This window comes from Astatotilapia calliptera, chromosome 7 (assembly GCF_964374335.1).
Source record: "Astatotilapia calliptera chromosome 7, fAstCal68.1, whole genome shotgun sequence".
NCBI classification, from domain to species: Eukaryota; Metazoa; Chordata; class Actinopteri; order Cichliformes; family Cichlidae; genus Astatotilapia; species Astatotilapia calliptera.
In genome coordinates, this window is record NC_137428.1 from 64,785,951 (window position 1) to 64,857,889 (window position 71,939).

The 71,939-nt window shown below is 39.2% G+C and overlaps 3 protein-coding genes across 8 annotated transcripts; 1 reads left to right on the forward strand and 2 right to left on the reverse strand.

The window, feature by feature from the left end:
* Positions 1-23,119: 23,119 nt before the first annotated feature.
* igf2b (insulin-like growth factor 2b) lies at positions 23,120-32,209 on the reverse strand. Its single transcript, XM_080304883.1, has 4 exons — positions 32,000-32,209; positions 30,974-31,128; positions 28,202-28,379; positions 23,120-26,847 (listed from the first exon to the last, which is right to left on the reverse strand). Exons 1-4 carry the CDS (start codon positions 32,072-32,074, stop codon positions 26,608-26,610), a joined length of 648 nt encoding a protein of 215 aa, XP_080161009.1. The 5' UTR covers positions 32,075-32,209; the 3' UTR covers positions 23,120-26,607.
* A 1,694-nt stretch (positions 32,210-33,903) lies between these two features.
* th (tyrosine hydroxylase) lies at positions 33,904-39,774 on the reverse strand. Of its 2 annotated transcripts, XM_026176475.2 has the most exons (14): positions 39,586-39,770; positions 39,213-39,308; positions 38,908-39,111; positions 38,151-38,325; positions 37,966-38,054; positions 37,789-37,856; positions 37,643-37,693; positions 36,806-36,951; positions 36,518-36,653; positions 36,087-36,156; positions 35,945-36,001; positions 35,527-35,622; positions 35,312-35,445; positions 33,904-34,709 (listed from the first exon to the last, which is right to left on the reverse strand). In XM_026176475.2, the coding sequence occupies exons 1-14, from the start codon at positions 39,667-39,669 to the stop codon at positions 34,550-34,552; spliced, it is 1,566 nt and encodes a 521-aa protein (XP_026032260.1). In that variant the 5' UTR covers positions 39,670-39,770; the 3' UTR covers positions 33,904-34,549. The 2 variants fall into 2 exon arrangements, with proteins under 2 accessions (XP_026032260.1, XP_026032261.1); XM_026176476.2 differs by lacking the exon at positions 39,213-39,308 and having other exon boundaries at positions 39,586-39,774.
* A 17,764-nt stretch (positions 39,775-57,538) lies between these two features.
* nap1l4a (nucleosome assembly protein 1-like 4a) lies at positions 57,539-68,883 on the forward strand. 5 transcript variants are annotated; one of them, XM_026176481.2, is made up of 15 exons: positions 57,540-57,653; positions 58,558-58,595; positions 59,512-59,584; positions 60,257-60,401; positions 60,940-61,026; positions 61,195-61,329; positions 61,415-61,486; positions 61,590-61,729; positions 61,971-62,116; positions 64,994-65,013; positions 65,136-65,255; positions 65,379-65,414; positions 65,589-65,642; positions 66,786-66,820; positions 67,176-68,883. In XM_026176481.2, exons 2-14 carry the CDS (start codon positions 58,580-58,582, stop codon positions 66,789-66,791), a joined length of 1,050 nt encoding a protein of 349 aa, XP_026032266.1. In that variant the 5' UTR covers positions 57,540-57,653; positions 58,558-58,579; the 3' UTR covers positions 66,792-66,820; positions 67,176-68,883. The 5 variants fall into 5 exon arrangements, with proteins under 5 accessions (XP_080161010.1, XP_026032266.1, XP_026032262.1 ...); XM_026176477.2 differs by lacking the exon at positions 66,786-66,820; XM_026176478.2 differs by lacking the exon at positions 66,786-66,820 and having other exon boundaries at positions 57,646-57,769.
* Positions 68,884-71,939: the final 3,056 nt, after the last annotated feature.

A 71,939-nucleotide genomic window follows, 5' to 3' on the forward strand; every position in this document is an offset into this window, starting at 1 on the left:
AGAATCATGTATTAATACTTAGCTTATAAGTCAATAGAATTGTTGTCAATTTGTTTTCAACCAGCAATAAATTTTAATTTGGAAATATTTAATACTGTTGCACATTAAGGAAACACAAAGACATCAAATGTAAAATACTTCAGAGACTTTTACTCTCCCAGGAATGGTGGCACTGGAGAACTGGTTAATCGGTTGGCAGTGATTTAATACCTGTTGATCTCTACGGTTAAATTCCACAGGGTAACCCTTAAGTTAGCTGGATAGCTGGATCCTGCTTCATAGTATCGGTCTGAAGAAAACTGAAAACCTACATTCTGTCTAGAGGCCAGCAGAGGGTGACCCCCTCTAGCTGGAAAACAAAGTTTATTTAATAGATGTTTGTGAGAATTTAAATCCAAGACTTTCTTTATCACCTTGGCAAATATTTTCCTCATGACCAACCTTTGCATTATAGCTCACTCCAGATTGATTTCCTGTCATCCAGGTGTCTGTAGATTCACATACATACTTGCTTTCAGACAGTGGAAGAGTACTGATGATGCAGTCACCAGTATCATTCACCTGATTGTTAAGCACCTGGAAAATCCCAAGCACCATGTCTGTATTTTGTCAGTTGAGTTTAGCTCTACCTTTAACACAATGCAGCCATACTTAGCCAACCACAAGAACACAGATCACAAACTGTTCTTCACTGAGATAAATATTCTTGTCATTAATTTGGATTAATTTGGCTCCATCTATTACTGTTCTTATTGTCTTGGAGCAACTGTAACCACATCATTTCCTTAGGGATTAATAAAGTATTCTGATTCTGCCAGACCCATTATATATCCTCCATTATGACTATGAGCTCTTGTCATCTGGCAGATAATATAGAGTCCTACAATGCAGGCTAAATAAGTAAAAAAAACAAAACACCCTCATTTATTACCACATCAATCAAGCTTTTAAATAACAGTTTTTAAAGGTAACTGTGCAGTATGGGCATTGTTGAGTGTTTTTTGTTCTAGGTTGTACTAATGTTGGACTACCATATTGTATCGTATCATACCTCAGTGTATGAGTATTTGGTCTTGGTCACTAATTTAATTTATTATTAAATATTTTATGTTCACTACATATATTTTGTCACATTTAGAGTAAAATAACAATAAAGTGACTCTCTCCATAGTGGCTACCCTATGACTAACTAATATGAGTGCACAGAGTTTTCACTTTTTCCACAGAGTTTCAACAAAAACAGGTCATGACCAAAATACTCAGCTAAAGACTTACAAACTGGAATCCAAAAACCAATCATGTTAGCCACAACTATCTTTTATACAGTTGTGGTTGGACGTTTACATACACTTGTCATGGGCGTGAATGTCATGGTAATTGTGGGCTTTTAGTGATTTCTTTGAACCATTTTTTCCATGGTGAAATGTAGGTGGCAAAAGTACAGAATTCTTTACTTTTACAGATACTTGTGTTAAAAAATATCTCTGGTAAAGCTAAAGTACTGATTGAGATTCAACTTTTTCTCTAAAAGCATTAAAAGCATAAAAAGAATGTCAAATCAAATCACTGTACACTGGTACAGCACATGCGAGTGAAATTCTTGTGTGTGAGCTTCGCAAGCAACAGAGGTGTGCAAAATACAATAACATAAGAACAAAGCAAAATATAAGAATGGGAATCTGAGAATTATAAGAATAAATATATGTACAAATGTAAGAATGTATGCCCATTACTGAATATGTATACGAAATATGTATATATACGTGTGTGTGTGTGTGTGTGTGTGTGTGTGTGTGTGTGTGTGTGTGTGTGTGTGTGTGTGTGTGTGTGTGTGTGTGTGTGTATATATATAAAATAAAATAAAATATACAATATACAGAGGTTAGCAGTTGGACATTGTGCAAAAGAAATGGCACTGTATGTACATTATGGAGTGCATAATGAGGTGAGGTGTCTATAAAGTGTTCAGCAGTCTGATGGCCTTATGGAAGAAGCTGTCTCTCAGTTTGCTGGTTCGGGACCGGATACTGCAGAACCTCCTTCCTGATGGAAGTAGTCTGAACAGTTTATGGCTGGAGTGACTGGAGCATTTGATGAGGCACCGCTTCCTGTAGATGTCCTGGAGGGAGGGAAGCTCACCTCCAATTATCCTTTTGGCACACCGCACCACTCTCTGGAGAGCTTTGCCGTGTTTGGCAGTACTCATTGGATTGACCAGTACTCAGCACACTCAGCACAAGTCCAAGCAACACAGAGAAAATCTAAGGATTTTCTCCAGCTGTAGGATTATAAAAGTTGAGAAGGAAGTTCAGATTCCAAGATCATCAGTGCAAACAAGTCAATTGTCAAGCTATTTTGATGTATCACCCCTTTAACAAGGTCTGAAGGAAGACCCAAGTTGTTACCCTCAAATTAGAAGAATTTGGTTGTAATATTCAGGAAGCTACCAACACTTGGGATACCAAGGCCCAAGCCTCCCATTAACTGAAAAATGCTGGAACACAAACATCACTGTGCACATTGAAACTAGTTTTATATTACCACGCAGTGTAAAGGTGGTAACCAAGAAAGAAGCCAAAATCAACACCTTTGCAGCTGCCCATGTGGAAGAGCCTTATGCCTTCTGGAGAAAAGTATCTAAGACAAAGATTGAGCCACTTGAGCCTAAACTAACCCAGAAACAGATTCAGCATAATAATATCTGCATAATACATGCAGGTATTAAAGACATGCATGTCTTTAACAACTTTAAAAAATATATATTTTGCATGTTTTATCAATGCCAACTTTTCAAAAGTGTTTTACAAAGCCATTATTTTATTATTAATTTTACTGTTGACAGCAAAACAAGTATTGAATAAAGTTAAATAAGTGAACAATTTCTGATTTAATAATGGTGTCTGTCCTAAAGTGTTAACTGTAAGTAATGACAGCACCTTTTCCTTATTTTATTTTCACACCATTTGAAGTTGTTAACTCACCTGAAAATGGGCAATACTATATCACGTGATATTTAGAGTTTGAGTGAGGTGGACAATATTAAGGTGGCTTAAGGTGAGTAAAACATACACACATTCACTACAAGTCAGTGTCCGAATAACAGATTCAATTAAATTCTGTCTAGTTTGATTTTTCCTTATATAGAGCCAAATCACAACACCTGTCACCTCAAGGTGCTTTATATTGTAAGGTTAAGACTCGACAATAAATTACAGATACAGTCTATGGTCTGGATTTTCAACTGTGTGCTCAGCAGTCTTTTATCCTGTTGGGTCCTTTTTGTATTAGTCATAGAAAGTCAAAAACTAGCTCACCCGGCAACTTCCTTCAGCATGTCATTTAATTTTCAGAAAGCAGGATGTTTTGTAGGTCCAAACACTTCCTGTTGTGGTGTTTTCAGAGGATGTCTCCTCATGCATTATGTCAATGGATGCCATTTGAGGTGAGTGCTTTGTTCTTCCCGGCACACTTACTTCTTTGACATCTCAGGAGAGAGCAAGAGAAGATTAAAACAAAGGAAGACAGCATGCTCAGTCAAGGGAAGAGGACAGAAGACCATGAGAAGTTGTCTACCTTATAGCTCGATCTGTTTACATTAGACTTTTAACTTTTTAACTTTTAATAGCATTTGAATTTTTCATTAGATTTGAAGTGAATCTGCACATGTCAATGCTGAAGGCTACTCAGCAGCTATGTGTCAGCAAGAATTTCTTCCTGATTCTAAGGGGTCAAACACGCATTTTGTTACAGCAGTGCCGTCTGTTAATTCCAAACATTAAAATCTACGTGTGTGCAAATAGACAAAAAATTTCAGGCTGCTGCTTGTTTCTCTTCTGAACGTAACCTTTGGTTGGGTTATCTGTTAATAGAATATCAGTTCAGATTGTTCTACTTGCACTAAGTCTGTGGGTGTATATGAGTGGTTCAGGACCATGGACAGAGGCTCAGACAGTTGCGCAGCCTGTTATTGAATGTTCTGCTGTTGGAGACTCCCTCCTCCGCTTATTACCATCACTAATGTCATTGTTGGTGATTACTATAGCAATAAAAAAATACAGAAGATGATCCTGCACACACAGAAAACAAGCTCTGAGGACTGAGGTAAAACAACTTGTAGTACAGTTTTTTCATCTCATAAATTAGGATACATATGTGATCATTTAGAACTTTTTTCTTTCTGACACTGATGTCATTTGCTGGTTTTATGTTTAGTATGTAACAGAGAAAGTGCAGACGAAATTATAGTAACTTTTCTGAACCCTTGTCTTTACCCAGATTTTTGGCAAGCATTAACCAGTGCCAAAGTTTGTGCCCTAAACTGGTTTAATTTGTTTTTATTCATTGAGTCCACTGGCTAACTAAAAATAAAGACATAAAAAAATGAAAATGATTCTCAAAATTGAACAAAATGATGATTTTGCAGTTTGGAACAGGAAAAAGAAGAAAAAAGGGATGTGGAACCAGATGTTATCAGCAGCTGTAAAATGTCGTTGTCTCACATGTTGAAACACTGAATGGTGCATGTTATCTTTAGATACATCACTTGCAACAGTGGGCCACTGAGTTCGCAGCTAAGGAGAAGTGAAAACACATTCAAGTGGTCACTTAGTGGTTACACAATAGTTTGTGCAAGACCATAGCTTTGCAGATTTCACAGTTAAAAAGTGAAGTTGCAAAAATAGGATAAAAACTGTCATGTCTCACAGTTTACTCGTGGATTGAGTAAATTGTGATGATATTTGGTTCTATAACTTATGTATCTACAAATGCACATTTTACATAAATGTTTACAGAGTTGTGTAAAAACTAAAAAGAGAGAGAGAGAGAGAGAGAGAGAGACAGACGTTTTCACAGGACTCGAGTCCAAGAGCTTAACAAAAATTACATATACCATTCCTGCTCATGGGAATTAAAAAAGGAAGCAAAAGCCAATTAATGATAATCAAATGTATTTGATTAACTGATAATTAGTAAGTGTTAGACCTCAGTTAAAGCAGATGTTTTGACAGTTTATCGGTCTGAAGAATTCAGGTATCTGTTAAGGCAGTGCCAGAGCCTCCCCAGGTGTGGACTTCAAGCTAATTCAACCTAAAATCAAACCAAACCAAGCAATTCTCACAGTAACAGCAAAAAATCTAGGAGCGAGAAGTAGCTCCTAGATTTTTTGCTGTTACTGTGAGAATTTAAAGGCCTCAGTTAATATGTTAAATGTTAAATTCTTGACAGTACAATTAGAAAAAGACTGAACAACTTGTTAGCTTGTTTGAAGGGATTACGAATAGAAAGTCTGTTCTCTCCAAATGAACGTGGCAGTGTGGTTTAGTTTTGCAAAGTTATGTCTGAACAAATCACAAGACTTGTGGAATTAGGTCCTATGGAAGGAATGAGGTAGGATACTGTCAAGCATGGCATAGGGGTGATGATTTACGGCTATTGTGCTGCCACAGGACCTGGGCACCTTGAAGCCATTGAGTTGACCATAGACACCAAGATATTCTAGAGACACATGTGATCTGCCTGAGAGCTAAAGCTTGGACCAAATCGATTCAATGATCCTAAGTGCAGCTGGAAACCTACAAGACGATGGCCAAAAAAAAGGAAAGGAATCAAAGTTTTGCACCTGGCTGAGGCATAGTGGTCGGCCCTTAAGAGCTGTTCATAAACGAGTATTTTAAAAACAATTATTACAAGTTATTGCTGCTGTAGGTACACGGTACTGAATCATAGCATGTACTTAATGTTTCACAGGACTGCATCGTTCCCAGTGAAAACTCTCTTTTTAACATGACTGTATTGTATATCCCACTATGCTGTGAGAAAATTTGCTTGACACATTTGATGTAGGTTACCTAATGAGTTTTCTTTTAGCCCTACAATTTATTAGTTAATTTACTATCTGACAGTGTAAGATTTAGAGAGGCTCCAACCAGACCGGTTTTCACTTGAAACAGTGTGATGTGGATTACAGTCTTTCCTTTTTTGTTATGCTCTCTGTTTTTCTTTCCTCCCTTTTTCCGAGTCTGACTCTAATCGCTCTCATTTATCTAATCTGTTGTTTCAGCTTTCATTTTATTCCCTGTCATCCCACAGGCCTTTAAAGGAACCCAGCTAAAGAAAACAGGTATTGCAGCAGAGCTCCACTGAGGACTCGTATGTGACTGTGGACAACACATTCCACACCTGCAAAATAACCTGAAACGCTTCATCTTCCAGAGCCCTTGAACAACAGTCTTGTCTCATTCAACTAATCCATTTTACTCTCTTCATCCATCCCATTCTCTTTTCTTCCACAGCACAACTCTCTGTTCATGGGTAGTCAGTGCCAGAACCCCTGCTCATTACAGCTCCACATCTGCACTCAATAACAAGCCACACTCTGCATGAATAACAGCAGTGTTGCAGATATGAGTGAAATGTCAGTGGAAGACTTTATTACTCATGGGCGGAGAACTGCACGAGTGTGTGTGTGTGTCTGGCAGCCTTTCTTCAGGGCCACACTGCTATAGCGCAAAGGCCGGGGGAACCTAGCTTAACCTCTGCCCTAATTCTTCCCCCTGTGTGACCCTGCCCCTTGCCCCTGCCTGAGTCTCCTTTTACCTCCTTTGCTCCCTCACATTCTGGCAGAGATGGATGAGAAGGAGGCCGACAAGAGATCACACGCATTCTGCACCACTCCTCAGTGAAAACAAAGCGTGTGGCATTTAAGGAAGACTGGGGGACCAGAGCTTTAATTTGACAGGCTGACAGCCCACAGCGGCCTCAGACAGAATGAGGGAACAGCTGAGAAACACAGTGCTACCACACACAGAGGGGAAAGATAAAGGGGAGGGGGGGGGGGGGGGGGGTAAATGACCTGAGATAGAGACATTCCCCTGCATTCCTTCGGTTGTCTGAAAGGGGCTGTAAATATTTGTCAACAGACACACAACATGCATTTACCTTTCCCTGCTGTTTCTGCTGAATGAGCCACATAACAGAGATGCCTGTCTGAGCATCATGACCTGCAGTGGCTGAGGTGGCAGCCTGACTGCCTTTATCGAAGTGTTTGGTTTCCCCAGAACAACCTCCATCTGCTTGTTTGGCCTTGAAGTAAAGAAGTAAAACATGGCCTTTCACTTTTACAACATGAAATTGTGGGAATAATGGGATGGAGGCGGAGAAGGATGTGGAGTAGTGACCCGCCTGTCAGGACGTCTAAACAAAGAGGGAGTGGAGAGTCAATCAGACAGACCTGATAAGCCTGGTCCAGACCTCTGTTAGCCACTGTTTACTCTGCAGACATACCACTGACCTACAGTCACTTCCTTCCAAGTTGGTCTCAGAGATGGAGAAGCATGAAGGAGAGCAGGGACGTAGAAAGAAATGAGGTTGGATAAACTGAAGAAAATTAAAGAAGGAAAAATATCCAATTTGTTGGCTACTACTATGACTTAGAAATTTGCTTTTTGTGATATCAAGGACATAATTAAGACTAAGAATGGCTTTTGATTTACTACATGAAATGAATCTAGAAAAGAAAAATGAAAAAAGAAACAAATTGAGAGGTCAAAACAGGCATCAGCTGTTGTTTTCACTCTCGGGATCTGGAAAGATGACGTAATTTAGAGAGAATGGTTGTGGTTGCCTGTACAGAGAGAGGTTTACTGGCCCCAGGCTGGCTGTCTAGCAGGCACTCGAATCTCTGTGCATACAAGGGGAAACTCTTTAAAAAACTCATGCTTGGCGCACCTCATAAATTAGGATAAATACCTATGAAAACATTCATAATAGAGAGAAATCTGTGAATTTATTTTATGTCACTTTGAGAAAGAACCTGGCAACCTCTTGATTTTATCAGCTTTCCTAATAATTATTTCAGGGGTAGTCCCAGGGGAACGTTCCTTTACTCTGCTCTCCCATGTTTTGGATCACAACACCACCAAGTGAGTCTTCCCATTCTGTTCAAACATTTATCAATATCAAAGTCATCTCACTTAAAAGGTTTTTCCTTATATATATTTTGTTCTGTCATCGTGGGGCTCCTCTCATCTCTGATAACATATTATCTATGGGCTTAAGATGTTGACAGGAAACAAATTCCCAGGGATGACAACAGCTTGGAATGTGCTGCAAGGAGGTTGTCTCCCACACTCCCCCAGAAAACCCACCCCATCCTTTCCCTCTGCACTCCCCCATCCCCATTCCCTCTGAAGGATGTTTTTGTTGGATAATTGATGCAAAGGTGCTATTGATAAGAAAGAAAGAAACATCAAACCACCTCACAGAAAAGAAGGCAGGTTGGGAGGGGGTGTGCAGATGAATCAAATGTCTTGAGAATGCCGCCAAAGGGAGGATTAATCAGTCCCCCCCCCCCCCCCCCCCCATTTCTGTTCTCACATTTTCTGTTTTCCTTCTCTACAACCCCTCCTCCATCATCCTTCCATGTGTGTGCTGCTGTGTGTATGCACAAATATGTGTGTCTACACGTGGCCCATCAAGACCTCGTAAAATTTCGGGAAATGAGCACAAAGTCCGAAATCCAAATATTTCTCTAGCACAGATCATATTACGTTAGCACAGTTTTGAAATCTTGTGTTTATGACATTAATGGTTACCTCATAGTTAAGATTAATTTAAGATGGGTCAAAAGTTTGTTTAGGAGTTAAGAGACCATTCGTTAAATGTTTCACTGCATACCTTTTGTCTGTTTCTACTCTGAAAGGTCACATCAGAATAGGTTGGAGATATTTTTCATGTGCGGTTTGTGTCCTGATGAAAGAGACGAAGAAAGGGGAAGGTCACTCATTTTAAATAGCCGCATTTTCAGACTGTTCCACCTGGATTTTACGAGGCCCATGGCTGGACAGACTTTGGCCTCTTTTCAGCAGACTGATGTCATGGGTCAAATTCCAGTGAAGAAGTAGGCCAGGGCCCCGTATGATAGCAGATTGCTGACTAATCATAGAGAACAAATCGATGAAGAGACAATGCTCAAACTCAAAGGAGCTTTGTATTGACAGCGGCTCACAGAGTGCTTCAGTGCTACTGGGGCCTCAGCAACGGATGATCCCCTTGATGCTGTTTGAATTAAGCTAAAAGTGGCTTTATCAACAATTATCATCGTTTGTTTGTGTCTTTTATCTGTTACTTGTCTTTCAGAATCATTTGCTGAGTTTAATAGCAGGTAGCAGCAGAGCGTAGCCAGTTTAGATTCTGTTTGTTGTTCTACTACTGAGCCGATCTCTCACTGTGGCCTCTTAGAAAGTGGAGATGCCTTTCCATTGTAAGAGGGGGGGAAAACAACAACAAAAGGAAGGGGGTAGGGTAGCATGTGTGTGTTATGTGCGAGGCAACTGTGTGTTGGAGATGTCTTGTGTAAAGCTGAATTTGCCCAGAGGGGGGGTTTGGGCTCGCCTGTTCTCAGGGCTGGGCATGTTCCTCGAATGCCGACCCTGGAATTCCACACCCCGAGGTTGGGACTTTTATTTGCAATTCCACCTTAAACAATTCCCCAAAACACACACAAACACATGTCCTTGATATTCTGCTGGCCAGGGGAGGGAAATAGCTTTTGCAACCAAGTATTTACTCATATGCTAAGGGTGTTTTTAAAGAATTTGCTGCGAGCAACAAATTCTCTACCAATCATACACATTGATACAGCACTATCAGATAAACCGGCACATGTTCTTTCATGCAAATATTTGCATAAAAGACCCCAGCAGCAAAGGTCACTTTGGAGAGAAAGAATGTTAAGAATGTGGATTTGTTTTGTAATCCATTGACAGCAGACTTCACACTGAGGCTCTCTGTTAACTCTAAAATCAGAAGCAAATGAACATGCTTAGGTAACTTTGGTACAGATTTGCCCACAATTCAATTCAATTCAATTCAATTCAATTCAATCCAATTCAATTCAATTCAATTCAATTCCAACAACAGTCACCTCAGGGTGCTTTATATTAAAGATAAAGATCCTACAATAAGACAGAGAAAACCCGATAAAACAGACAACTCCTTTTAAGCAAGCGTTGGCAACATTGGGATGGAAAAACTCTCTTTTAACAGGAAGACACCTCCGGCTCAGGGACCCAGGCTCAGGGAGGGTCAGCCATCCACCACGACCAGCTGGTGGTTGAGACCGGACAAAAAACACACTGTGGAAGAGAGTCCGAGATTAATAATAACTAATGATTGAATGCAGAGTGATGTATAAACTCAGAGAGTGAAAAAAAGGTAAGTAGAGATGAAGCAATGGATCATGGCAGAGAAATATGCTTGATCTTTCTAGTCTCTGTCAGTACTCTCACTGCAGCATTTTGGATCAACTTTTGAGGGAGTTTTTTGGACAGACCTATAATAATAAATTGCAATAGTCCAGCCAAGAAGTAATAAATGCATAAACTAGTTTTTCAGCATCACACAGAGTGAGGATGTTTCTAATTTTAGAGATATTGCACAAATGCAAAAAAGCAGTCTGACATATTTGTTAAATATATACAAATGTTAAAGAATTAGATTTGAATGGCTTAAGTTGCTGCATCTTGTTACAATTTTATTTGCATTTTTGTTCTTGCAAATGTATGTTTGTATGTTTAATGCCATTCCTGCATGAATGGCATTAAAGACAAACTTCAGCCTGCAATAAGTATTTATCTGTATTGTCATATTAAACATTGGTCCAGAAAAGAAACCGAAATTCAATTTTGTTTTAATTATATTGCCAATACGACTGTAACACGAAACCTAAAGCGTCAAACTTAAACATTTCTCCACAGCACTTAAGACTGGCCTTTCCACCTGCTTAGCAAGACATAATTCATCACTGATTACTTGGTTGCTGCTGCGCTACATTGTGCACTATATTTCTTAAGTGTTAACACCATGAGTCACTGTAAGATGAGTCGCTCTTGTAAATGTCAGCCACTGTCAGATGTACTGCTGTCTGAGTCTGACTTTTAGGGAACTGCTGTTGAAGTGAAACTCCCAGTAATCTGTGCTGTGGGTCATCCAGCTCAGCATGCCCATACGAGGACAGCACAAAGTATATTGGTGCCACTAATGCCAACATAATGGCTTCTGCAGCCAGGTCCAAACATTAACTGATAATTTGGCTTTGAAGCAGTTAAAACAGTATTAGTTGCAGACATACCACTCTGCTACAGTTTGTCTCGGCATAGATTATGGAAAAAAATGTTTTTGTGTATTATATTTCTTGAAAAATCTTTTGTTTATTTGTTTGTCTCTTTATTAAACTACTTAACACTGACTTAGGAATCATTCAAGTGTAAAAACACACCTAATTCAAGAACTGAACCAGTGCTGTATCTAAACCTAACAAAAATAACCAATGTGTACACAAACAAGGCGATTCACAAAGACCTATTAGTCTAAAGCTGTCATATCATAGTTTGGTTTGTTAGTGGAGGACTAAAGAAGAGGTTGCAGGCCTAAAAAATTGTCAAAGGCTAATCAGAAATGGTCTCAGTGGTATGGTGGCTGTCAAGATGCCATTGATAAGGAAGGGAAACAGGGAGAAAAGGTATGTCTGGACTCTGGAGTAGTTTGGTAACAGCTGGGAGGAGGCTCTGTCATGGTTTGGGGCTGCATTTCAACCAGTGGTGGGAATCTTGTCAGAATACTGGAACACAGAAGAGGACCATCAGCTTTTGATTCATCTTGCAGTACATCTTGCCGTTTACTTGAAATTCTTATAAATTTGTTAAAAATACAAAAAATGTCAATGCTACAAGATTATGAGCTGTGCCTGGTTTCCTCCGTGATGGTTATAATTCAGGCCAAAGAGTTCAGTTTGGCCTGAATTTAGTTTCTCATGGTCTGAGAGTACGTTTTGGCAAACTCCAGGCAGGCTGTCATGTATGTTTTGCAGAGGAATGGCTTCCGTCTGGACACTCTATCATACAGTCATGACTGGTTTAGTGCTGCAGAAATGGTAAAAATCCTTTTGAAAGGTTTTCCTGTCTCCACAGAGCAATGCTGGAGCTCTGTCAGTGTGACCATTGGGTCACGTCCCTGAGTGAGGCCCTGCTACTCTGACCACTCAGATCGGCCTGGTAGAAGAGTCCTGCTGGTTTGAAACTTTTTTCACATTGTCATTTTGGTGTATTGTATATAGAACGTTGAGGTGAAAGGTGAATTTACTCCATTTTGGAATAAGGCTGTAACGTGACAATATGTGGAACAAGTAAAGCACTGTCAATACTTTTTAAGATGCACTGCATATACAGAGATTTAAGGAAGATATTTAGAATAAGAAGATAAATTAACCATGCATGTCTATGCCATACATGAGTGAAACGAAAAAGCATCACAGGCCTGGCAAGTTCTGAAATGTTGACAGACAAACCTCAAAAGCTGAGCTGGGAACATTTTCCATACCCCCTATTGTTTCCCAAGAATTTGTGTTTAAGCAAACAAACTCTGACAGAAAGACATAGGCTACACACAAATACACACACATGCTGTAGCCTAATGAACAATGCAGTACAGCAAGCATTACGCATACCTCATTCATTTCCTTGTACTGTTTTCACTTGTTACACACGTACAGCTGAAGACACAGCACACCCTCACAGACACACATGCACGTGTGCATCCTCTCAGACACTATCTATCAAACACACACATCACACACAGTCTCACAATCACACAGACGCGCTCAAAGTTATGCTCAGTCCCATTTTTTTTTGTTTGTGACACTGCGTTAGCGGGAAGCCCGGCTGTGATCTAACCCCACCATGTTTTTCTCCCCTGTTGTGCCTGGCACCTGTTGTGCGCTTGACATGCACACACTCACACACAGACCACTCACACGAGTCCCATACGCTTCTTCTGTCGTGTGCTATTAATAAATGGAAGAAATCTAAATTCTTCCCATTCCTGTCCAAAGACAAATGCTAGAAATATTGAACATGTCCTTCGTAATTTCTGTCAAGTTCTTGGGTTATATTTTTCCGTACTTTGGCATAAAATTTGTACTACCAAAAAGACCTTTTACTGTATCTTTTATTTCTTATTTTTAAATAGAATGGGTAGGAAAAGGCTTAAATAAGCAGGCAAACAAGGAACATCACAAAAAATGACCTCCAGGTGTTATTTTTCATGATATCAGCCTCAGAGCTCGACTTTATTCACAAGTTGTTAGACACAGTATGTGTTTAAACAAAAGTGTTATTGCTTTAATCTCTGTTTTTCTGCGCTTGTTGTCTTTTATCTCTGCCACACACATAAAAAAAAAAAGCAAACTGATGCAACATGGCAACCAAGTTAAGCCCTCAAACATATCATCCCTTATTAACAGACTGCTGGAAAGCCCTGGGCCCCCTGGACTGTCCCCTTGGGGTACACAGATGAGCAGGTGATACTGCTGGAATGTGGTTCAGCACAGGTGGAGAGGAGCTTTGAACGGGAAAAGGAATCGTAGCCTGTCCCCTGCACTGCAAAGCTTCCCTGAAAAACGTCTGTTGGCAAAACTCCGACAACAGCTCTGTATCCTGCGTTATGTTTTGCTTGGCCGCTGTGATTATTTTCATAGGAAGAACATCTTTATTGATAAAACTTTGTCTGTTGTCCAGGGCTGTTTTGCTCACTTTCTTGTTTGGTTTGCCAGTCTGTGGGGAGAACTCTGTCTCCCTTCTGACTTGTAAGGGATACATAATAGTAAGAGTGATATTTTTGTTTTCCATGAAAATAATGCTTGTTTTCAAAGAGACATTTACTAGAAAGAAAGAAAAAAAAGAAAAGAATGAAATACCACAGGATGTTTACAGAGCTGGTTCTGTAATCATGACTTGGGACACATTTTGAAGATATTCATTTGCTCCTGGTTTTTTTTTTTTTTTTTTTTTGCTTTTGTTTTTGTTTTTTTGCTCTTTTTAATTAGATGAAGTAGACATTTCTGCCGGAACTCAAGACTACTGAAAAGTTGAAAAGTGTTACTGTGTATTTTAGTATTGTGTCGTTTTATCAGCTTAAGTAAAGATTAAGTAAAAAAGCAGAATCAAGAAATCTAATTTTCAGAAATAATCTACTCTCCCTCCAACCCCTCTGCTCCACTCTCACTCTCTGACTTTCAATGCAATCATAGAGCAGCTGTCTGAGCAGTTATGTGTGTTAATTGAGTCCAGAGTTGGACTACAGGTACAATTTGTCATACACAGATATTTAGAGTTAGCTCTCAGCACCTGAAAACTATGCAGCCTTCATTGGTTATTGAAGTACACAGGTGGTCAACCTATAGGGCTAACACACTGCTGGGAGAGAAAGTTGCCTGAAACAATTAGTATAATCTTTCATTTTAATGGAGGTCAAATAAAGACGTAGTTATTTGCAGTGATGACCTGGCAGTAAATACTGCCAGGCAGCAGTTGATTCACCAAGCACACATGGGACAAACAGAAGGCTTGTAAGCAGCAGTTTGTCTGGAGAAACATCTCACTGTTCAACCTAGCTTCAGACAGCAAGCTAACTCTCGCTTTAATGATAATAATAAGGCTAACTTGGTATAGCCTCTCTCCCTCTGAGCCCACAATTACTAGCCTGACACACTGTGTACGCACAGTCTGTCTGGGGTGCAAGCCACTGGATAATTCTTGGTTGCCTGTCGCAGCCACTTCTCACAAACACACTTAACATACAAATACCAGCAAAAAATACATGGTTATAAACACACACTAAACATGAACGCACATGCACAGACATGCATTTAGGATCATGCACATATCACAATATGAAATTAGCCAACATGTAGAGGGAGACAAATGTGGATTTGCAGCTAATTTTCCTGCCCAAAACGTCTAGTTAAGGTGAAACCACTGCTGTAAGGTACGTCATTTCTTAGGATCTTTCAATAACCCAGAGGGGAGTAAGTGTTCAGTGAGAAGAGGAAATTACCAAAAAAACTTTTGAGTTAATTCAATTCAGTTCAATTCAATTTTATTTATATAGCGCCAAATCACAACAAAAGTCGCCTCAAGGCGCTTCATAGATACAGAGAAAAACCCAACAATCATATGAATGACTGAATGTAGTGTGAAGCGCTTTGGGGTCCTTAGGGACTAGAAAAGCGCTATACAAATGCAGGCCATTTACCATTTACCATATGACCCCCTATGAGCAAGCACTTTGGCGACAGTGGGAAGGAAAAACTCCCTTTTAACAGGAAGAAACCTCCGGCAGAACCAGGCTCAGGGAGGGGCGGGGCCATCTGCTGCGACCGGTTGGGGTGAGAGAAGGAAGACAGGATAAAGACATGCTGTGGAAGAGAGACAGAGGTTAATAACAGATATGATTCAATGCAGAGAGGTCTATTAATACATAGTGAGTGAGAAAGGTGACTGGAAAGGAAAAACTCAATGCATCATGGGAATCCCCCGGCAGCCTATGTCTATTGCAGCATAACTAAGGGAGGATTCAGGGTCACCTGGTCCAGCTCTAACTATATGCTTTAGCAAAAAGGAAAGTTTTAAGCCTAATCTTAAAAGTAGAGATAGTGTCTGTCTCCCGAATCCAAACTGGGAGCTGGTTCCACAGAAGAGGGGCCTGAAAACTGAAGGCTCTCCCTCCCATTTTACTTTTAAATACTCTATGAACAACAAGTAAGCCTGCAGAGCGAGAGCGAAGTGCTCTAATAGGGTGATATGGTACTACAAGGTCATTAAGATAAGATGGGGCCTGATTATTTAAGACCTTGTATGTGAGGAGCAGGATTTTGAATTCAATTCTGGATTTAACAGGAAGCCAATGAAGGGAAGCCAAAACAGGAGAAATATGCTCTCTCTTTCTAGTCCCTGTCAGGACTCTTGCTGCAGCATTTTGGATTAGCTGAAGGCTTTTCAGTGAGTTTTTTGGACAGTTTTTTAATGACAGTAGCTTTGTGTTTCTATCACCTACTCTCTGGTATTGTGCTGGTGACACCCTGTTGAGTACACAAGCAGCTGATTTTTGACAGGTGAAAATCTGCATATCACTGACTTGTCACTTTGCAATGTAAACGTGTAAAACATATCAAAAATTATTTGATTGACTTTTTTGTAAAATTGTGATCATAGTTTTGGCTGGTTGGACTGATTAGAGCTGCAGAAGTGAACAATCTAGAAAGGGCAACAACAAAAAAAATGCTCCCCCATCCAACCTTAAACCCCTCAAACCAGGCAATCAAAGCCATATGCATGCACTTCATATGTACACACAACACAAACTTGAATAAAAGGCCACCAACAACAAGACAGCTCATTTTGTGGTGCCATCTGACTCAGTGTGTGCCTCATTGTTACCTTCACTTGCGGGTGAGTTCATCGTTGGGGGAGTTGCTTTGCAGTGTAGGCTGATGCTCCATCTGAAGAGATGTTCATGTATATTTGCATCTGTATAGCAGCCAATAGAAACAGAATTGGTCTGTTCTCATTATCAGGGCATTCAAATACTGCTGTCATATGCACAATGCCATGATACAACAATACAAGTCTCACTCTTAACTGGTCACATAAGGATGCTTTTCAAAGGCCATTGGGATCCCATTTGTGTGGGGTTAATAGCACAATATTGAAATAAAGTTTGCACTGTAGTTTTTGCCAACTTTTCCAAAAACAGCTGGTTGAATCACCCATGTGGACTCCATCAGTCTTTAAAAACAGGAACATAAGCTGTCTACTTCTGTTATTACTAAGGCACAAAGGTGATATAAGATGGACTAAGATGAGAACTTGCTGTTCTGTGAATGGCTAAAGACACCGACTTTATATTTTTGAAGCCTGAAACGAGAGCCTGAGAGGAGATGGTGAAGGCTATTGCAACTTATTTATAATTACATGAGCTTGTGTACTCATTACCACCAAAGGTCTATAAATCCACATTATCTCACATTCTGCTTTTTTATGGCTCAGCCACATCCTCTGTTTAGAATGATGTGGCTGAACATTAATCAGAATCATCCACTCTGCACTCTCACCACATTTATCTCTCTCTCTCTCTCTCTCTCTCTCTCTTTGCTTTACTCCATATGAGGAGTGATTTTTGTACCATTGGAAAGGGTAGGTGTAGATATTGAACCATGGACCGGAGTCCTGTGAGTCTGCTGGCAGCAGGCCATTAGCCCTTAATGCTCACTAATGCAATGTGGTCAGAACGGCAGGATGCATTGAAAACGATGGAAATGATGAACTGCACTATACACACACATAATAATAATTTTTTACATTTCTCTCAACTTAATTATATAAAATCTTATTAAACTTTTTAAACATGGCTAAGCTTATTTTGTTTTATATGAAAAATAGCAGACAGCCAGTTCAGTGGCTTAGATCTGTTGTAGCTGCTCACATGTAAATTCTCCAGAGAACACATTTACAAGAAGCTAATGAGTAAGATTTTATCAGCTTGAGAACAGTCGTATTACATAAAAATAATTCACGCTTCGCTTTAAACCTGGCAATGTGATGGGCAGGTCATAGGTGCTTTATGCAAACGTCACCTGATTCTTCCCCTTTTTTGGCTCTGTCTTCATATTGCTGTGCTTCTTATCAGCTTTGCTCAAGTGGCACAATATAACAGTGATAGCATCTGTTTAACAGAAGTTGTTTGCACTTCAGTGCCATAGTTTTACCACCTCGTGCCAGTGAGCGCACCATATTTTCTTCTTTTCCTTGTACTAACAGATTAATTCCTGGCAGCGACAAAAATAGCAAAAGCTGTGTCTGTTCCATAATGTCTTCAAGGAAACTATTGACCTACCATCCACCGCATAAATACACACAGCTTTTCATCCCTGTATGTTCCTGGAAGCTTTGAATTTCCCAACACAAATTGTATCTTGGTATTTTGGATACCAGAAGGTGTTCTTTTCTTTCAGCTATCTTATAATACTGCTCAGACTTGTATGTATGTATAATGCATGTTTTTGTCATGGTGTAACCTGCTCTGTCTCCATGCCTTGTATTAATGTGCATATGTGCGGCACGGTTTACTGGTCTCCCATAGGCAGACCATTAATTGCTTGGCACCTCTCAAGAGGAAAAAGAAAAAAGGAAAAAACTGGAAAAAAAAAAAAAGCAAACAAAGAAACAGTTTTGTTAATAGCCTGCTGCTGTTGGCGGCTGATTTGGCCCAAGTGGTAATGCCAGTTCTTTTGGAACACACACACAAGCATCGAACTGCCACCCATCATTAGCAGAGTCCAGTGTACATAAATGCATGTGCATAGATGTGCGCATGTGTTCATATATGAGTGGTGTGTGTAAATGTGCGTGCTCATGTTTACATGTCTGCTTTGCATGTTTGTATATGCAGCATTATTAGTTTGTGTTTGCGTACATGTATTCATTAATTTGAGGGAAAAATGTTGCCACTGCATTACATGCATGCACGCACACAGACACAATGCACTGTAGAGACTATATACATTGTCTTTATGCTGGGCGTTTTTGGACATCCTCCCCATCCACCTCACTGAAGCATGAGAATGAAATTGACGGTCTTGGGCTGAACGATGGCACAGCAGACACAAACAACTGCTGCCAGCTTCCATGGCAAGTCTCAGCGGACAATGGTTTGGTGCAGCCAAATGGCACAGTTGCAATGTCCTTCTCGAGCAATTTCCTCACAAATATTTTCACTCTCCTTGTTGTGCGTCTGTGTTTGCTTGTGTTGGTGTGTGGGCTCCGACAATATCTGGAATGTCTGTCATTCTTAAGAAAGGTACTTGTTTACGGGATAAACTGCTGCACTTATTAAAAAACAAAATTTCAGTAAACTCTAGGGAACTGAGCTGACTGTTGGTGCAAACTAATAAAATTGACTTGAACTGAACTGAAATTAGATGAAGTTACTTGTCAGACAATAAGCAGACACGGCACCTATCCTTACAACACACAAAACAAAACAATAAAAATAAAAATAAAAAGAAGAATTAAAAGGTCAAAGAGAGGAACCATAAGAGCATAATAGAAAGAATGGACTCTCTAACCTCTGGACCCTGGTGAGGGCCAAAGAAATGGAGCTTATCTTGTTTATATGGGGAAGATAACTAGCATGCTCATCTGGCCTGAGAGGAACCTCTACCGTAGCCGACACTGTTCACTGGGGACTCAGACTGAAGCCTGTTTTTGTGTGTGAGAGCCCGACAGCTGGACTCACAACCTGGAACTTGCTCAAGAGATGTAAAAAAGTCCAACTCAACACTTGTTGTTCAAAAGCTCATAATAAGTTCCAAAGGGATTTGTGCATGGTTTATAAAAATGGAGAAACATGTTGAGCAGAAGTTAGCGAAGATTGTTTCCCTGCTATGTTGTTATTTTTATTTTCTTTTGGATCAACAAATCTTTTTTGTTTTGTTTTTTGTTTCATGCCATAAAATCTTGGAATTTCCTCGGCAAATTTCCTCATCAGTCTGTGGAGTTCCTTTTAGCTGGTAGTCCTTTCAGAGCTTGTGCTGCTTAGCGCTACCTGAACAGAAATAATTTTGCCAGCCACTCCAGCAGAGAGTCTTCCAGCAGAGTTATTTGAAGTGAGGGATAGGTATGGATCATGGCCTGCCTTGTAATTAAGAGAGATTGCTATTTTCCCCTCAGAATGGGCTCTCCTATCCTGATCTGTAATTATATGTTGTTCAAACATAGCGGGGAGTGTCCCTGGTTATTGTGCTGCCTGGTTTATTGTGCCTCTACTGCCACAACAAGTGCCAGCATTGGTGATTGTCTGCCTTTAGCTTCTTTTTAATTTTTCTGTAACAGTACAGTGCAAAAGAATTCCTTTTTCTCCCACACTTTTTCACCCATCCCGCCTCTAATGTTTTTAATGAATCTTGACAGGAATGCATTACCTGCGCACGCATGTGTGTGCATATAGTTGCGGGTAGTGCCCCGGTGACCTCCACATACTGACATTGACATGCAACAATGATGAATGCGCTGAGAAAGCAAAGTAAGGACCCACCTGGATAATGTTAAAGTTAAAAACTCTGAAACTTTAAATGTTCCAAGATGCTGACCTTGTTTAATTAAGTGCAGCGTTTCGCTTTTAAATCTTTACTGCCACCCACTTCACTTTTCCTGCAACACCTCCAATTAATTTAAAGTCTTTAGCGATACAAAAATGAATAAAATTGATGAAGGCAATCTTAGTTGGGGAGTATGGATAACACGCACTAATTTTGTTTGTGTGAAAATACAGATAGTTTTACATCCTTAAAGAGGCTGTAGAGTGTAACATTTAACCCCTGTGAGTAAGTATAGCCCAGGCAGAGTCTGCACCACACACAGAGTATATTTAAGTGTAAAGCTGTGACCCCCTTGTTTTCCAGTAAGAGGAAATTGTCATGCAATGACCCAGTGACCACAATGGAAACCACTTCCCCCTTTGTTTTGATTTTATATGGCTTAACCGCCTCATTTCCCATGTTCAGGCCCTGCAGTCTACAGTCCATCACATTTTGTCACATCCACGTTGCTCTTCTGTTTCTGCCATCTATGACCTTTCAGTGTTTGTTGACCAAGACACCAAAAGCCTCAAAATTGCAAAACTTTACAAATGTTGCACTCAAAACTGTCTATGTTTAGTGTGCGAGTGGGCTGTATGGATCATTCTCATGGTTTTTAAGTGACCATTAGACAAAGACGGAAGACAAACACTGAAATTGTGGAGTTGTTTTTCTCTCCCCATATAGCTCTTTTTTTCTTTCTTTTTTTCTTTTTACCTCGTCACACCCCCAAAGTTTTATTTTACACTTACAAACTCTGATGTAGTCTATATCAACTGAAAAGAAAGAGAAAAAAAGTCAAGACTTATGACAACAAACTATACAATGTAAACAACATAAACAAACACACATGATCATGAAGAAGACCTGACCTCCTTCTCTTCTCCTCACATAGTTTTACTTTGGAGAAATTCCACTAAAACTTCCACTTCATTGTTAATATGTCCGAACCTACGGTTACATAATTAGGAAAGCTTCGTCACAGCTCCTGGTTGATTAGGAATCAACAATTAGGTAGTTTTGTGGGGCGCTGACGAAACACAATCCCCTCTTTATACTCAGCCTCTGCTGTAACCACCTCAGAGCCAATGCAAAGATACAGATTGAATTATGTTTTACATTACCAACTTAAGCTCTTTGGGTGAAAATTAGCCAAATGACTATCTTTCTGTGTCATTATTGACAGAAGAAGTGTTAGATGCTTGTAACCATAAACACCACACACAAGAGTTTTGACTATTCCAGATGGCCAATACAGTTTGTCCTGGACATAGAGCTTCTGTGGTATGACCCCCTTTCCCTCTAATTCTCCCTCTCACTGTCTCTTCCTCTCAATCTCGTTGCCTTCTCTCCATCCTCTTTTCAGTCCACAGCAATTAGAGAGACAAAGTGGGAAAAGAGGAATGTGTGAGCACGCTTTGTGAGGACCGAGAGAGGGAGTACAAGGGAGAAAGTGAGCGATAAAGAGAGAGGGAGAGATGAGAGATAGAGGAGGAGAGGAGAAGAAAGGAGAGGAGAAGGCCCATCTTAATTGGCCTGTGTAGCCACGCTGGGCTGTGATGGTCTGGGCTTGCCAAACCCTGTGCCTCAATAGTTGGCCTGGCCTTACATGCATCCCGTGCATCCGGCCAACCACAACTAACTCTAGTGTGCTCTTTGGCAGTTTCCAATGTCAGGCCTGGGAGAGTTGTGCCACCCACATCTCCACTCCACAGTTCAGGAGGCCTCTCTGTTGGGGATGGATACGTGGGTTTGCGTTTATGGCATATTTGTCTCCACCACTTTTATGTTGAGGTGGCAATTTTTGTGCTGTCTCTATTGTTTACTTATTTAGGATAATTTTATAGTGGCAATATGTCCCAGCTCCAGATTTAGACACAATGGTATGTTTAAATTTAAGAAGTTAAAAATGCCCTTGCTGAATTTACATGCATACCTCGGACAGATGGGAAGAAAAGCTTTGTTCTGTTCTATGTAACAAAGGGATTAATACTCAATAATGAAATCATTAATGAAAATGCAATTTCTTTCAGCTCTACTGCAACGTCTCTTTCTAGACTGTGCTACACTACTGCAGTATAGCCTTGAATAAACTTGACACCTTAGCCTTAGATGTTTTGGTTTGACTGGTGTCTTGTGTTGCTTTGGATGCTGAGGAGCACAGTTCCTGCTTTAATATGTAAACTGTAAAGAGTCATCCTGGCTGCAGGGAACAAGTATGGAGCAAAACATGTTCACATCGTCGCAACGAGCCACGCTTCAGAAACAAAACATTTTTGATAGTATATGTTTCCAGTGTTTTCCCCTGTTTTTTGTGGGGGAACAGACTCCTTAGTGGGGCAATAAGGTTTCATGAGACAGGCAAAGGTGATTTAATAGAGCGATTTATGACCATAAAACACAGAACATGAGCTCCTCTACATTAGCCCACCAGCTTCTCCACTTTGCCAGAAGCAACACATGTGCATCCCATCATTGTAAGACAAAACTTTGCGCCAAAGCCAAAGAAAAATAGATCCTCCACCTATGGTTGTAAAATTCAAAGTCTTTGATTCCAGCCTGAAACACTGCAAAGAACTTCAATAAACTGTTGAACAAAGATAACCCCTGTGCCCCAAACTGTTCCATTCTGGGAACAAAGATAGTATGTTGTAAATCTGCCTGGCAACAGACATCTCATGGGTGGGTGTGTGTATGCATGTCAACAATGAAAGGTTTGGCCATTTACAGAATATGCATGTGATAATTTGAGACATGTTGGTTACTAAAATAGGCTTCTGAAGGGGAGATTACTCCGGTAGTTGGCAAGCCACTGGAGGATGGATGGATAGATGTACAGATGGGTGTGCCAAAGGCAGTGAGAACAGGTCAGGTTTAGTGTGGCATGCAGAAGGAGAAGGTCTGAAGAGCAGGCAGATTGAGAGAGAGAGAGACAGAGAGAAGAAAATGGTGTGAGTGAGAGGAAGAGAGTGGGTGCTAAAAGCAGCTGGAGATTTTTGCAAGGCCTGAAGATGTAATAAATCATTTATAGGGTACATAAGGTTTAACCGATATAAAGGGATTTCAAAAATGCACATATAAAGAAAAATGTAAGCACACATCCAAGGCAGGCAAATGTGCAGAACAAAGTAGTAAATCAGCATTGAATGTTTGATAAAATGTTTTTTTATTGATATTAAAAATGAAAGTACATGAATTGTGCATTTCGGACGTCCTAGCGTGCAGAGGTTAAATCAATAAAATACACACAGGCTGAGTGATCTACTGACACAGAAGAAGTTGCCTTTGCTCAGCAAGATATTTCTTCATATTCAGCGAAAAGAAGTGGTTGTCTTCCACGCCATTCATAAGAACACTAGAGTAGCCTGTTTGAACATTACAATAGTGAATGAATGCAGTCCTAGCAGGAAAATATAAAATAAAATATAAAATATTATAATAATATCAATAATAATAATAATTGCACTGCCTGCTTTGTTGCACAACTGAAGTAGAATATAATTAGAGACAAGATGCAGCCTTGATAATTGAGATCTCTCTGACAGAAAAAAGACAAAGTGTTCTCTCGACTCTACACCACAATATGGCAACTATCCATTGAGTCACCGTTTCATGGGGTGATGCATGACACAACAGAGGAGGAAACTGTGATAATGTGGCACAGGATGACCTTGCTTCTGACATGGGCTTCAGTGGTTTGTTACAGAGAACTTATTATTGTGGCCAGGTATGGGTAACAACCTCAGCTCACCTTCCACAACAAGCTTATCTCTTAAACTCAGCAACGATTCCACTTCTCCCTTAGAGAGCACATTTTTTTTCCTGAGTGCTTCAGAAATGTTTCAGCATGATAGCCCTTCAGTAAATGCATAATGGATGCATTAGTGGAAGATTGTGAGGGATGAATCCCGAACCCCAAACACACATACCAATGCAAATACAGATGCATATTGATGATGCACAAGATCAAGATATCTTGATGATGTACAGAGTCACTGTGCTATACCAAAAAGAGACTTCGATAGATAGATAGATAGATAGATAGATAGATAGATAGATAGATAGATAGATAGATAGATAGATAGATAGATAGATAGATAGATAGATAGATAGATAGATAGATAGATAGATAGTCTCTCTTTGACAGACAGTGACTTTCAAATGACCTTTGATGTTTGCTAGCATCACACCAACGTTGGCATGAATAGGATGACTTGGTTATGTGTAATGCAAACCCACAACTCCACGGCTGAGTGGACACTTATGGCCTCATGACCCAACTAAGAGTATCAGTGGGACTGGCACTGCATTAGATGTTCCTTAGAAGATCATAGGACACCATGCACACTTATAAAAACACAGTTTAATGAAGGACTCGTCATTCCCCCTCCCCTACCATCAATACTAAAGTGGCTTAAAAAACATAGTGGGTTTGAGTAATATCCATGTTGAACAGTTATTTCTCTTTTTTTTCCAGCAATGAAAAAGTTACTCATTGATGCTTTCATTTTCTCAGACAACCCTGACAGGCTCCTGGAAATCCATGCAGACCAACAGATTAAGAGTATGTGCCTATTTTTGTGACATAACATGCCTAAGCAATCCAGGCTATGCTGCTGTTAAAATATTAATTTAAAGGACTATGGCAAATGAAACAGGAAAAAAACAACATTTTTGGTACAAAGCATCTACAAAAAAAAGCCTTACAACTCCAATTGGAAAACAGAGATCATACAAAATAAATCTAGCAGTTGAGCATCAGTGCTACGTATATTATTTGGACCAATTTTTCAAATATATTTTATAACAAAATAAATAATGCCTTTATACAGTGCCCTTATTTGTATTTCAACAAACGAACAAAAAAGCTTGGCGGCTCATTACGCAAGGTACAGCTCAGACTAAAGGAAAATAACACAACGTCCCTGGAAACTAATAGTATATCTATATATCTATATCTATATATATATCTATAATGAATGTCTATATATATATATATATATATACATACATACACACACACACACATATATATATATATATATAGATATATATATAGATATAGATATATATATAGATATATATATAGATATAGATATATATATAGATATATATATATACATGTAGACGTGTATATATATAAATATAGTTTCAAGTATTTGTTTTCAGGCAAAAGCATGTGAATACTACTGATATACAATAAAAATAAAATGTTAGTTGACATTATTGCTGTTTTTTCCCTTTCTTTATAACTGTAAAATAACATCATAACAATAAAAAAAAGCCTAACTTGGAAAAACAGGAATGTCACGGTACCAGAAACTGACAGGGTTTTCCTTTTTTTTTTTTCATTGAAACATTGATATGAAAAAAGACAAAAAATAAAATATAATCATCATTATCCCACTTGTTCTTAGTCCATGCCATGTTACTTCCTGCCAGAACAGTCCACAAAGCCATGGCAAACAGGAAGTACTGTCCCCAAACTATAGTACTGTCCCAATCCAGGTGGTCCATGGTGTCCCGTATGTGTCCCCATAGTGCTCCATGTGTCCAGCAGCCTCAGAGGGACAGGAGGAACAGGGACTTGGTCTCGGGTCATCCCTTGCTGCTTATGCTGGCAAACTAGTAAATAGCAGCCGCTAGCACTCACCATGAGCCTAGATGCCAACACAGCCCATATTTTTCCTCAGTGACTCTTCCCCCTTGACATTGCCACTGCCAGGAGCTCCCCCATATCCTTTATTTTATTTTAAAAAAGTCACACTTTCCTTAAAACGGAAAGCTTTAATTATTAATTCAAAGAAAAAAAAAAACGTGCTTTTCCACCTCTTCTTTGAGTCCATTCCCAAAGCTAGCACCATGACATTTTTTTAAGCTACACGTTCATTGTTCATAAAAAAATAGTGCCATTTTTTTCTTTACTTTGACGTAATCCGTGGCAATGTGCAATTTTGCAGACTCTTTTCTGCTTTTTGTTTGTGATCAAAAGGTGCTGGAACAGGAATCTAATTTTATAAAATAATTCCTTACAGTGTGGAAGTCCCTTTATAGGTAGAGGTGCAAACTAAAGAACTAACAGAGATTTTCTTTTCGCCTCAGGAAAAATGATGTGGAATGGATTCTTTCATGCAAGCAGCTCTTCACTTTCAGTTGTCTTCCACAAGGACAAAAAACATTCCGCTAGGTGTCCTCTTGACACTTGCAAACGACAGATCTCTTTCATCTTCTTTTTCCCTTCTCTTTTTGTCTTTTGCTTAAGGATCCACCTGAACCGCATTCAGCCGAATTGTTAACTTTTTGTTCGACATTTGTGTTTGTGCCTTTTGTATCAGTGACTGAAAGAGAGTGGGAGAGAAAGAGTTCAGACAGGAAGAATGTGAAGGCATGTCTGTGTGCCAGAGGAGGGTGGGCTGGTGGGGAGGGGGGAGTTCGGGGGGAAGGGGGGGCATTAGAAAAGGGCCAGGGGTTCAAGACGTAGTGGATATGTGCAGGGGGAGGGATTGGTGAGCTCGGACAGGGCAGGGGAGGTCAAAGAGGACTGCCACAGAAATGACGTCAGAGACAAAGCTATAATCCCCTAGTCTTTTTTTCACCCTCAAAACTCTTGTCTGTGCAAAGGGCTGGCAGCGGGCTCATTTGTGGCTGACAAAGTTGTCCGTGGTGAGCAACACGGGAGGCAGCTTGCTAGGAAGGCTGATCAGGGGCCTGTGGAAGATAGCCTGCTCCTTGGCTTTAATCTTCTCCGCGTGCCTCTTAAACTTTCTGGCCCTCAGAATGGCGGGGACACCCCTCCGGAGCCGCTGGGCCGCCTTCCTCTGCCACACCTCGTATTTGGAATACTTCACGGTCACATGTTGCTTCTTCGGGACTTCCTATTGTGGCGTGCGGGCGAAAATAGAGGAGAAAAGGGAAAAGAGGGAGTCAGTTCATTAGGGTGATAAGATATTGTTCAAGTGCTTATTACAATGGAGGAAAGCCTTGTTTATTATGTGAAAACATTCAGTCATTTTTGGGCCAGTGAAACGGAAATCAAATGTCATTCTTAGAGTGCTGAACGTCATAACAGATTCGCCTTGTCCTTGTTTTAGTTTCCTTGACTGGGAGAAGCTGTCAACAAGCGCCTAGTTCAGCCTCTTTAACATAATGTCAAAGGGAAGGGCGGTCACTTGTCTCATATACATATGAGGAGCCGGCACTCACTCAGCCACTCATTGAACTTTGTAGCCTTCACAGAAATGCATACAAACACAATTCACAAACTTCAATTCTTACGCAGAAGACTCCTTTAAACAATGCTAGGTGTTGTCTTGAGCACCAGGGACAAAGCAGGAGGGGTCGCAATGAAGCTAGAATTTATGCGTGAGTAGCCAGTGCTAGATCTGAATGGCTTGTTTTGGTCCTGCCACTTGAAGAGTGTTTATCCCCCTTCATTCACTCCAGGCCTTCTCAATAGCCCAAGAACAGCTGGCCCTCAGAGCAGGCTGTACCCATCAACTCTCCCAACACAGAAAAACTAGAGACATGTCCAAACTAAGTCCCTAACAGCCTTTTATTTTCGTTCTTTCTTTCTTTCGTTCTTTCTTTTCTTTCTTTCTTTCTTTCTTTCTTTCTTTCTTTCTTTCTTTCTTTCTTTCTTTCCTTCTTTCTTTCTTTCTTTCTTTCTTTCGTTCTTTCAAATGCCTATTACTTTCCTCAGTAACGGTATTTATATCTATACATTTTTAGCAGTGTCATGCCACCAGTACTGATTTTATGAGCAGTCAAAACAAAAACATCTTTTTTAGGCTTGTTTAAAAGTTTAACTGGCTTTAAGAGGTCTGGCAAGCAACTGCTCTTGTGAATCCATTAAAAAGATCTGAAACTCTTCCGCATGTCTGTGACATATTTCAGAAGAGCTTTGGTGGTTCGGGACAGGCACAAATACATTTTGTCCACCATCTTACAGGACATATACGCACTTAACACACCCCCTTTTCCTGAATATAACGTGTTATGACTTTTGTGATGTTTTCCATGACTGTCAGCACTTTCTTTGTAAGTTGAGTGCTTTCCATTGGCCAATTAACTAGATATAACTGCGTTAGCATGGGTACACTGTACTCAAGAGTCAGTGACATAGGGGCTAGGCTCAGAGGTGAATGGGGGCACAGGAGATGGGAGGACAGATAGAGCTGGGATTAGCACTATTTCCCATACTGGCCTGTTGTTGTTGTTGCTTAGACGTACCTGTTTTAGTGCGGGCATCACCGGTATGACCTGTAGAGAGGTGGCTGACACGTCCCTTTCGGACTTGGCAGGTTTGGCACAGTACTGCTCCAGTAGGTTGAGGTCACAGCTACGGAAACAACACTCCTCTACAATCCCACGGGTCTGGGGGCGTCGGTTGTTACCCCTGCTGGTTGGCCTACCTGAGGAAAAATACAAAAAGGAATGAAGACGTAGAGGTTAGGGACTGCAAACACAACATCAGTAATGAATCAAGGTTGTTTTTGCAGGATTACTTCGACAGTCATAGCAGCCCTTGGAGCAAAGAGGATAAAAGGAACTCTATGGCCAACTGCAACAAATCTTTTTGTTTGTAGAGGATAATCTGATTAGGGCTATCTGGAAGTCCTTAAATGAGTGAATACACAAGTAAACACCCTGTGCTGTAGAGACCAAAGGGGAGCAGCAAAGACATCTAAGCTCTCAGGTATATTAGGCATAGCAAAATATATAAAATGGAAAACTCTTCTTTGACCTTGTTCTCTGCCAAGTCAGCAGAGATAAATACGCTGAGGAGAGAGGAACAGTAGGGAAGTAGAGATATCAGGAGAAAGGGGATGGGTGCAGACAGGGAATGTGAGGGTCAAAACAGAGGTAAAGAATGCATAAGAAAAGAGGGCTAAAGCAAGAGAGAGAAAGGTATAGAAAAAAAGGGTTGGATGGTTAGCATGTTGCACAGGAGAACATTATCCACAATGAATAAAGGCCTTGTTTGCTGTCCTGTGACCCAAACAATGTTTGAGAAATCTCATGGGATGGCCAGATTTGATAGCAGAAGAAAACGAAAATGTGCTGTAGGGGGTGGGGGGACAAAGAGAAGGGAGCACATCTATGTTGGCCCAAATTGGATAACGATCTTCCTGATTGGTAAAGAAGCTGCTGTGGCAAGCAGCACACAAAGAAAACACCTTGATTTTCAAAGCAACAGCTAAAATTGTTTTTTTTTCAGCTGAAGTGTTTGAAATCAGATTATTGAGAGGAAGGTGAAGTTATGTATGTCACAAACAGTGCAGACTGTGCGAACAGAGGCTTTCGCAGTTTAGGATTAACAGCTACCACAATGCTTCCTCAAACACTGCTTTACAATTACTCCATCTTCATGGAAGCAATGATTAGAATTGATGAGCTCTTCTCTTAGCCTGACATCAACAACCCCCCACCTCAACCAACTCATCAGTGTGGTCTCCTGGCCTGGGAACACTATTGCTGAGGTGACTGGTATGCCTCATGGGGTGCTATTACTTTACTGGTAAACAAGCAGCCTATTGTGTCGCCAGTGTGTGTGTGCCTTTGCAGTTCACCAGTCTTTCATATGCAATGAGAGGTATGGGCTGTAAGCAGACTCAGCAGAGAGAGAAGCCTGGACCAGGTCTTGAGACACACAGCTGGCTATAATCTCCCCCTGTGTGTATGCGCACGCGCTAGTGTGAGTGAGTGCGTGAGAAAGAAAAATAGCAAACACGCATACCACACAACCGCAGCACAGTCTCAGCTCTCCAAACCAGAGGTGGCAAAAGTACAGGCATTCTGTACTTAAGTAGAAGTACAGACACTAGTGTTAAAAAAATACTCCAGTAAAAGTTGAAGTACTGAAGCTACTTCTTTACTCAAGTAAAAGTGAAAAAGTACAGGCTCTGAAATTATCTCAAAGTAAGAAAGTAAAAGTAGCTCTTTGAGGAATATTTCTACCAGTTATTTTTGTGCAAAGCTCACTGAACCTTGTGTGATACTAATGTAATAATTAAATAATATTGGTAGATAGGAATGCAGAATTTCAGTCTGAATTTTAGAGAAAAAGGAGGAAAATAAAAAGTCTCTCTATTTTCTGTTGCCTACATTGTAGATGGTTTTAAACAGGAAAATGAGTAGGGAAGAGGTTAAAGTGGGATTCAGCAGGTGGGGGATCCTAAAATCGGCTGTAATGGCTCAGTGTGGGGGAAAGAGTCACAACTCACGAGAATTTCTATTGAGAGCTCCAGTAGATTTTCTTTGTGTACAGGCTGTGATTAGCTGATCTGTACTGCTGCTGCTGCTCTGAGGTTTACTGGTCTTTGCTGAATTCAACAAGATGTCAGCAGATGTTGCATAAATTGTCCTCGCTGATTTCCATCCACTGTTTATGCTGTCCTTATATTAGACAATATACAGTTGATATGAAGGTAGAATTCAGTGAATAAATCCCACCAGCTGCACTTGATGTAACCTCCCTCTGACCATGAGCACACAGCCACTGTGTACCAGTCACACATTGTTCTTTACTTAAAATCCACCACAGTACAGCAAACTCACCTGTTTGTCCTAAACAAGTTTAAAAAAAAAGAAACAAATAAAAAAAAAAACCTTCCAACTTTAACCACTGACTGTGGTACTCGCTTTTGCCTCTTTCATCTCTTTTTGTGCGACATCCACTGGTGATTAATACGCAAATGTGATTGCGGTTTGATGTTTGAAGGCTCAAAGACGTTAAATAATAACCACCGTCAAATGGATTAAAGCAAAAGTCGCTAGCTTGTTTTGAAAATGTAAGGAGTAGAAAGTACAGATATGTGTTTAAAAATGTAGGGAGCAAAAGTTTTACCTGAAAATTCTAATCGAGTACAGTAACGAAGTATTTGTACTTCGTTACTTCCCACCTCTGCTCCAAACAGATGTGTGCAAGCGAACAACAGAGAGATTCAACAGGCAAATGAGCATTCACACAGCCCATCGTGAAAACTTGTAATGCTTTGAAACCTACTGAAATAAAAACCTCTGTCTTCACAGACAAACTGCAGCGCATCCACCAGTTCTCCCCCACACAGCGTCTCCGCCGAGGCCATTTCCACTACGTAGAGCGTCAGGGCCAGTGCAAAGAGCAGCGCGCGACTCGTCGAAGACATCCTCTTGACCTGCGGAATGAAGCATGGGGGTCACCAAATGTAGCCATGACATGCAGAAAGTTGTGGCATACAGAAATCATTAACGAAATAACAGTTAATGACATTTTTAAATACCATTTTTTAATCAAAATCAGCCACTGTTTTTTTTGTTTTTTTTTTGTTTTGTTTTTTTTTTTTCAGACGAAGAGGGTACAGTCTTCATCACAGGCTCCCGCTGTGTACGGTGTACGTGCTCAAATGTTCGACAAAGTAGAAATTCAGAAAAAGAAAATCATCTCAAATCATGTCGCAATATGCAGACCCACTCTTCACCTTCCCCGCCCGCTATTATCAGCTGCTGTCATGTCTGTCGCACCTGAAGAAGTGCTTATTCTGGAGGAAAAAACAAGTCGCCAGTATCACCAGCTTTCCACTCTTACACAACCCTCCTGAAGTTGCAAGGCCGGCTGCTCGATAGTTAACTAGCCGAAAACACCAAACTCAGCATATATTTTCCCTTTGCTCACCCCGGAATGAGCTCACTGACCCTCAAACCTGCCGCCCCCTATCTGCCGGTAAAAAAAATCAGCTGTTTGCTCCGTGTCCACGACACCATCCAGGCGCGAGAAGACTAAAATTACTTGTTCTTTTTCTATCCCAAATGCCTCAAAGCTTCTCCTCGCCGTTTATGCATCTTGAACTTTCTCTGCTGCATACAAATCAAAAGATGTCCCGGTTCTCATACTGCACAAAACTGATGCGAGCACTGCATCTACAGAACCCGAACTGGTTTTCCTACTTATAAAACCAAGACAACTCCGCTATAACCCTGTCAGACGTCTTTCATTACGCACACGGCAGAGCCGGAGAGTATAAAACAATTTGCTTGTTCTTTGGTTACCTTCATTCGGCTGTTCTGCGTTCTCCGGCAGGTGTGGCAAAGTGAGTGATGTCCGTATCTTTGCTGGGTTTCCATGTCAGATGGCAGTAGTCAAAACGTTGGGAGTTATTTGGTTGGAGAAATTGCAGGTGAGTTAGTTTCCCAGTTGGTTAAACTATAGAGATGGTGAGTGAGAAGCTGTCCCAAAGACTAGGCGACAGGCAAAACTTCTCAGGGAGAGGTATTATATACTAAAGCACGCCCCTTACACCCACCCCACCCCTTGCTCCTCCTCTTCGCCCATGAAAAAAAAAGAAGGCCCAGAGACGTTTCATGAAAGTGCTTGAAGGGAGAATAAGAGGGTGAGAGTCACAAAATATGGAACACTTCCATGGGCATTTTCCACGTTTACGCACTGTAACCTACAATCACAATGTTTACACACAGGACGCAGACTGAACAAGAATAGGGGTAATTCCTTCGACTCCAAGAAAAATGTCAATGTCTCCGCCCTGCTGTAATTAAGATTAACATTCAGTGGAATCACTGTGGCCAAGGTTTGCGGCTTCCCTCAGACTGCTTAGATGCAGGCACTGGGGTCAAAGGTGCCTGACAGTGAAGGGGAGATAAAACTGGGGGATCATGCAGTAGAAAGCGGATGCAGCGGGACACCAAGTGGGAAAGTAGATGCAGGCATGTCTCAAGCCACACATATGATGGATGGTCATATGATGGAGAGCTTTACTAATGCATTAGTATGCACATTATGACAAATATGCATCATACAGTCCAGCAGCACTACTTTATGCAGATATTGAACAGGTACCATCAGAGGAGACAAAGAGTGATCCATACTTTGAAAATCTGATTTTAGCATATAAACACGCACATTCACGTTATGCTTTATAAAACTCTTCGAGGGTCCCCTTATTTCAGTGTGTGTTCTGGTGAAGGTAAAGATCTGGACCTGTCTTCAGACTCATATTGACACCTGCTGGTCAGGTTACGGTACCTCCGTTTGTTTGTCCTCCAGCTTTCGGCTTTCCAGCTTTTGTGCTGGAATGTTGAATCCTGGATTTGATCGCATCTTCTTACCTGAACAGAAGGAAGCGTGTCCCAGCAAACTCGTGTTCTCTTTCACAGCTTAACATTTCTCTCTTATGCACAGCATTTCTCAGGGTTATTTCAAAACAGCACACGCTGTAAAAAGTAGATCTTTTAAAAGTAGATAATATATAAACTTAATTTATATATTAGCGATGATTATGCAGAATAACAGTTTCAAAAATGGCTGATTTCTGATTTGTTTATTTATTTTCAATAAAGCACATTAAATAGAGTTTCTATAGTGCATTTAGTGTCATTAAAATGTCTTGGGGTTGTTTGTGAGCTTTAGCTTGTTTTTAAGACCGAATAACGTCTCAAAGCAGAGATTGGTGACAGGAAGAGAACCTTAAGAAGATTTATTCTCTCAAAAAAATTCAATAAATATGCTGTGATTTTATGACGAGGCAGGCCAAAACAGCTAGACAGCTCCCTCTTGCGATAGACAAATGTAAAGCAAGAAACTATAGAACGCCAGGACTGCCATAATGAATTAATTAAATACACCATTAAATAATTAATGTGGCAATAATTAATTAAAATTGGAATTAATTAATTAAATAAATAGTTATGATACATGTAATTAATTAATTATTGACACATTTAATTAATTATTTAATGGTGTATTTAATTAATTCATTATGGCAGTCCTGGCGTTCCATAAGAAGCAGCCAGGTGTCGTTAAATAATAATTCATGCCAAAGTATTTCTAGGTTTTCCCATCAGCGATAAGAGCAAAAACCTATCAAATATAATACAATTATTTATATTTTTAGTTTAACGGTAGGAATAAAACTTGATAAATCACAGAAACGATAGTGGAATGTTAATTTGCAGTTCTTTATTATCTGATAGTTTCTAATCAATAGGTTATTACATAGATTCTCCCCTCCCCCTTTTTATTATGCATTTACACTGCAAGACGAAACCAGCATAAAATACACAATGCAAGACAAGAACAGCATATGAAAGCCATGGATTTAATTACTCAAATGCTAAATTCACATATTTGGAAAATAAAGCTTTTGACAGAGCAGTTACAGATTTTTTCTAAATAAAATAAACGATCCAAATATACACCATTATAATTCTTTAATTTCAAAATATCTATACCATAGCTATATAGTCTTCTTTTAATACATTCATTATCAGAGTTCCCCTTGATGTGACTCTAGATTTGACACATTTCTCAAACAACAAACTTTAAAAGCATGAATGGTCCAGTCAGTAAAACCCCATCATTTCACAAATGCAAGCATTTAAGATCTTTGGATACTTTGTCAGCGCTGAGTTTTGAGGTTTTAATGGTTGCAACCTTGCTGGAAAACCAGCCAACCACAACGAGCAAAACTCAGATTCATACAGCAGGTACGGCACAGAAATATGAACACATTGGCAATCTTCAACAGCGTGGACTCAGCTGAGAGAAAAGCAAACAACAGGCGGATGGTGAAAGACAGCGCATCATCACGATAGCACACTTAGGGCGTCTGTCAGCACTTTAAGCTCATCCTTCACACCTTCCAGGCCTCCTTGGATCTTCACTGGGTTGTCCAGTACTTCAACACTGCTGGTATATGGATCAAATCTGACTGAGAAGGGACGCTTGATGCCAGCTACATAAGCCCTGGTCAAAATTGTAAAGATGTAAAGAAGTCAGAAACTTAAAGATCTCAAATGGGGCTGTCTTTTTGCTCCAACTGAAAGTATGGACTAAAGCAACCAAGCCTGCAAATTGTCCTTGTGTTATAATTTGCCATGTTGTACATGCATGCAAATTATTGAGACTGTGGATTCCACAACATAAAGAAAACACTCCTATGTAATGATGCTCACAATGTTCTCTGTGCTCTTTCAAACATTCCAGTGCGGGTATTTTCTCATCCAGTGTGTCGGGGATGTCATGTGCTGCATTCTACTAGAGGCTGAATATTGTGAAAACACTCACTTAAGCTACTTGTTTTGCAGGGCAGCATTTGATCTGTTTGCCAAATAAAACTCCAGACTTTTGCCTCGGTAAGGAAGACTACATTAGGAACAGCTGTCTTCTGGCTGCTATGGCTGACCTACAATAGTTTGTGGCCTCGGGGGTTGGCTGGCTGTTCTCTGACCTCGTCCTCACATAACCTCTCTCTTTGTTGTTTTTCGTTGTTGTTGTTTTTTTACATTTTTTTATCAGTTCTGTATGTTCTTATGTATGTGTATGTCTGGTATGATAAAGAGCAGTACCTGAATTTCTCCTTGGCATCTGAAAAACTCTCAGAAATAAAGTAAACAGGCTGGTATGTCTGGTCTTGATAGGGCTGCACTGCTGCAGCCTCTGGATCAAACTCTCTTGTCTCTGGTTCATCAGACAGAGAGTGCTGGAAGTTTAAAAAAATGGAGAATTAGCTAACAGCTGTCTGTGTGTGCTGCATTAAAGGAAAAAAAAAGTTTGAACGTACCACAAGTTCACCATAAGAGGAAAGCAGCCCAGCTCCATAAGCCCTCACCTCACCATTTTGTTTACATAAGCCATACTCGACCGTGAACCAGTACAGCTGATGGAAAAACAGAAAGCAGGTGACTGAGAAGAAGTATGGACAATCAGTGCATTAGTTACATGTTAGATTTTAGACAAGAGGCTGTCCAAAGTAATGCATTTTCAAAGATATTTTAGCAATAGTTAATTCCATTGTTTACTATATGGGATATGTATCTTAGTTCGTGCTCGAAGCCCAGGCTAAGAAGGGTGGGAGCATGTGTGTGTGTGTGTCTCTGTTGGGAGATGGGCTGGCAACATGAGGTTCAACCCCAAACTTCACTGCAGTTATATTTATACAGTTTGTATGTGTTGTTTGTGTTCGAAGACAAAAGTCTTACTGTGGACAGTTTCTCAATATCTTCATCCGATGCCCCCAGTGAAGCCAAACCAAGGTTCTGTGGAAAATAATAGATCAGTTCTTGCTAAATAGCACAAAAGAACTGAATAATCTGTAAGGCTGTTAATCTCTTCAGCACTAACCTGTGAAAACTGGGCAAAAGTGCGATCAGCCAGCATGGGTACGTGGCCCAGTAATTCATGGACGCAGTCACTGAAGAGAAAGCAAAAGTTATTTCAATTCACGACAATGTTTGATCTTGAATGAAAAACACCACACAGTTCAGTTTGATTGGATGCAGACTTTATGATCACAAACTGGAAATTCAATCTGATTACATAACAGTTACAGAATGAAAGCAAGCCTGTTCTCTAAAGAAAAACATATCGAATCTTAAAATAATTACATAAACACAACAGCTTTTGCATATGGCAGCTTTTTAATATGAATTGTTGTTGCTATTAGCAGATGCTATGTGTAATTTCACTTGCATTTGTTTTTATGGAGTTATTTCTGATTGTATACTTTATAATTAGTTGAAGCACAAAGCCAAAAGAGTCACAGTAGTACTCACGGTTCTGGGGAGTGCATGGGGGAGGAAGCATGTCGGATGTACTGGGTGCACTGGAACACTCGGAATGCCAAACTGGCCAGAAAATCTCTGGCTGAGAGCAGGCCCGCCACTGGACGCAGCGCAAATCCTGTGCGCTCTGCATGTGTGTTCAGGGGGATGGTGGTGAAGGGACAGTAAGCAAGAGAGAGAGAGAGCGCGAGAATCAAATCCTGATAGGTGGAGTCGACATTCGCTAAGCGTCTGTATTTACGTATCTTTTCTTTTCATTTTGTCTTATCCCATTTTTACCTTTGAGGAAGCGTGACACATCTTCCAGCTGGGGAATGTTGTCTGGGCTGTACCCACAATGCCTTTCTAGGAGACAAAAAGCCTCAAGGTATTCACTGCAGGCATGGGTGGTGTACAAGTCCCTCAGGGTTGAATATACTTCTCGCCTAAATCAAGATTTAATTACATAAAAATTGAGATTTCATTTATTAAAATCAAAATCTTGGAAAAACTGGAAATAAGCAAAACTGCAGTGTAGTTTTAGAGTTATGGTTAGTGTTATGCGCCTGCTAATTAACAGTGTTTAAATTGGATTTATCCTGCAATGTTTAACTATTTCAAGCAATTTATTTCTTGCATCATATTTATAGAGCTCTTTTTTATTATGCTGTGTTTTTCTCGTATCGTATAAATCTTATGAAAAAGCACATTGCTATAATTTTTCTACTTGGTCTGGTGACTAAATTCATTAATTAGTGTCTTTTTTTTTGTCCTAAACTGTTCAAGTAAAATATAAACATCTATTAACTTGCAAACAACACTTTGTTCTCAGGCTATGGATATGTTTTTTATTCAGACAAGCTCGAGCTGTCACCTCAAGTTTATTCTTGTGACACCCTCCATCTGAAGTTAATTTACCGAAGCATCCATAAAAGACAAATCATATGCAAATAACTGGTTGGTGGGTAGACCACAATGTGTTGACAGTAAAACAACATAACAGTGAAATGTATTTTAATAGATAAAAACATTTTGTGTTCATTGTAAATGATAATTTTATGCTCACTGCTACTTCAGACTTAACTTTTCATATCTTATATTATCAATATTAAAAACTAGCGTGAAAGAGCCCCTTACCATGTGCCAATCTCCTCCTCTGTGTATTCCACTCTGGGGATCGAGTGCCCACTGAGGACAAACATATGCACACAATTATTACATTTCAATTTTATGTCTATTTTTTATGGTTGTGTGTGCAGTATTTAGGAAAAGGCCCATCTCACTATCTGTATCTGAAGGCAATGTCACCAATCATTCTCCTCCTCTGTCTGTAGGCAGGATCTGTGTAGCCCTGTTTAAATCAAATATACCAAACACAGATCACATTTTCTGTAACAAGCCCAGTAATGACAGCTATTTCTATTCAATTATTTCTTCTTCTTGGCAATGTCATTACTTACTGGATGGTCATGGTCTAAGTCTGGATCAAATTTGGTGACCAGATGATGACACCTATCCAAATCTGCAATTTTCTTTGGGAACCAGTGGACTAGTTGAGAAAACGGGGAGAAAAAAATAAACTGTTCTGTTTTTTGCTCACTTCTACAGACTATTTAAAATGTTTCGCAATTATTTCATCAGTTACATTTGACTTCTTTGGTGGTTTTGACATCCTCTGCGTTCCTCTTTATGGAGCTGATCAGGGTACTGACATCTGAGAGGTGCACCTCACAGCGGACAAAGTACTCCAGGCCCTCCAGGGTGTCTTTGACCTTCCGGCATGGTCGCGTCTCCAGATGGTGAATCTTAGCTTCAAATGTCTGAAATACAGTCAGCAAGCTGAGATGTGACTGTGGTAGCAGAGATCCAGAGGTGAGAAGTATTTGTGAAGCACAATAACTGATTCTGGATGCACACTTTCCTGTTCAAAACATGGAATAACCCCCCACCCCACCCACACTTCTTCTGTGTGACTAAAATGTGTAACCAACTTTAACAATAGCCAATAAAATATTATTCAACCTTTACATATCCACTATATTCCACTAAAATAAAAAACATTTTACAATTACCTTGTTGTGAATCTTGACTACTTACCTACTATAAAACCGGTTTTAATTTTCCCACACTTATTGCAACCCTGTTGTCTCACCAGAAAATGGGTCACAGCTACAATATTAGAGTGCAAATGTTGATAACTGTATTATTACCAACTAGACACAAATACCGACCAATGGGAATCTTTGCAAAAGAGCAAATCCAGTAGCTTAGTGTGAATTTATGAAGCATTCATAAATTAATTATTAACAAACAAAATAAATAGTCACATATAAATCAAAATAAATCTTTAAAATATTTAGTTACCCCTTAAAACTCTATTAGAATAAATTGTGATGGATTACCTCGAAAACCTTGAGTGTCCGCGACAGCGCAGGTGTCTTGGAGTTTCTTAAAGTAAAGAAAATGTTGAGGAGTGCTTTTCCATCGTCCTCCTCAAACACTATCTGTTCACTGGCCTCTGCAGCCTCTGCCGCTGCAGCGGCTGCTTCCCTCTCCTTGCGCGCGTCCTCGATCAAGCTCTGCCGTCTACCGACGAATCTTGGAGACTGTTTTAAAAAAGAGAAATTAAAGTTCTGCTTGTTACGATTTAACTGTAAGAAAAGACAGACACGACACCACATGGACGTAACTGATGGGCTTTGCTTACTTTTTGGATGTCTCCCTTGATATTTGATGGGTGCGCTTTACATCTCCAAATGCGCATTAGATCGGCAATGCAATCAAGGTAAACCTTACGACATATCTAAGAGTAAATAGCGACCACAGCACACATTTTAGCAGATTTCAACTGTAAAATTGAAACGTGCAGGATTTGTTTTTCCTTCCTGGGAAGCTGTTCGTTTGAGATGTGCGCCAGACAGCGACGCTGCGTAATGAACATCTTGCCAAGTTTTCTTTGTGCCATACAACAGTTTCCGTGATTCATTGAAAGTATTTTTCTTAACAGATGACTCCACAGACAATCACAGATTTCTGTTTGTAATTTAAAACAAACTTGTGTTTTCTAAAATATTTCTTACCGTGATGGAATCAGATCTCTCCAGCTCGGACGCTGCTCTGCGGACGCTCTTTGTGGAGGATGTGGAGCTGGTTGAAAGCGGCATCTTCAGGCTCGGAAGTCTGTATTGACTTAGCTTCTGTGGCAGAAGTGGTAGTATGGTTTTGGCTCTCTCTAAACCTCTCAGTCGGTGCTGTGTGCCCACAGTTTTTCTTTTCTTTTTTTCACCACGGAGGTTTCCCCTTTTTATGGGATCATTTGTTTGCCGTTTCTGACGTCAAACACGCTCAATCTAATCAATCAATGCGCAGAGTCTATCAGTCTCATCCCAATTTGGAGCGTGCTGTATAGTTTGAGACAGAGCTCTTTTTTGCAGATGTTTGGCACATTCTCATTGGCCTTTATGAATGCACTTATATTTTCGAAATTTGGCAGGTAAAAAAGGCAAACACGTTTCAAGTTATTAGGGTAAAATTAGAAGTAAGTGAACTGCAAAATGTAATAATGTGCTGTAGTATATTGTATGAATAAATTAATATACGGTTTTCTTAATTAAGTTGTTTGCCTCATTAAAATTTAAATAAGTAAGGTGAAGCTGTGTGTTGTATTCAAGCAGCAGTTGGATACACTGTAGTCATTTTTAGACCATAATTAAAGCTTTGACCTGAGGGCTTTACGTAAAGGTTAGACCAGAGAAAAGTCAACTGTGGAAAATTAAGTCACTTTATCAGCTCAATCCAATCTCCACAGCTCCTCACAAATTAGATTTCATTTGGAAAAAAAGGAAAAAGAAACACATGCACAGACAGAAGAGAAAAAGAACAACGCATTGTTTTCCTGTTTTGCCTGCTCTGTTTCTTACCTCAGCAAAAGCCATATCAAGTGAATTTGTACCGCTTTTGCCTGACGACTTTAGTGGTTAACATGATTGTGAGTGATGTACAGTGCCCAGAGGCAAGAAGAGGTAAAATGATTATTTGTGGACCTTTTGCCACTTGCTCTCACAGCAGCAACCATACAAGGCTGCAGAGGAGGCAGGTGGGGCCCCAGTGTGACTCTTACTTAAACCCGAACACAGGCTCAAAATGCTAAAGAGCACTGATGTTGCCCTGGGCGCAGAAAATGCAGGTTGCTTCCTTAATTGAAGGAGAGCTAGTCTAAGGAAGTAAAGAAACCTGAAACAAACAGACTGTACGATAGATACTACCATTCCCTGTTTGTGAGCCTACAATTCTGCATGGAAACAGTAAATTGGTGTATCTTTTTTTTTTTTTTTTAGTTATGTATTTTTTTTTCTCTGTATCACGACCTTTTCAGAAAGTGGCATGACACAAAAGACTTGGCAATAGACATAAGGTTGACATTTATCCAGAGATAGGAATAATTTTATGCTATTTTTTCCATCCATGTCTTTCATGTGGAATAATTCTTTCTTCAGGCAAATTACACTTGCAAGGGGCCAAAAGTAGTTGAACAAATGACTGTAAAGCTGTTTCATGTACACATATAAATTATTTATTCATTAATAATTTAACAATTAAGCAGGTAAAAGGTCAGGAAATGATTGCAAGGATTGTATTCTGAAACCTCTGCCTTGAATCCTCAAAAGACCCATCAAAGCAAGTGAAATAGGCAATATTTATACTGTATGTGAAAAAAAAATCCAACAGAGAGATAGCTGGGACATTAGAAGTGTTGAAATTAACAGTCTGGTACATCCTGTGAAAAGCAGAAAACATTGGTGAACTAGGCCACACAAAATGATATGGATTTAGCACAAAAAAGCAGTGGTGTATGGTCACATGATCACTTCCATGGTAGTGAAAACTACCTTACATTAATTCAAGTAAAGAATACTTTCAAGAGGATGGTGTGTTCAAGTACTGACTTCACTAAAGTAAATACAGAGGCCTCCGCAGAAGAGGCAAACCAATGATCAGTGATCCCTCTCAAGAACAGAAATCAATTAAGCTTTTTCAATAATAAAACATAAATTAAAAAAACTCAGGCTAACTCTGAAAGAGAATATATTGGATAGCAGAAACTGAGTTTAATCTTTACTGGAATGAGAGGAAGGATCAAATTTAGAGAAAGGACGTGAAACACATTTCTTTGGTTATCTGAGTAGGATTCAGACTTTAGAAATCCATTGTCTGCAAAAATTCAAAGTATTTAAAACACATTTTAATATATGATGGTTTGTTCAATTATATTTGAAGTGCTAACAGACATATGTGTATAAGAATTGTTATTCCTAAATCTTCAATATATTTTTGTTCAGCCTGTTTAATTAATGCAGAAATTCTGCATTTCATCTACATCTCAGTTGTTCAATTTGAAATCTGTTCTGGTGACATACAAAGCCAAACTCATTAAGAGCATCACCTTCTACATAATTCCAGATGTAACTGTAAATTATAAGAGCTGCAAAAAAGATTACTTGATGTGATATTGATTAAAAGTTGTATTCTTAAAAAAAAAAAAGTGAAGAAAGAAATGTGTTAAAATTGCAAGCAAACAAAAAACATTTGGAGTACATGTCAGTGTAAAAAAAGGAATTTGGTAGCTCAGAGAATGAAGTATCGTGGTGCTCGAAATAGAGAAGAGTGTTCCGGAGAAGAATTGTATTCCAAAATACTAGAGATAAAACCCAAGTTTATTTAAGTACAACCAAATTCAGTGTGTCTGGGGAAGGACAGCAGAGCTACAGGCTGAATCAGGATGAAGATAAACTGATATCCATGCCTTTCCTCCCTCCAAATGTCTGCTTCCTGTGTCAGCACAATTTATCAAGACCATAGCCCACTGGACATCACATAGAGAGAAAGCACTCTTGATTTCCCCTGCTATTTATGTAACAGAAAGCCTGGCTCTGACATATAGTATGCATTATTTCTAGCCATTAATTTTGAAGTGATATGGTGTAGTCTAGCCATTTCTGTGCCGATGGCAGTAGCTTCCCCTCGTTCTTATTGTTTTCTACAGTTTTCCCTTTCCCGATAACTCTTAGTCCCCTCTTTTGTCTCTCTTTCTAACAGGACATTGCAATTGTTACTGCTCATCCAGTCAACTTACATACAGCCACTAATCAAGTCCCTGTGCACATATGCACTAACTTCACTCTCCACTATTTACCAGATCTTTCAGTTAGCATAAGTGACACTAATGCTAAGGGCGAATCTAACCAGGTCAAGCTGACTCAGCCAGCTGAGTAATCCTTGTTTCACTACATCTCTGATCTAATTCATGCTTTGCCCACTAATTGCGAGCCTCACCGAGCTCATAACTACTCTGTGTCCACCTGTCAGCTGTCCAGTTCTTAGATTTAGGCCATTCCTTACTAACTAGTAGCTATTTGCTAACCTGCCATGTTCACTGCTTAGCTCACATTAAACCTGCCCTCATCTTCCTCCCAGCCACAACTTTAATGAAGCTTCTCTTCCTCCATCTTGCCATCCCCTTGCACCTTCTCCTCTTCCACCACCCATTTCTCCAGCCAGACCATCGTTTGTTCCTGATCTTGAACCTATCACTCTGGATTTTGTCTCTTGTCTCTTGCATTTCTTCGCCTGTGTAAGATGACATTTAATCAGAGGCTTCTAACATTTTTTCAAAGCCAAATACAAAATTCATTATATTTTGGGATCATTAAGGGGAATAGCTCTGACCTGAGTAGCCTCTGTCTTTTTTGTCTTTTAAGGAGTTAGCTTGCTATTTCAAGTGTCTGTACATCTACATCATACAAGGTCCCACAAATCCTACTTCTGCTCTTTTTCATGAGTTACAATAAAACTAGTAGAGAGACAAACTTTGTCATGCTTTTTAGTCCCCAAACACTTTTTAGTGATTTATGGTCATGTCAGCAACAAAAGCCTAACTTTTCAAACTATTTTCATGCAGTCTAAACATATTCTAAACAACAGGTCAGATTTTCATCAAATCATGTGTCCAAAAGTTAGATAAAAGCAGCAATTTGTCAAGATTTGACAAGATACCTCCTACCATACCCTGTCAGGAACTGACTGCTGCTACAGTAACCGTTAAGATGGATGGCGTCCCGAGAAGAGAGCTACAAGTTAACCTTGCACAATCAATATTTTGGACGGACAGTATGGTGGTACTCAAGTATCTCCAGAATGAGGCCACGCATTTCCGTACATTTGTGGCAAACAGAGTTTCAACTATCCTGAAAAGCTCTGGCATGCATGTGTAGAGACAAATTAGTACAGAAAAGAATCAGGCTGACTGTAGGTGAAAGAGTAGGTGAATTTATGAGAAACATGACCTGGGTCATGATTTTCTTTGCACTCCAGTAGGATTTTGGCCTAACATTCTGCTGAGCTGTACAGAAATGGCTCAGTGACATGAAGGCAGCCATTGTTGACTGGACTTTCAAGATCTGTTCCACCAACATGGGATAAAGTGGACATTGAACCCTTCCACTGTTTCACATCATGGTGGAGCTCCACTGTAAGAGAGCAGATTGTTGATGAAGAATGCCTTCATACAGTCTTACATGAGGCAGAGTGGATCATCAACAACCGACTAATCAGAGAGGTGTCCAGTGATTTAGAAGCTCTAATACCTAAACATCTCCTGCTGTTGAAAACAAAACCATCATTGGCTCCAGGATTGTTTGACCAAGATAACCTCTACTCGTGATGTGGATTAAAACAGGTGCAATACATGTCCAACTTATTCTGGAAGGCATGGACTAAAGTACCTACTGCAACTTCAGGAACATCAGTGGTGGGCCACAGCATCAAGAAACGTTGCAGAAGGAGATGTCATTCTTCTTGTGCACCAAGAAACTCGTGGATTATGGGAAAGATCACTGAAGCAGTTCCTGACAAGAAGGGTCTTGTTTGCAGGGTCTGGTTATGGTATGTTAACAGCTTTTTATGACAGTCTTATGATATGTTGCCAGGAATTATGAAACAGGCATAGCTCTTATTCTGTTAAAGGATGGTCCAGTGTATCCTATACTAAAAGAGGGTACAATGGATGGCACCCAATGCCTGACTCAGGAATAGTCTTCACTTTTGTCAGTTTGAACTCAGGAACAACGCAAATAGTGTTAAACACCAATTCTGGAACAACAGCAGAGTCACTGGTCAACCACAAATTTAAAACTGAATTAAAAGGAGGCCAAAAGGAACTGCAGTTGTCTCAGACATAGATTCGACACTGACCAACACAAGGACAGGGTCTTATTGTCATCAGTAGCCTATGGGTTCCTGACTGGAGGGACCATGAGTCAAATGAAAAGTTAGGGTTGTTCCAGTATGAAGGCAAAATTTATTGAAATGTAAACATTTCCTCCTTTTTTAAAACAATTATGGCATTGTTTCCATTTTCAATTCAAATTAATTAAAGTTGATTAAATCTGCATCTATACCAAAATTAAAGGGAAGCCTCAGGTTTGATATGACACAGTCATCAAGCATGGGCTCTTGATTATTACGTTTGGTAGTCTTGGTATTTTAACGCTAAAGCAAAGAAAACGGAAACTCTAAATTACAAAATACTACATTTAAATTCATTAAATGATTACAGGGGTTTCTAGAAATTCCTATTGGCCATGTGCAGTATGTACTTATCAAGCAGGGCACAAATGAGTAAATATCAGGGTATCAGAGTGTTTTGGAAACTGTTTGGAAAAACTTGTAAATGATCTGACTTTGAGGTTTTGTTGATTGTGATATTCTTTCCTCTTTTTGGCTCACACCTGTTCACTGTGTACAGTAGCTCAACAGCAAAGAAAGTCCTTTTTGGCAGCATTTAGCTGGGCTGACTCATTATCACTGCTGAGTTGAATACCAGGTATCGAGGTTCCTTTTGTTAGAAACACTGGACTTGAAGAGCCACTACCTCTGTGGATGTGTGTTGGATGTGTCCCCAAATGACACCAGGATGATAATTATTACAATTATGTATTGATTCAGCTGCAGCATTGTGGCTTTGTGAGTGTCAGCTGTATAATTGTGGGACTTCAGACGGGCTAATTGCAGCTAACACGACCAGCTGGGCTATTATTCACCATCCTCCACATTTCTTTTCTCTCTCTCTGCTGAACAATGCTGGTCACCTGTGTGGGGGTCAATGGACTCATCTAGTTGATGAAGAAGAGAAACAAAATAAATGCCCTATTAATTGTAATATTGTTGGGTAAACAACCTCAAAATGAGGCCATCAGCTTAGTGCCTCCTTTGTAGCCAGCAAGACCCTTATGAACTTGCATTTAAGAATGTGTACTTATTTGATTTATATGATGTGTATTCAAATCCAATATGGCTGGTATATGGTATATGAGTCCATCCAGAAAACAAATGGGTGTTTTAATGTTTCCAAACCTTAAAAATTACAAAAGTGCAAGAAGAACTTTGCAACTAACTGAAGCAACAGTAAGTGCCTGTCGGGGTTACATTTTTTTTCTTTTTAAATTTGTTTCTCATCTTCTACGTGTACGGTATGCATTAGAGTAAGACTGATACCATCAGTAGCGCCTGCCCCACAGTTTGAGAATTAGTATTAAGAAAAGCTGCTTTCAGCTGTGCCCAAGGGGTAACCACAGCAGGTAGCTCTGCATATTTGATTTTGAAGATTTTTTAAACATGATGCCCTTCCTTATGCTGCCCCTAAGGGATTTGTATCTCCTCACAGGCAAGAACTAGAGATCTTTCACTTATTAGATAAATCAATAGCAGTGAAACACTAAGTCTATCATGTTTTATACAATATTTCACTAAAATCACATTTCTTCAAAAAAAAAGAACCTCTTGCCCTCCTTGCTTTCAAATATCGCAGGTGGTCTTTGCAGTTTGAAAGTAGTGTGATGGAACTGAAACTTAAAATAATGAAAAATTAATAAATCACAAATACATTTTGTGACTTGCAGTTCCTCAAAAAGTTGTTTATAAGGAAGTTGTCCTGTGAAGTTCTTGTGGACACAAAGTTTCACTCACTGTTACTTACCAAAGCACTTGAATGCTGCTAAATTTAAAGCCTACCAATGTGCTAGACTGCTTTTATAAAACATATATAAACCATTTTGAACCCATACTGTTGACATTCATCATTTCATAATATAGGCCCTTTTTTTACCTGCTTTGCTGACACTGCTGCATTTTTCAAAGTGCATTTTGCTTGTCTGATACCAGAAGTCACAGGGCAAATGGCAGGATACACCTTGAAGGTGACCAGTCTGTCACAGGGCTAACACATATAGAAACATCCATTCAAGGTTACACTCACACCCAATTTAAAAATCGTTACTTAAGCTAACCTGCATGTCTTTGGACTGTGGGGGGAGAACTGCGCAGCCCGGTGAGAACATGCCAACAAGTGGATCTGAACACAGAATATTCTTCCTGTGAGTGTAAGCCAGTATCCCACCACCTCATCTCACCATTCCCAATCTCACCCACAAACCTATGTAAATACCTATATAGTATTATTATTATTAAGTTATTGTATTAGGGCCTTCAGAGTCAGGTAGAACTAAATCAATTCTTATGAGAGATTTTGAATTTAAATGTTAGAAAATTAGATGATGGATGGATGGACGGATGGATAAGGAGACAAAATTCGATATTTATAGCAATGACATTAACTTAAAACTCTAAGAAGTTAATATTTTGCAAAGGAAGCATGATCTAACTAATTTATAGTTTATATTTAATGACTCAAACACACTTTTTACCCGTTGTTTTTTAAAGAGAATGTATGACTAGTGATAACTGTTATTGTCCTTCCATGTATTAAAATACAGCTGCCAAGTGGAATGAGTAATCATCCAGAGTGCTTCTCTATTACCTCTTTCTGCATGTGTAATGACAGCAGTGACACAGAATGTTCTTGGGGTGGGGGTGAGGTTGAAAAAGTGGAGCTCAATGGTTCATGACTGACGTCATCACGTTGGTGCCATGGTGGGCGATAATTACAACTGTGGCAGCGACATAACCGTACGCATTACCCACACAACCAGCAGGCTGTTGTAACCCCATTATGATTATTGGAGTCTTTCCAATCACACTTTAGTTCATTCTAGTTTTTAAGTCATTTAGGCTTTTGGCCTCAATCGTAGTTTGTTCTTGCAGAGGCACAAACATTCACACAATGTGCAAATGTAATTTCATGTTTATGACTGAGCAAGGTGATTGAAGGTTTCTAAATCAGGCGCAAAGACTAAACTAATCATAGTTTTCATTGGAAAAAGACACATTACACGTGTCAAATGAATCTCAATGGCCATTTAGAAGAGGAACAGCAGATTATGATGGTAAGGAAAGATGTTGAGAGAAACTCAAACTCTCAATAGCTTATTTCAAAGCAAACAGGGGCTTTAACCTTTTAAAGTGTTTGTTGATTATTCTCTGCCATACATATCAGTGCTCAAGGGTACACGTGTTTTACATCTTTATTGATCTTTCTTTTTTTTTTTTGAAAGCGTCCTGTGCTTTTCTAAATGTCATATCTGATAAGTCTGACTGTGGTCCGGATGCATTCAAATATCTATTGTGTTTGTCATATTAGATATGCTCAGCAGGATAAATTTTCACAAACAGTTCTGAGACCACTTGTGGTGATTGATTTTCATCAATCACTATAAGTGGTCGGAGAACTGGTCACAGGTAGCACAAATAAGTTTATTGTTTTGTTTACTGGCCACTTGGAATAAAGGAAATATGAATATTTCGATTCCAGGATTTATAGCACTATACAGTAATTTGTAGTTTCCTTTTTTTCTCCTTAGATATACATAATACATGTTGATTTGTTAAATCCACTGACCTGAATTGCATTTCAAGCATCTGAAGTTAGGGAGAAACTCACTAATGACTCTGCTTTTTTTTTTTTAAATCCCAGACTAATGTATACAAATACGACGCTGTCTGTAAGTACGTTTTCACTAGCCAGCGCCAGTGACAAAGAAGCAATTCGGTGATGCTGTAGCTTTACCCATTTCCCCTCCAGCAGTGACACAGAGCTTTGTAGCTGGAGAGACTCCTAATTAGATTTACCTTTCCTAAATGGGCCCGAGTCCTCTAGTAGCCTGGAGGGGCCAAGCTTCTGCAGCCCATGATGAAAATCAGCAAGCTGGAGCCTCAGCTAAACCTAGTGCTACATTTGCCTTTTCTGCCATACAGCCATTTGTTGTTTAAGCCATTTATGTACATGCATGAAAATGGATACTTAAGATATAGATATTAATGTGATAATAGTGGGGTAGTTTTTATACACTGATTTTAAAGTGGCAGTAATCTCATGAAAAGGTAATATGGGTTGATATTTTAATATATTAGGAGACCTTTACCATATAATAAAGGCAAGCAGGAGTACTATATCTCCTCTGAGATACAGTAGTTCTCAGAATAGAATAATGCAGGGAGCATAAGTTATAACTTATACCACGGCATTATTCTTTGTTTGAAGGCAACATGTTTAATGCTGTGGCCTATTTCCTGGAAACACTTGTGGTAGTTTCTATTTAATGTTAGCAAATGTATTTGATTCCCTGTTAATAACCTAATAAAACAAACTTCAAAAAATCTGATGATTACCTGGAAACTTAGTTTTAGTATAATGACCATGAATCAGGGCTGAAAAATGTAAAACTACACATTTCTACTAAATTTCATAATAATATTTCCTTCCTTCCTTCATCTGAAAACCAGACAGAAAAAAACATGTCTGAATCAAACATGGGTGTTACGGCTATTTTATATTACACCACTGTCAAATAAACTGTTTATATATAGTGATACAGGCAAAATAATTGTATAGCTCTTTAAATTACAGTTCACAAATGTAAATCGATGAATAAATACACAGAATATACACTACTCTGGCCCCATAAGCATGCTCCTATCACACTTTAAGACCTATGAAAGGAAACAAACGCAAAACATCATCATATTTTAACCTCTTGGCCTTTTGGCCAGTTTAGCCTAGTTTCCTCTTACTAATAAAATGATGAAAATGAATTAGCATTTAAATTAATAATCAGATTCAGCTTTCAGGCCTATCTTAATCAGTGTGCTAATTCACACGTTTTTGCATACAGTTCACAACATTTTGCAGTAATGATTCCTGGTTGCCACACAACAATTACCATAGTTATTTCTAGATGATGGGGAAACGGGATTAAACAGAATATTTGCATTGTTATCTTTAGGATGTTGGGGACCTAAGGTACGATTTAGTTCACCATATTAATTATCCTGATATGTTAAAAGCATCAGTAGATATTTTATATAATATGAGAACATGGATTGTGTAATCCTTCACCGAGCTTTACTATTGACAGCAAACTGTAACTGCACAGATTTAAATACATGTGGACCCTGACATTAGACTTGAATTGAAAACACAAGCACCATTTTTCCAACAATTTGAAGTACTGTGCTCATTATTTTGCATCAGATGTCAAATGTATAAGTTGCAAAGAACACATTGTGTTTTCCAGGGATCACTTGTATTTCTTCATCTTGACCTGATAAAACAGGCATTTTTAAAATTAAATTCAGTTCAGTTATATTTGCAGTCATCTCACCCTAAAATATAAGGAAAAGAATCTCAATTTCAGTCTTCTCCTGAGTGGGAAGAGCACTATGGCAGAACCAGGCTCACAGCATGTTGAGAATTTCTAGGTACTTTATAAATATTGATGTCCTTCTATTCATCCTCTTTTGTTTAAAGTATCCTATTCTATTGAGAGTGAATATAACTTTCTGTTTAAGAGAAGCAAGAATGTAACAGCATGGCATTCAGAGGTAAAAACAGAAACTTGTTGAAAACAATAAAAATGTGTACATCTGGGTAAGTTACAGGAAAAAATTACTCTAAAATAACAGTGTGCCAACACAGATCTGGTTGGCAAAAGAGAAAAAACATTCAAGGTTTCGGAGGTTATATAAAAGATCGGCCTACTGACATTCACAGGAAAGAGTTACCTGTACTTAAGGACATAAAACGTAATAATTAGCTTTATTTTTTTAAAGATATTGCTATATCGGCACACTAATACTGTTAATAAAAATGAAAATGATCAAACATTAAAGTAAGTGTGCCCTTGACAGAATATCCTTGGCTGTCCAAATTTGAATGAAGGCAGTTTTGTCGTCAACGTTTTGATGTTAAAATTATAGCAAAGTATAACAAAAGCACTAAAACTGCCATTGTGGGTGTCTGCTCATGTGATAGCAGGTGTTATGGACATTTTTTCCTGCTAACTAAAAGGTTTAGCTGTCGCTGCAGAATTAGACTGATGGAGGACAACGGGCACAACAAAACAAACAAACAAGATGTCATGATTGAAATTGCTTATTGGTGCAGATTAAAGTAAATTGCACTCAAAGTGTGGAAAGCGTGAGCTGCCCTAAGTTGGATTGACGGCTCTGCTGAATTTGTTTTACATGCACATCCTTCTGATGCAGCTGACTCACAGGAGATATAGTAGTTCTGCTTGTCATTTTTTTCATCCTCCCTACCATCCTCACAAACACACACACATTCACTCAAGACCCCCTCCTGTGAATAATGACTGCAGCTGTGTCAATGCAGCAGCTAGCCATGTGTGTGCTTGTTTGTGTGTCTTATATTGATGGCTTTTTTACAGTCAGTGGGGATGTGTGTGTCTGTCTGATTATGGTGTACAGATAGGCCATTACCCACGCGTTACGAGTAGAGGGGCTTAATGGACAACACAGGATGCAAGGGCAGGCTAGCTTGTAAATATTGTCCTGTCTTCCAGGCCATATCAATACTGTCATCTGGGAGTTGGGCCACTTCATTCACAAAACCAATACCCCATTGGGATGAGGTGGCCCAGTGAATGCAGTGTTCAATCAAGAGAAAAAGACAAAGTCAATCATGGCATCCACTTTCACCAATGATTTTTTTCTTCTCTTGTGTGGATGTGGATAGGTTTGTGTGTTTAAGTGCAATGTGAACGACAGAGGCTTTGACCAGCTTTGCTGGGTCTAAACCAATCTTATTGCAAACTGAGATCAATAGAAGCAACACAATATTCATTATGGAGCTTTTAAATATTGCAAAGATATTATTGCAAATCTATGTGTAGCATAAATTTTCAAATTTAACCAATAAGGGCAGAGAAATTGACAAGCCAATCTGTGAAAATGTAAGGTTCAATGATTCATTTCATTCAAGGTCACAGGGTATTGAGGTTCTCTAAGTATGTAATCTAGTAGAGGGTAACAAGACAACTTTGCCATCATGTCACCGTTTAACGCCAAACGCCACCTTCACAATCATATCTGTCAAAGATTATCAGCACATGTTTAACTGGCAAGAAAAGTGAATATATACAGTAGAGAAATTGAGCTACAAAGACAGAATTGATTAGAAATGTTCACAGACTGCAAGATTTCTATTTTTGTTTTTAGGAAAATGCTGCATATAACAGTCACTGAGAAAAACAGAAATCAGTAAATCATGACTGGATTAAAAAAATCTGACACCAGCAAAGGTGAGTCAAGTCATCGAAAATGACAAAACTACACATGGTGGAAACTATTTGCATTTAATGCCTACATGTAATTTGGTATTCTTGAACAAAATCAGAGCGTTTTCAAACATTTAATAAATAAGATTACTTCTGTGGAAAAAACAAAAAACAATTACTCCACTGGTCTTAGGATTTTAATTGCCTAAAACTCAGCTGCTCCGTTGGCATGAGGGGTCACAGTGAGTAGTTCAGCATTTTTGCAAGACTACTGACAGGGACTAGAAAGAGAGAGCATATTTCTCCTGTTTTGGCTTCCCTTCATTGGCTCCCTGTTAAATCCAGAATTGAATTCAAAATCCTGCTCCTCACATAAAAAGTCTTGAATAATTAGCCCCCATCTTATCTTAATGACCTTGTAGTACCATATCACCCTATTAGAGCACTTCGCTCTCACTCTGCAGGCTTACTTGTTGTTCCTAGAGTATTTAAAAGTAGAATGGGAGGCAGAGCCTTCAGTTTTCAGGCCCCTCTTCTGTGGAACCAGCTCCCAGTTTGGATTTGGGAGACAGACACTATCTCTACTTTCAAGATTAGGCTTAAAACTTTCCTTTTTCAAAGTCAAAAGTCAAAGTCAAAGTCAACTTTATTTGTCAATTCTGCCACATGTACAGGACATACAGAGAATAGAAATTTCGTTACTCTCAAACCCTAGATGAAATAGCAATGAACATTTAAATATAAGAGAGTGATTAAAAAATGCAAATAAAATAATTAAAAAGTAAAAATTTAAATAAATACAATACAATTTAACAAGAAAGCTATGCAATATACAATATACAATATTCAGGTAAGGGTAAATGACATTGAGTGTAAAAGCATATAGTTAGGGCTGGATCAGGGGACCTGAATCCTTCCCATGATGGATTGAGTATTTCTTCTTCAGTCACCTTTTTCACTCATTATGTGTTAATAGACCTCTCTGCATTGAATCATATCTGTTATTAATCTCTGGCTGTCTTCCACGGCATGTCTTTTATCCTGTCTTCCCTCTCATACTCCAACTGGTCGCAGCAGATGGCCCCGCCCCTCCCTGAGCCTGGTTCTGCCAGAGGTTTCGTCCTGTTAAAGGGGTTTTTTTCCTTCCCACTGTCGCCAAAGTGCTTGCTCATAGGGGGTCATATGATTATTGGGTTTTTCTCTGTATGCATTATTGTAGGGTCTACCCTACAATATACAGCACCTTGAGGCGACTGTTGTTGTGATATGTGAATAATTGAATTGATTTGAATTGATTTGTCAGAGGTTTATGCCAGATGCCTGTGACACCTCACCTGTGACTTTTGCTTGCAAAGGAAATGCATTCACTGTTATATAATGGAGCCACAAGCTAATATTGATTAACTAATGAATATTAACTAAAGAAAAAGTGATTATATTATTATTTTGCTGATATTTCTATACTTTAATGAAACATGCAGCTTTCATCCCGAGTACAATTTTGTATTGCTTCAATGCTTATTTACTGTCCTTTGATCACTTAGTTTTCAGTAATTCTAAATAACCATTATTTACCTGTTTTTAAATCATAAAATTAAAATATATCAGGGTCACTTTGACCGCAGTATAAAGAAATTAAAATAAACACACAACCAGCCCAGATATGGAATCTCTCCAGTATGCCTCAATGCCTCCTTCCAGTAGTACAAGCCCAAAACACATAACTTAGGAGGTACCCAGGAGGCATTATAGTCAGATGCACATACTACCTCAGCTGGCTCCTTTTGATGTGGAGGAGTAGTGATTCTACTCTGATCCACTCCTTAATGATCAAGCTCCTCAACCTATCTCTGAGCCTGAGCCAAGACACCCTTCACCGGAAGCTCAGGTGCATCTCTTATATCCATTAATTTATTCTTTCAGTCACTACCCACAGCTTGTGACATAGGTAGGAATGTAGATTGATGGTAAGTCAACAGAACCACATCTGTGAAAAGCAGACTCAAGAGGAACAAGGATCAACTAACCCTTCACAATCCACCCACTGGCTGCACCTAGAAATCTTGTCCATAAATACTATGAATAAAATAGGTGACAAAGGACAGCCTTGGAGGACACCACCCATCAGGAATGAATCTGATTCATGGCTATTAATGTAAACCAGGAACTAATTATGACTGTACAGAGACTGGAAACAACTAAATACACTCAAACCAAGCACACACTACATATTGCACACAATCTGCCTTATACTGTGCTCAGCATATGTGCTTTATGTGCGTTATTTGCTTTCATAATCACTTAACAGACTTAAAAGCACCCATAACACACCTTAATATCAACAAAAACATTTGACTATGTAAGCCAGAGGCTTAAATAAGACAGGCTTCACTGGTCACTCCTTAAGGAGGTTCTTCTGACAAAAAGAAACACTGCAAGAAGAATGGGCGAAGGCAGTCTATTTGTATGTATAAATTGTGTGTTTCTGTAACAGGGAAATTTAAAACGTCTTATTTGCTAATCTAACAGGCATTTTCTGGTACATTAAGATGAACAGAATCAGCTTTTTGGGAATTCCTTATCTGGATGATTAAGAATCTATCAAGCAATTTAAATGTTCAGTTATAAGGCCTGGACTAAAAAAGTGGAAAAGCAGCCATTGTCCAAAGGAAAGAAAGCCTATTCCTCAAGACCAAAAATTAGAAAGTCTGATTCACTGGGAGACAAAAATCTAAAGAAATGAGGGATGTTTCCAGTTTTACTTATCGCTAAGTATTGCCAGCTATGTATGTGCCAAAGTGGCCCACACACTCTTTGTCTATACTTTCAGGTCTGACTTGCTTACAAGAGTTTTTCCAGCATTCTTCACACGCACATGGTAAAATCTTGTATCACATAATAAAACGTGTGAACACACAGCTGAACAATGAAGAGGGACCACTGCATGTAACACCTGATGTGTGCCTCTGCTTCCCAAGTGGGAGGACAGGGGAGAGAAAACTGAGATAAGATGAAATCTGTGAGTTATTACTTGACAATTGGCTGTGAAGGACACCCTACTTCTTGCCCTGCGGGTGTTATTATTGTCTAAAAATGTGACTTTGTCTGAGATTTCAAAGTGGTTGCAATAATGTTGCAAGCTTTCAGATAAATATATTTCCCCCCTTTTTATGGCTACCTCAAATATCTACATTACATTGGTTGGTAGTGCGCAATGTGTTTGTCTATACATTTATAGTATAAATTGGCAGTTATTATACAGTTGTTTCTAGACCCCTGGCTCTTCCCAAATGCTATACAATCACATTTGATTTCTTCTGTAAGTACAGACCCTGCTGGTAAATGTCACAATGTGACAGGCACAAAGTCTGGTCACAACAATCCTACCCTTAGGGGCCTCAGTGCTGTCACTTCCTCTCAAGTGCGTAGACTACACTGCAGTTGATAGTGAACAGAAAGAAGACCAGATTTCAGTGATTTTATGTCTATTGCACTATTTCCGTAAATTTCAAACAGAGAAAAAAAAAAACCTTAATGTTATAACAGCGAGATGTGGCATATAAATAGTCTCTATGATCGTTACCAGTTTAGTCTCATGACCTGTTCTGTGAACTTGTAAAAGAAAAGATTGAATTGAACTATTTTTTTCTAAAAAAATTTAAGACAGGTGATTTATTAAGAATGATGATATCAGGATGAGATAGGTGTGCCAATCCAAGCTACACATATTTAAAATTTCCTTTCATGTCATTTCCTGGTTCCAGTAAAGACAATGATGATCTCTGACAAAACAGGCAAATGTTACCCTTTGTCCTAATGGATAAGATGAAACTGTATGCCAAGGGCAAGCATGGGATCAGCTCATTGACCCAACTCAGTAAGATCTGCAGCAAAAACAGGGATGTCATTTAGGGTGCATAAGCATGGCCACATGGCAGCAAAGATGGGGAAGATGATCGAGATTAAAAGGATGACACTACCAGAAGGCAAGCGGCTATCTGCTATCCCACAGGTCAACGTGAACAATGGTGAGGATGCAAGGAAATCAGCCACAGCTGATACTAGAGATGCTTTGGTGACAATGGGCTTTTACTTCTGCATGAGAAGAATTTATGTTACGTTTTAGTAATTGGAGTTGAAATGTGCTTGTTGCTGACACATTTCAATCTCTATATAACATCCCCCCCCCCCCAAAAAAAAAAAAACACTCAGAGCTATTACATGTGTTTATTTCATTATTATTAGTTTTATTTGTTCTTTTATTTGTTTTTGTTTTTGTTTTTTGTTTTTGTTTTTTTTGTTTTTTTTTACAAAATTTAACATTTTAATTCTTCCAGATGTTTTCCTGAGTATAATAGAAACAATGAGTGTTTCACAAATGTTATTTGGAATGGAAAACACTCATCATTAATAATCTTTTAGTGGCTTATTCATATATTTATACAACATTAGAGTCTCTTTCTGAGGGTAAATACCAAAAGAGTCACTGTCTCTGACAAAATGAGTATATGAAGCCCTCTTGTGGTCTACACGTGATCTGGCCAATCACTCAGAACACTCACTAGAATTTAATTGAATTTGCTTGTCTCTTGTGCCAAAACATTCGCATTTCTCCTATTGCAGTACATTTAATTCTGTAAGACTTAAAGTGCCCTAAAATGTAGTCATTATTAATTACATCCAAAAGTACTCACCAAAACTGATAACCTGAGTTATACCTGTCCTCTGAAATCACATGATTTTTAAATGCAGCTTTGAAATATACAATCATAAACATGCTGGACTATTTAAAACATAGATTTCTAAAACTACAAGCCACCTTAAATTTTCAATATGGTGGTTGCATTATACCATGTGATGTGTAGATGAAGGCTGAAATGGTTCCAAATATCCATCAAATAAAACTCAGGCCAGGACAGACACCAATGTGGGATTTTTAATTGGCTCTTGTGAGACATTATGATCATTTCAGAAAGCATTTATCAAGAGAGTATTTATCTTGTCTAATGAAACATCTGCAGGCTGGACACTATGTATAGGAGTTTTCATGCAAATCTTATATTCATTGTTCCACAAGCTGTTATCTTCTGGGTGCAAGATAAGAACTTGTGCATGCAAGAACATTTGCATTTTTAAAAGTAATGATCCTGTGAGCATGCTTAACTTCCCCATACATACATACAAATGTGCACAGAAGATGATGACACTGTTCTGACAAGAAAACAAGTCTTTTGGTATGAAATGTGGAAAGGAAAGAAAGAAATGTGCGTTTGTGTTGCACGTACACAAGATGTACTCTCAAGAAATGCTTGTTTGTTTGTTTGTTTATGTTTTTATCGAACCCTGATAGGGGTTTCTAGAATTAGATTACATAGTAATCATGAAAACACTTCTTTGTTTAAGAAACCCAGGATGACTGAAGCACAAGTGAAGGTAGATAAGTGATCGGTGTTACCAAAAATGACATTTTTGCAACGCAGTGCTTAAATGTAGCACCAAGCTCGCTCTCGCCGGCTGTCCAATCAGAATCCAAGAAGCTGGAGCATGTGTGTCGCTCGGGCGTGCGGATTGAAGCGAATACGCTTGAGCGACGCGCCTGGCGAGATTCCGCTCATATAGAGGTAAGACTGCTGAAACAGTCAGTAAGCAAAGATTTGTCATTAATTTTAGCATATGTTTCCATGTTGGAGTATTACTTTTGCAGCCGGAGTTATCTAATGAGCCCGGCGGACCGCCGGTAAACTGTCTTCACGGTACTTTTGTCTGACTGGTGTTTTTAATTCACGCGCGAGCTAGCCGAAGCTAGGTGGTATTAGCTTGTCAATGCGGTCGGTAGTGGCTAGCTGTTGTACCGTTATCCGTCGAGATACATAATGGAATTGTACAGCACTGCTGCTCTGCCTCCCCATTCTGATTGTCTTCAGCCAACTGGCGACAGTCTAAAATAGTAACCCTTACACTTTGTCCTCGCCCAAGCATTGTTCTTAGCACGTTGGCTGGTAGTTTCTTGCTACCTAGCTGGCTAACCCGGTTAGCTGCTGTCAGATCTTTGGCACGCCCATACTAAGTGATTACACCTATGTGTTTGTACGTGAGGTGATGTTAGCGTCCACTTTCATTAGATGTTGCCCAGAGGTTCCCTGATGGCCATAACCAGCGCTGGTCATTTTACACTTGTTAAAAATGGAGAGATGCTAACTTTGGTTGACATAGCTTAGCCCAGCTGCTGTTAGCATGTCAATGCGTCATCGGCCTGCGCTTGCTCAACACTGCTGTTGCTGTAGATCGGTGAAAGTTAGCTCAGCTGGTCTGCCTGTCACTCTTCTGCATCGGTTTTAATTATAAGCCTTCAGCGCAGGTTATTTTTGGCAGTTCAGTAGCTTCTCTAATTTACAAGGACTCACTGATGAGATACAATTGACAGTATTCATCATTCACTTTGGTGTTACTTCCATAAGTTACTTACTCACTTTAATTGCTGACGATGATTACATGGCTTATATAATCTCATATACTTCTAAACAGAGGGAGGAGCTGACACTTGGTCATGGAAGCCAATAAAGGTAAAAATAATTTTTATATTTTTCCCACTGGCCACGTTAAAGTAATGCATCTGATGAGATTTGTTTACTTGATTTGACTCTGTACCTGTTGGTTGTTAAAGGTATGTATGTTTAGTAAGTTTTTCCATTACTCAGTGGAAAAAAAAAAGTCTTAATGCCAGCTCTTCCAGCAATTATTACTTCAAATATGCAATTTGTTGGCAAATTGTTAGAAAAAGTTGTGAAAAATGAAATCAGATCCTCATTATGCATATTACAAATGTCCTTTTCATGAGCTTTTTCCAAATCAGCACTCCACTGAGATTTCCCCTTTGAAGATCTAAAATGATCTTCTAATGGGATCTAATGTAGGGCATTGTTGTCATTGTTTGACCTCTGTACTGCCTTTATTACCATTGACTATAACATTTCTCTTAACGGGCTTAAGGTTTTGGCTAATAATAATAATACATTTTATTTGAAAGTGCCTTTCAAAACACTCAAGGTCGCTGTACACAGTAGAATAAAAGCAACATAAAAGCAAGAAGTTTGCTTCTTGCTTTTACATAAAAGCAAGAAGTTTCATAAAAGCATAAGACATAAACAAATAAAATAGGAGAGTGGAGAGGTTGGCTCTCTCTCTCTGGCTGTCTGTGGACTTTTTTAAGCTGTTACTATAAAACCATATCAAACATGGTTTTATATTGCTAGTAACTGCTTTATTCCAAGACAAGGGCTAGGGATGTTAACTAGTCCATTATTTCACAGTATTTGTTGACTGTTGTTTTATTGATTGGTTTACCTTATATTGTATACAACAAGGTTGCAATTGGCTAAATATTAAAGTAATATTACATGTAATTACATTTAATACACATTTTTGTTATCATAGTTTTGAGATGAACATCTCTACTAATGTTGTATGCTGGTTTGGCAGGTAAAGGGGATCAAGGGATGCAAAATCCAAGTGGGCAGGTGGACAGACCTGTCAGCTTCCACTTCTTGGAAAGGTCAGTGCAACTGAACTGTGATTCGATTACGTTTTTAGATATGCTGAAAATGAAAACACTCATGATTAAAATTTATTGTTCACATCATTGAGCGTTGTAGATGTCAATTCAAGAGAATTGCAACTTTTAAAACATTAAGGCTAATTGTAACTAAATAATTCTTGAAGATTTATTTCCCCCTTGCATTGACCTTTGTGTGGCACAGAACATATCTCATTGACATTTTTCTTGGCATTTGACACTAAGGAGCCAAAAGTTTGCAAATTACTTAAATTTCCATTTGGACAGCATGCTCAAAAATGCAGAATCACTAATGTAAAATCATATGAAATTATTCAGTACAGTGAACTATTCTGCTGTTATGCATGGCATAAAACAAAACCTTTCACATGTACAACAAAGCGAGTTTTTGGATTGTTGGCTTGCTCCAGTCAGCAGATGAATTTGATAACTGACACTATTGAGTAATTTCCTACAGCTGATAGTTGTTTTTTTTTTGTTTTTTTTATGCAGTACATATAAATAAAATCCCTGTTTAATCTCCTAAAAACAAAAACATGATTTAGTTTGTTGTAGACTCTCAACAAATGTTTAGGATTACATTTTTTCTTGTAAGACATTTTCCTTCATCATTTTCTAATGACCCTTTGTTATGTTTCTCTTCCCTTATAGCATGCTTCCCAAAGCAGTGAAGAGGCGAGTGCATGCCTTGAAAAGACTACAGGTGCAATGTGCTAACATAGAGGCTAAATTCTATGAGGAGGTTCATGAGCTTGAGAGGAAATATGCTGCTCTCTATCAGCCACTGTTTGACAAGGTACAACAGATTTTGTTTTTATTAACACATTTCCTTAAAGTTATTTTACGTAACACTAGGCAGATATTTTCGTTTACTCTTTATGTGTTAATGCAAACAGAGTAAATGCTAGCTTTAAATATAAAACTGAACAAATCTGTAAGGATCACTTGTGGTGTTTCCTATACGAATGGGTGTTTAAGTATGTCTCTGGCCTAATCAGAGGTCAGCAAGGCTGCATCCATTGTGCTAAATTGAAAACTGCTGCACCAAGTAGTCGACTGTCCTTTGTCAGTCAAGGCTATTTCCAGAGATAGGGACAAGAAGTCTGCCATTCTTAATCACGCTGGAGACTGGCAGCTGTAATCCTGCTGCACCTGTCCTGTGTGCATGTCGTGTGAGTGTGTGTCAGTCTCTCTCTCAAATGGTGTTGGTGTCAGTCTGCAAGCTGAAAATAATCCACGCTTGCCAAATTAACGTTTGCCTGCATAGTTATATTTCATCAATATATTGAAAATTCTGTTAAAAATGTTTAACTTCACCATAATGTCTATCACAGAGACGAGATATCGTCACAGGAACAGTGGAACCCACAGATGAGGAGTGTGAGTGGCAGAGTGACAGAGATGAAGAGGAGGAGCTAGCTGTAAGTACAAATTTGATTTTCCTTTAGAACCTGATACCACATTTTAATGTAATCTTGCTGCAGTGTGAACTGTCTGATAATTTGGTAATAAATCATGATCTTAGTTCGACTGAATATAGATTTTTGTGAACAGTGAGTGTTGATTATCGCTCTGTCAACTCCTTACAGGAGGAAGTAAAGGAAAAAGCTGCTATTGAGGATGCAAAGAAAGAGGAAGCCACACCAGAAGAAGACCCAAAAGGCATCCCTGAGTTTTGGCTCACTATATTCAAGAGTGTGGACATGCTTAGTGACATGCTACAGGTACATTTCAGTGACTGATGATCCTCTTCTCCCTTTTCACTTACTTTATGAATAGTACTTGACTTGTCTGTTAATCTCGTGACAGGAGCATGATGAGCCCATCCTAAAACACCTGAAAGATATTCAAGTCAAGTTTTCTGAGCCTGGAGAGCCAATGGTCAGTGTCTGCCAGTGACTGTAATTATGGTCGATTATCATTAGTTACTTGGGCAAGATTTAAGTCGTTGTGTTAAATTATCCTTTTGTTCCTTCTTTCTTAGAGTTTTACATTAGGGTTCCACTTTGAGCCCAATGGTTACTTCAACAATGCAGTTCTCACTAAGGTCTACAAGATGAAGTCAGAGCCTGATCCCTCAGATCCTTTCTCATTTGAAGGACCAGAGATCATTGACTGTGAGGGGTGAGAACCAGAGCTTAATACATATGGTTGTCAAACTGTGGTAAACATGTGATGTTAAGTTTTAACTCAGAAATAGATGTGTGGTTTGTGCAGTATTTATTTATTTTTTTTGTATTTTCTATATAAATCTGTTTCTGCATCCCACATATCATCCTCTTCTTAGCAGGCCTTCCAACTTCTGCCTTTTTCTTGCATATTTGCTTTTTGCCGCCTCTCACTTTTTTATACTTCCTCTCTCTAGCTGTCAGATAGATTGGCACAAGGGGAAGGACGTGACAGTGAAAACCATTAAGAAGAAGCAGAAGCATAAAGGGCGTGGCACTGTCCGCACTGTTACCAAACAGCTCCCCAATGACTCCTTCTTCAACTTCTTTAATCCTGTTAAAGGTGAGAGCACACAGACACGCATAATGTTTGGGATTTCTCAGGAACTCTCAAAGATACTTCTCTCTTTAAATAAAAAAAAAACCCCAAAAAAACCCCACAAGTTGAGAACTGTGTACAGATCTGCCAAACCTCCACTCAGAAATTTGCTTATGTTGCAAGAAATGGGTACACTTAATGGGCTGGTAGCATCTGTTTACATGCAGGTAGTTTAAAAAATATGTAAGCACATAATATGAGCTGTTAATCATGTATTCAACTAAAGTGAACAGCAGGTGGCAGCAGAATCACTTTTTGAAATTGTTCAGACAGTGCCATGAGTAGGTGTATCAGTCAGTGTAGCTGTTGCTGCTGTTCATTAGTCAGCTTTGGGACTTTTATAAACTTTGGTTTTACCATTATTTTCCAGCTTGAAAGGCTTGTTACTGTGATGCTAAACAGTGACTTTAATGACTGATAAAGAGATAATTAAAAATTTTAGGTTTAAGGTAACCACCACCTTTTAATGACATCATGTAGTTTATTGATGTTATTATTTATAACTAATTTTAACAGAGCTGGCACTCTAGGTTCTTTAAACAATATTAACTGTATTCCGAGTACCATAGGTTCTTTTTTTAAGGCATTTAGCTTACTGAGTTTAAATTAATTTGGTGTTAATTTAATTTAAATGAACAAATCAAACCATTCTGATATTAGGCAACCTTATTGAAACAGTTGCCTCATTTAAAAACGAGGCAGGTCAGTTTCAGTTGAATAAACATCAGGTGAATAATAAAGTGTCAGTTAGGCAAATCTTGAAAAAAATCTTGATATTCTTATTCAAAAGATCATTAAGTCAGGGCAGGATACACCTTCAATGACTGTGTCGTCTTTCCTGTATAGACAGCTTACCTGTCTGACATGCCTGGACTTATTCTGACTTTGAGGAGGTGACCTGATTACTCGTTGGCTGCACCAATGTTTGCCCTACTGGTTCAGTCATAGTCTTGGTGTATGACTAGTGGATATAAATACCTCCTTGTCAAGTGTGCTTGGGTGTGCAGCTCTTTGGCCAGAATGGCCATTAGTAGATAGGCTATCATTCAAAGCTCATGTGAACATGCACAAATGCTGCATGTGACTTACCTGCTGTGCACCTCATTGACATATCAAGATTTTGATTTCTTGAAAATTTTTATTGGTAAATAGTTGCCAGAGAAAATGTTGGCTTTTGACTATACATGTAGTTTTGCATGTCATAAATACAACTTTTAATATAAAGCTTGATATCTCCATCTGCCCTAGGAGGAAGCTTATTCTCAGTAGTTACACTGTCGTTTTGTGTGTGTGTGCGTGCGCGTGCGTGTGGGACTTCTTTATAAGCAGACCTGAACTATGCCAAGTGTCATGAATATAGTGCTGCAGCTATTAATTATTTTAGTAATCAAGTAATTTATTGAGTAATTGGATAAGAAGTACTTTTGTCTCAGTAATGTGCAATAATAAATATTATAATAAAGAGATAAAGCACAGGTCAATAAGAACAACTAAACCCTTTGATTGTATACATGCTATACAGAAATTTTATTTTTTAAAGAAAAATAAATAAAAAATATATATAAATAATCTCAAACAGTCCAAGTAGGGCTGTGCGATATGACCAAAATCTCATATCCCGATATAAGACATTTATCGTCCTGACAATGATATAAATCATAAAAATGTAATATTTTCTGTGGATTTCTCGCTGTGTTAAACAGATGGTGGTGGATGGAACAGCTACAAAGTTTGCCTTTCTTCACATCAGAGTTTGTTGATCAGGTGCTTTGATGAAGGACTCCTGCTAGCTTTTTTTTCCTAGTACTGCTTTTAATGGTGATCACAGAAACGCCGCTGCTGTTTTGGACGCTAGAAACACATTTTCTTTTGCTCACCCTGAGCTCACCGTCTCTGTAACGGCTCTGCCTCTTTGCTCTTTGCATTGTGTAAAGAGATTCCGTTAAATTGGGTCAATGTCATCATCACTGCTGATGTTGTGTTATTGGTATTTTTGTTAAAAACTGGAGGTTGTTTGACCTAATGTTGTAAAAGTTTTTTTTTTTTTATTCACACGCTGCTTCTCAATAAGTTTGTATTGCAGGTTTGTTTTTAGTTGTACATATGGGTAAAAAGCTCCCATTTGCGTTTAACACATTGACGCGCTACAGAGCTATGCATTAAATGAAACATCGAAGGAAAGAATTTGTGTCAAATTTGTTATAATCAAATTACTTGATGATTCATTGCAGCCCTACATGCATAGTCTTATATACCAAAAATACTGTTGCGCTTAAATCGCATGCTTCACTAAAAATCTCTGGATAAATTTCTATTTTCCTTCCAAGACTAGCACTGCTAGTTGTAAATCTTAAAGTGTAAGACTGTTGGGGTTCTGCTGTTAAACTTGTAAAAAATCATCTGTCATGTAAACATGATAATATTGACCTGACAGGTACAAAATTTGCAAATAATAATGTACTATAAAACTTGACCACTCAGATGTACATAACACTGACCAGTGTGGGCACAGCCTCATAAGTGTAACGTCTCAGTTTCCTCTAATACAGAATTGTTCAAAGAACAGGAAGGATCAGATGATGTCGCTTTTAGTCAGCGTGGTGGAGCACAAGTGTTTGCTCATGGGCTGTCACTTCCTGTGTATGATAACCTCGCTTTGTGATGTCATTGATAACCTACTGGGTCTTCATACCTTATGTGAAATTCAGCTAATCCCATAAATCTTTCCATTGATATTGGCCTTTGTTTTAATGAATCTTATTTTTACCCTCTCGTCCCGTTTAAATCCTTTCTGTCATCGCTTTGATTCAGTGTGTTAATATACATTTTTTTTCTTTGCAGCTCCACCAGATGGAGAAATGGTGAGTATAATGTTGCTGAAATGTTCTTCATAAAGGCATTATTGCACCATTTCTTAGGTATTACATTCTGTTCAATCTGTCAGATTTGTGTGATAACGCTCTATTCTATTCTTGTTTTATAGGATGAAGACTCTGAGTTCACCCTAGCCACAGACTTTGAGATTGGTCATTTCTTCCGTGAAAGAATAGTTCCCAGAGCAGTGCTGTATTTCACTGGAGAGGCCCTGGAAGATGACGAGAGCGTGAGTTTTTGCCTCAGACGCATGCACTTTCATACACGACCATATAAAAAACTGAAGCCACAAGTTGGATATTTGCAGACTGACTTTGATGCTTTGGTTTTTTCCCCTTCTTTGTTTTTGTAGTTTGAAGAGGAGGAGCTGGAGGAGGGAGAAGAGGAGGTAATTATTTGTTCACTGACAAACACTTGAAATCTTAAGAAATGCCCCTGACTTTCACACAGGGATTAAAGTGTACCACCTCAAAACATTTAAATGATACTAGTTACTATAAATGTGACATTTTCTTAAGTATTTCTTGCATGTTTAAGTGTCATTTTTCTGTTTGTGTCTAAGGAACAAGATGAGGAAGGTGATGACGATGATGATGAGGGAGACTTTGATCCCAAGGTCGGTTTGCACCCTACACTTCCTTCCCTATCATTGTAAATTATCACAATTTGAACCGTTAGGTCCTCAAAAGTTTAATTTAGTAAGTCAAAGTTTTGATATATCCCATAAGTTTGGCATATGGATGGTAAAATGTTTTGTCAGTGGTAGAAACAAGCTTATGTGTGGGATTTGCACCAGCTTGATCACTGTTATGTTCATGTAAAGTAGTGTCGTTTACTCTGTTCTTAATGAGGGTCCGCAAACTCCTGCAGGATTAAAGGAACCTCTAATTTTGTGCCTCCAATTTGTAATGCACACAATAGCAAAGCTATTCTTATTATGTTTTTAGCATTTTTACTAAGTGAAGAAAGCAGAGTTCTTTGGATCCTTTTTCCATCTGTAGCTGTGTTGCAGTCCTGCTGAGAGTTACTTTAGCAGAGTGTCAATGTCCTGTTATGTAAACAGTCGCCTTAAAAAAACAATATGACAGTTCCTTGACTTGGTTTCTAATTTTCTCTTGTAAATGCACAGGCTGCACAAACCTGACTGTCAGGATTTGGCTTCAATTTCAAGCCCTAACAATCTCAATGTTGTTAGACTGCTTTGGGGAAGCTCTGGTTATATAGGAGACACTGGTTATATATTTTATCACCAGAGCCTCAAGATCTCAATATTTCAAGTAGCTGTTTTAGGAGACCATTACTTTCTCTTGAGTCATCTGTTCACTGCAGTGCAGTTGTATAATGTCCTGTGCTGGAAAACTGCTGATTGAGTGACCTGTTCATACAGGTTACGTCTCATTTCTTTCAGGCTATCGGATTTAAATTTTTAAAAAAAATCACGTGATAACAGATGGTGTAGTTAAGATCACTATACTCCATACTTCCTCCATCACACTGGACTATCACATAAACACATAAACAATGTGTCCTGAAAACATGTAATAAGTTAGTAGTGTTATTTTTATAAATTTGTCTTTAAATTTTATTTTATCTTTTTTCCCATTCCCGGATACCACCTCATCACCCATTGTTTTTTGCTTCATGGTGCTCATTAATAGCAATGTTTCACTGCTTTTTTTGTCATTTATTTTTTTAATGTAATGTTTTAACTTCATACTGTTGTCTCTCCCTCCCCTGGATTACCCCCTCTCCCTTACAGGCATAATCAAACATTCTCACCCCATGCATTTCTAGGTAAGGGAGAAATTAGGATGGCGTCCCACATACATCACACTCGCTCGTCCAGTGGCTTTGGTTTATTCTTGCTTTCCTTTTCTTCTTTACCTCTTTAATTTTTGTTAACATTCCCACCTCTTTAGGACCCCCAGTTTACATATTGAGTAGATCGCTTCTGTTCTTAGTCATGCTGGTTTCCATCTATTTACATTTCTTGCTTTAGACCCATTCCAGGTTTCTAACAATCCTCCCTTTGCTGTACCAAACAAGGTGCTTTCTTTCTTGAGCAGTTGCTTTCTAGCTAGCTGATGTTGAACAGTTTCATTGCCTGTCTCGTTTCATTTTTTTTCTTTTTCGTCTTTGTTCCTTGCAGAAAGAACAGCCCCAGCCGGCTGAGTGCAAACAGCAGTAACCTTGGTGATCAGGGGAGGTGGAGACCTGCTGTCCATCAAATCAGTTGTTAACCAATCAGCAAGTCCTACTACTTGTACAGGCTCCGCCTTTTTACAAACTCTTACCTGAACGCAATAGAACGCAAACCAAACTGCGTTTTTTACTATGTGCATGACTTCTTTTTCTTTTGTCTTGCGCCCATCTCGTCCCGTTTATTTGGCTTCATTTCAGCCCAAAGCATAAAGTGACTTGACTCTATGTAAATTGCCATGGTATCATATAGGAACAGTTGTCTTTAATAATATGGAGTAGGTTACTACTGCAAAACTCAGAGCATTATTAGATGAAAGTGTTTAAAAATAAGCAAAAAAGGATTGGATCCCAAACTTTAGTTTTCATGGAAATCGGTCAGTTACTCAGGGTTTTTTAAACACCAACACGATGTGAGTTTACCAGGAAACTGCTGAACAAGTTTGACTTAATCTTTCACTGGGGTTGTTATCATTTGTTTAGTATTTTTTAAGAGACATACAATTTAATTTACTTTTTTTAAATGTTCATTGTCATGTCATTGGACTATTTATTCTGGTGTCATGCAGCTATGTGATACGGTGCATTTTGGGGAACGCTTTAGGCCCATCTGCAGCTATAGGCTCAAAGCTTATTTGAGCATAGCAGGTTAACAAAACGTGAATACTGCCAATTTTTTTTTTTTGTTTGTTTTGTTGTCGTTTATTTTTTTGTTTTTGTTTTTGTTTTTTTTAAAAACATGTTCAGACTGAAGATTCATGTTCTGCATTGATAGTGCTCTCTTCTGTTCGGATGTAGTGGAGTAAACAAGCATTTACACTGAGCACACTAACTACAATCACGAGACAAGCATGTGGTTATATATTTCCATTTTCTTCAGTCACCCCTGAAATGCTCCTTGCTCTTGTTTTAACAGCTTGGTGAGAGTACTTTTTTAAATTACAATGTTTGACATGAAAGACAAAACTTGAAAGAATCTTGAATTTCCCCCCCAGCCCAGGCCTCACATCCAGTCTGAATATTCTCCTCACAAATGACAGAGTTAAGCAGTGGCCAATCCCTAGGCTTTTTGTGGCTGTTTCATAAGATGGCACCTCTGGTATGTATCTTACGCTAAACAAGTGTCATTTAGAGTCAGCGTTGGGACACAAAGTGTGGATAAAATGTAAATCCTGTTGCCAAGAAGCCAAAATGAAAGACGCTGTTCTGGTTCATTAAATTGTTTGCCAATTGTCGTTAACACAGTGTAATCTAATTCAGCATTTAAAGTTGTTTCAGAATATATAAGTATTTGTTATTGTCTACTTATTGAATCAGTAGAAAGTGGGAAAACAAATGGGAGAAGGTGCCAATGTATTTTATATACTTCACTGGGATTTTGGCCATTTGTTTTGGGCGCTTGTGCCTGATGACTGATCATCAAAGGACTTGACAGCAAAATATTATCCACCCCTCTCTCCCTCTTTTTAAAAAAGATTGTTGATCTTGTTAGACAGATCTCAGAGCCACGGTTGACATCTTCAGATCTACTGCATTGGACCGTGTGCAATGGCCTTAACTGGTTCTTATTCACAATTTGTTACTTGCGTAATATTTCTTTTCAATTTGTACAGTTAGTTAAAATATTCTATTAAAGTTGTGCGACATGGAAATGCAAATTCGTTGTCCTTTGTGTGTTTGTGTTTTGTGTTGGTTTAGCCAGGAACACAGGTAACCCATCCATCCATCCATCCATTCGCTTATCCTTTTCAGGGTCGCGGGGGGCGCTGGAGCCTATCCCAGCTGTCATAGGGCGAGAGGCGGGGTACACCCTGGACAGGTCGCCAGTCTGTCGCAGGGCCAACACACAGGGACAGACAACCATTCGCACTCACATTCATTCACACATTCACACCTAGTGACAATTTGGATTATCCAATTAACCTATCCCCACAAGCTGCATGTCTTTGGACGGTGGGAGGAAGCCGGAGTACCCAGAGGGAACCCACGCAAACACGGGGAGAACATGCAAACTCCACACAGAAAGACCCCGGCCTGATGTTGGAATTGAACTCAGGACCTTCTTGCTGTGCGGCAACAGTGCTAACCACCGTGCCACCGAGCTGCCACAGGTAACCCTCTTTTTTTATTTTGTCTAGGAATTAAGTGGATCAGGTGCTGATAATCAAATGCACTTTGAGTTATAAGCAAGTGTTTGGGGGTTTGCTCATGTGGAAGATTGTGATGCGTTACGATCAGGAGGAGGAAAGGAAATTTGCAAACAATTTGGAAAGTTCACGGTGCAAAAGATTATTCACATGTGGAAAGCATTCAAAACTAGCCCTTTTTTTTTCTTTTTCTTTTTTTTTGCATGAGTGAACATCCCAGTAGATTAACTGCAAGGTCAAATCATGCAGTGCTCAGAGAAAGTTCAAAAACCTCAACAGCTACATCTCAGACTCTACAGGCCTTTACAGACATATTATAATAGTCAGAAAAATACTGAGCAAGTATGGCTTGCTAGGAAGAATTACCATGAGAAATCTCTACAGCATGACACCCTTCTCAAGTTATTGTACAGATGAGACAATACACAGTGCTACCTTCAGGGAACGCTAAATGTCATATCAACATGCTGTTGGTGGGGTGATGGTTTGGGTTTGTTTTAGAGCCACAGGATCTGAACACCTCTCAGTCGTGACGACCATGAACTCAAGGTGAAGCCATCTGTTTGACGGTTAAAGCTGGGCTTAATCCCATATCGGCAAATCTACAACGGAGTAGCTTGAAAAGCAAAGAATCAACGTGTTGCGGTGGCCCAAGGTCCAGAAGTCAACTGAAATGCTGTGCATGAATAAATCCCCACAAATCGAAATTAACTGAAACAATATAAAGAAGAGTGGTGCAAAATTCCTTGATACTAATGTGACCGACACATCCTAAATTTGACATGCGGCACACAGGTTCCTCGTGACATATTAAAAATGTCCCTGGAGAGCAAAGCACTTTGTCTCCTGCTACTGAAGCTGCTCTGTTGTATGTCCTACCCGGTGTTGCTGTGGAGTGCTTTATGTGCTCTGGTATTTTTTCTCAGGTGAATGCACATGCTGTTAAAAACACATCAGGTGATGATTTGCAAATGATTGACTAAAGCTCTGAGCAGCGCATGCAGTTGCAGTCTCTACATGAGCAAATCAGCTGAGCCTTTTGTCCATCACAAACACCATAGTGACAATGTTAGAGCAGTTTGGTATCCAGGCTGCAGGAATTTTGGTTTCAGTCTGTCCAACCTCAAGAAAGGCAACCACTTAGTGTGGAATTCTGTCTTGCAGATAGAGAAAGCATGCACACTCCTTTGAGAAATCCTTGTGATGCATTGTGGGTGATAATGGCTGAGGACTCTGAAGTTTCTGGAGGAGAATATCAACACGGTGCTGACATGGGTGCTTTCTTATCCTGTCAACTCATCCAACAACACTTACAGCTATGTGTGTTTATGCCTCTCTTCGTCGGGGCATAAAAGCGACAACGTGAGACGGCAGGAAAACATTTTGGATTACACCAAGATGACAAAAAGGTGCTAAAATAAATGCATGAAGGGAATAAGATGTGAATTCAGATCTCTCCATCCTTCAAAGCAGACAAACCACAGACTGAAGTCTCTACTGTAACTTTGGGGATTTTGCTCTCAAGACCTGTGAACAAGACATTATTCATACTGAGACTGCTGCGTGGGGGTTTGAGGATCGCCTCACTGTAACAAGGAGTCCATTTGTTTCTGCATTTTCATGAACTAGACCAGGGAGGTGGAACTCCACACTGGAGTCATGATGGCTGCAGATTTTATTGTTACTTAACAATAAAAAGTAACTTTTGAATCTAAAAATGGTAGCCAAGGTAAATGTAGCTTTTCAAGCTACAGTGAAGGTTCATCAGCTTACTGCCGCTTTGCTGTTTATTGTTTAATCACATATTCATACAGTACATTGATAGGAGGACTGAGAGGATGGTTAACTTCTTAACAGTAAACAAATACAGAGAAATCCTTTTAGAGAGCTCTGAGGGAGGGAGATAGTTGCGCATGTTAGCAGCCGTAGAACAAAGAGGAGCATTCAGATTATTCTGACACCTCCTGCCGTCGTGTCCTCATCATCTAGCTGAAGGGAAAAGGGTGCAGTCTTCTTCCAGTCTGACTCTGAGCTGCAGCTGCACCTAACGTCCCACTCTTGGCCTCAAGGTGGTACTGGCAGCGTTCCTACGTGTACGTGAGCACACATACAAGTGTGCCTGAACAAGGTTGTCTGTGTGGAGTGTTCTGTGTCGTCCTCTCTTATTCGGAAGTGATGTGAGCCAGCCTGAGTTTCAGAGAGAGAGAGTGAAACAAGGGATTAGAAAGGCGCTTTATGCTGGTGGTGCTGGGTTGGTGTTAAAAAATGAATGAGCTGAACTGGAGCCTTGATAAAAGAGCCCATTTCCTCTTAGATCTGATGTTATTGGTGGTGTTGCACACTCTCAGTACAGACAAAGATATAATCAGAGACATCTTTGAAACTCTCATTAACTTTTTGTCCTTGTTACTGGATGACCGTGGATGGTCACCACTTTTTTAGTGGTAAATAGTGACTATTAGGTTGCTAAGCTAACATTGCGACATTATACCTTTTTTGACATTCAATCTTCAATCATGGAAATCACCTTACAAGTTTACACAGTAACCCTGCAACTTCAAATACAC

Bases quoted from the DNA above. Each gene is read 5' to 3' on its own strand.
- th (XM_026176475.2), bottom strand. From the start codon at position 39,669: ATGCCGCTTTCAACCAGCTCCACATCCTCCACAAAGAGCGTCCGCAGA. The intron at 38,055-38,150 runs GTAACTGATGAA...TTTCTCAACTAG, and splicing joins AACCACCAAAGAAGTCAAAT to TCCACTGGTTCCCAAAGAAA. The intron at 35,623-35,944 runs GTAAGACTTTTG...TTTTTCCATCAG, and splicing joins ATATTGAGAAACTGTCCACA to CTGTACTGGTTCACGGTCGA.
- nap1l4a (XM_026176477.2), top strand. The intron at 61,487-61,589 runs GTCAGTGTCTGC...CTTCTTTCTTAG, and splicing joins CTGAGCCTGGAGAGCCAATG to AGTTTTACATTAGGGTTCCA. The intron at 62,117-64,993 runs GTGAGAGCACAC...TTTTCTTTGCAG, and splicing joins CTTCTTTAATCCTGTTAAAG to CTCCACCAGATGGAGAAATG.
- igf2b (XM_080304883.1), bottom strand. From the start codon at position 32,074: ATGGAAACCCAGCAAAGATACGGACATCACTCACTTTGCCACACCTGC. The intron at 31,129-31,999 runs GTAACCAAAGAA...TTCATTCCGCAG, and splicing joins CGCAGAACAGCCGAATGAAG to GTCAAGAGGATGTCTTCGAC. The intron at 26,848-28,201 runs GTACGTCTAAGC...ACGCCACAATAG, and splicing joins TGATGCCCGCACTAAAACAG to GAAGTCCCGAAGAAGCAACA.